The sequence below is a fragment of the Triticum aestivum genome, chromosome 5A, assembly GCF_018294505.1.
Source record: "Triticum aestivum cultivar Chinese Spring chromosome 5A, IWGSC CS RefSeq v2.1, whole genome shotgun sequence".
In the NCBI taxonomy this organism is placed as follows: domain Eukaryota; kingdom Viridiplantae; phylum Streptophyta; class Magnoliopsida; order Poales; family Poaceae; genus Triticum; species Triticum aestivum.
Window position 1 is genome coordinate 707,987,942 of NC_057806.1, and position 71,856 is coordinate 708,059,797.

At 46.1% G+C, this 71,856-nt stretch overlaps 4 protein-coding genes and 2 pseudogenes across 4 annotated transcripts; 3 read left to right on the forward strand and 3 right to left on the reverse strand.

The window, feature by feature from the left end:
• Positions 1 to 13,966: 13,966 nt before the first annotated feature.
• On the reverse strand, positions 13,967 to 15,872 carry LOC123108568 (uncharacterized). The gene is made up of 2 exons (XM_044530335.1): positions 14,848 to 15,872; positions 13,967 to 14,743 (listed from the first exon to the last, which is right to left on the reverse strand). The coding sequence occupies exons 1-2, from the start codon at positions 15,801 to 15,803 to the stop codon at positions 14,227 to 14,229; spliced, it is 1,473 nt and encodes a 490-aa protein (XP_044386270.1). The 5' UTR covers positions 15,804 to 15,872; the 3' UTR covers positions 13,967 to 14,226.
• Positions 15,873 to 21,286: 5,414 nt separating this feature from the next.
• Positions 21,287 to 22,157, forward strand: LOC123108569 (uncharacterized). The gene is made up of 2 exons (XM_044530336.1): positions 21,287 to 21,703; positions 21,795 to 22,157. The coding sequence occupies exons 1-2, from the start codon at positions 21,322 to 21,324 to the stop codon at positions 21,884 to 21,886; spliced, it is 474 nt and encodes a 157-aa protein (XP_044386271.1). The 5' UTR covers positions 21,287 to 21,321; the 3' UTR covers positions 21,887 to 22,157.
• Positions 22,158 to 42,075: 19,918 nt separating this feature from the next.
• On the forward strand, positions 42,076 to 43,052 carry LOC123108570 (probable nicotianamine synthase 2; annotated as a pseudogene).
• A 751-nt stretch (positions 43,053 to 43,803) lies between these two features.
• On the forward strand, positions 43,804 to 44,702 carry LOC123101862 (probable nicotianamine synthase 2; annotated as a pseudogene).
• Positions 44,703 to 45,415: 713 nt separating this feature from the next.
• On the reverse strand, positions 45,416 to 50,744 carry LOC123101863 (60 kDa jasmonate-induced protein). The gene is made up of 5 exons (XM_044523124.1): positions 50,278 to 50,744; positions 47,601 to 47,611; positions 47,528 to 47,534; positions 45,752 to 45,901; positions 45,416 to 45,500 (listed from the first exon to the last, which is right to left on the reverse strand). Exons 1-5 carry the CDS (start codon positions 50,739 to 50,741, stop codon positions 45,416 to 45,418), a joined length of 717 nt encoding a protein of 238 aa, XP_044379059.1. The 5' UTR covers positions 50,742 to 50,744.
• Positions 50,745 to 64,051: 13,307 nt separating this feature from the next.
• On the reverse strand, positions 64,052 to 65,251 carry LOC123106176 (probable nicotianamine synthase 2). The gene has a single exon (XM_044528400.1). The coding sequence runs from the start codon at positions 65,223 to 65,225 to the stop codon at positions 64,224 to 64,226; it is 1,002 nt and encodes a 333-aa protein (XP_044384335.1). The 5' UTR covers positions 65,226 to 65,251; the 3' UTR covers positions 64,052 to 64,223.
• Positions 65,252 to 71,856: the final 6,605 nt, after the last annotated feature.

Consider the following 71,856-nt stretch of genomic DNA (forward strand, 5'->3'; position numbering starts at 1 on the left):
CGAGTATATACATATACTATAGCCCAGCAAAAAGCAAGTAAAATTACAAAAGAATTAAAGAAAAGAAATAGGACGGGCTAGGCATCCCAGATATAGCTAGCTAGTGATCGCTGATGGATACGCTCGTTAAGCGGCGCCGTGACTCACGCTCGTTTCGACGTTTCCTTCGTAGGTTCGTCGCCCTCACCCGCCCGTCGGCCTTCTCACTCGCTCGGCGCCTGGCGCCTTGGCCCTTGCCGCGTTGCCCTCACCTCGCCGGCTCGCCGTCTAATTTCGTTCTTATTTAAGGTAATCATGTCATCTTAGTTTCATTTTACGATCTTTTTAATACCATTGTTTTTTATGAAGTCGGTTCGAATTTGGTTATTATTGTTCTCGATGGAGTAATTTGAATTATTATACTCATATTCTAAACTAAAGATGTGTGAATGAAAGTTACTTTTAATAAGTTATATATATATATATAACACATGCATACATATATATGTCTTAGGACTTAGGACATAGAGGCCCATGTCGTCGAGTTCGCCTAGGGCCTCCCAAAACACAGGGCCAGCCCTGGCCAAGGGCATGTCCTTCACCCCTCTCTCCGTGGTGCTGAGGAAGACATGGCGTGCTGGGCGAGGAGTTATAATTGGAACCCAGATGACAGAGCGTGTCAATTTTTTTTAAAGGGTAGAATACGGCAAAACTCTTGCTAAATGTGGTAATTCCTGTCAAAATTGTCAAACTATGGGGTAAAAACTAGAATTTACTCTTCATTAAATTACCAGTCTGACTCATGTAAGCTGTCATCGCCAAAATAATACTCTCCCGTGATCATCACCAAAATTAATGTGGTACTTCCTGTGCAAATTGTCAAACTATGGAAATATGAAATCGCGCTAACTGCCACACGTGTGCCCATCCGTCCTCCCGCATACATGGCTTGATTTGATTGGAATAAAATAAGGCCCGGCCCCACCCTCTTAAAATCAGGGGGGAGATGATTAGATTAGAAAGAAAAAAGGAAAAAAAAATAGCCGTTGGATGAGGTGGGAGCACGAATGGGAGCATGGAAAGGGAGCAAGCAAGCCGGATCCGGAAGGGAGACGCATCACACGTCTCTAATGTAAACAGATTGCCACGTCATCGCATGAATGCATGTAGGAATCTTTTTGGATTTTCAGTTTTTAAATTTTTTTATCTCTTAAACGAAAAATCCGATTGAAAATCCGTTTTCACCATTAAATCCCTCGCGATGAGATCTTCAAAACTAGATCCCATGTTGATATGTTTTGATGAAAAAAATTGGATTAAAAGTTGCCATGTCTATTGCATATGAATTGCCATGATGTTTACACTGAAGTTGCCATGATATGTTTCAGCTATTTTTTTCTACATTTAAAAGTAAATTTTGACATTTATAAAACAGAGAATTAAGAAACTAGACTTGCCATGAACCATAAACTAAAATTGCCATCATACATGCACGTAAAATTGCCATGGTTCATACAAAAATAATTTTCATGGTCAAAGTACTGGAGTTGCCATCATCAAAATACTAAAATTGCCATGATTACAAACTAAAATTGCCACATGGCAACTTTTGTTTAAGCCCTATGGCAACTGCAGTGTAAACATCGTGGCAATTTCTGGCAAAAAAAAATTCGTCAAAACATATCAACATGGGGTCTAGTTTTGAAGATCTCGTCGAGACGGATTTAATGGTGAAAACGGATTTTTAGTTCGCTTTTTTATTTAGGAGATACAACATTTTTAAGCCGAAAACCAAAAGTCAGGAGTGGCTCTATTCTGGATGTCATAATCGGCTAAAGTACGACAGCCCTGTAAGATTTTGTGTGGAAGAGTTGTGGATGTCATGGTGGTCTTTTTTTTGCGGGAAAAACTTTCAATCTATTCATCTTCAATCATGGTAGTACAACGAACACTAGAAATAATAAAAATTGCATCCAGATCCGTAGACCACCTAGCGACGACTACAAGCACTGAAGCGAGCCGAAGGCGCGCCGCTGTCATCGCCCCTCCATAGCCGGAGCCGGGCAAACCTTGTTGTAGTAGACAGTCGGGAAGTCGTCGTCCTAAGGCCCCGTAGAACCAACGCACCAGAATAGCAACCGCCGCGGATGAAGAGTGTAGATCAAAAGGATCCAATCTGAAAACACACGAACGAAGACGAACGACGAACAGATCCGAGCAAATCCACCAAAGGCAGATCCGCCGGAGACACAACTCCAAACGCCCACCAATGATGCAAGACGCATCACCGGAACGGGGGCTAGGCGGGGAGACCTTTATTTCATCTCAGGGAGCCGCCACCGTCTCATCTTTCTGAGCAGGACACAAACCCTAACAAAACTCGAGAAAAGATCTAAAAACGGAGCCCTCCCACCGGCAAGGGCCGAGATCCACTCCGCCTCCATGGCCATAGGGCCACCGTAGACGGGATGGACCGGCGCTGGCGCCGGCGCCGGTGGGAGGCAGAAAGCTAGGGTTTTTGGAGGCGGCGGCCTTAGCCACGGGTTGAGGCCGTCTAATGTCATGGTGGTCTTGTCAAATAGGAGGCGCTGTTGGCCTGGATGAATACCATACTCATCTTTAATCTTGGCCTTGACGGTGTCGATAGTGTCTGAGCTCTTAACAAAGAGAGGGTCATCTAGCGTCCTGATGCATATTTTCATCCTTTCCTGGAGGTGGTAACGAAAGTCGGGAGTGGGCCTATATAGCATTGCCATAATTAGCCAAAGTAAGGCTCTCGTTCAGTTGCTTCCCGTTGAAGATAAGGTGATGCCGAGCCTGAATCTCTGCCTTGACTGCACCGATGGTATCTAATGGGTCGACCTCGAGGGTGATCACCCTGCTGTCAAGGGTCTCCACAGAAATCTCTGTTAAACATCATTGTACATGATTATATGCCTTGCCACGGTGTGTTATAAACTGTGCCGGCTAGATATGTGGCGTGCGTGTTGTAGTTAGGATAGGATAGATTGTTGTGATTAGATCTTGGTAGTTAGTTTAGCTTGGAGATCAATCCACACCTAACCTATCCCTAACCTCCTCTTGTAATCTTAGCCACATGTCTAGCCTATATAAACACGCAGCGCGCCCCTGCTCCGGCATGCGCTTCTAGCCTCTCGTTTGACATGGTATACAGAGCCTAGTTCTTCCACACATCTAGATCATGTCATCTTCTTCCTCCTCCCACGCTATGGCCATGCCCTCGCTCGCCTCCCTCGGCCACACCATCACGGAGAAGCTCACCCGTGACAACTTCCTGGTGTGGACTTCCGCACGTCAGGGCTGCGGCGATGATGGGCTACCTTGACGGCTCGATCAAGGAACCCGCTGCTGTCATCGTCACCGAGAAGGAGACCAATGGGAAGAAGGAGATCACCGAGCTGCCCAATCCAGAGCATGCAATCTGGGTTACTCAAGATCAACAGGTCCTAACTTTTTTGCTCGCATCTTTATCCCGTGAAGTTCTGATGGAGGTGTCCAATCACACCACGGCCGCGGGCGTCTGGCAAGCCCTGGTCGAGAGCTTCTCCGCGCAGTCCCGAGCACGCCAAATTCAGCTTCGCTCGGCGATTGGCAACGCCCGCAAGGGCGATCTCTCCGCCTCTGCTTACTTCACGAAGATGAAGGGGTTAGCAGATGAGCTCGCTGCTGCAGGAAAGCCTCTCGAGGAAGATGATATCGTTTCGCACATCCTCGAGGGCCTCATGCATGAGCCTGACTACAACGGGTTCGTCACCTCCATCTCCACGCGCGCTGCCACCGATCGGCCGATCGGTCTCAGCGAACTCTTCTCGCTGCTGCTCTCTGCGGAGGCCCGGATCACCGCCCAGCACGCCGCCTTCTCCGGTCATCACTCCGCCAACCTCGCTGCGAAGGGTGGTCGTGGCGGCTACGGCGGCGGACGCGGTGGTCAGGGTGGTGGACGCGGCGGCTATGGCGGGGACAACTACTCCGACAACTCAGGCCACGGTGGCTACGATGGTGGTGGCGGTGGTGCGCCACGCCAGCAGAACCGTTACCGTGGTGACCGCGCTGACCGCGAACGCTGTCAAATCTGCAAGGAGGAAGGCCACGGTGCGTGGGGCTGCAAGAAGAGGTTCGATAAAGGCTTCAACAACAATGTACGTAATCCTGCAGGCAGCGGTGGTGGCGGACGCGGCGGTGGTGGGCGCGGTGGCGGCGGCGGTAGTGGTGGCAACCCACACTCCGCCGACTCTGCCCACTCCTACGGCGTGGATACCAATTGGTATCTCGACACCGGAGCCACAGATCACGTCACCGGCGAGTTGGAGAAGCTAGCCGTCCATGATCGCTACACCGGCACCGACCAAATTCACACGGCAAGTGGGCAAGGTATAGACATAGCGCATATTGGTCATTCACTATTATCTACTCCCTCTGGTTCCTTACATCTCAACAATATTCTTCATGCACCTAGTGCCGACCAAAGCCTCCTTTCTGCCTATAATCTTATGCGAGATAATGATGTGTTCATTGAACTTCATCCTGAATTCTTTCTTGTTAAGGATCAGGCTACCCGGAGAACAATTCTGCAAAACAAGAGTAGATGGGGCTTGTTCCCCGTGACCGGACGGCAAAGTGCACCTCCACGCCAAGTCCTTGCTGCCATCAAGCCTTCCACCTCTCGGTGGCACAAGCGTCTAGGGCACCCTGCCCTTCCGGTAGTTCAAAAGATTCTACGTGATTTCAATCTTCCTGTTTCGAATAAACAAGACCATCTTCTGGTGTGTGATGCATGTCAAATGGCCAAGAGCCATCAGTTACCTTACTCTCGTTCAACTAGTGAATCCACAGCTCCTTTAGAGCTGATATTTTCAGATGTTTGGGGTCCTGGACCCGTCTCTGTAGGAAGGCAGAAATATTATGTCAGTTTTATTGATGATTTTAGCAAGTTTAGTTGGATATATTTGCTCAAAAATAAATCTGATGTCTTTGAGAAATTTCGCCTTTTCCAAGCTCGTGTTGAACGTCTCTTTGATCGTAAAATCATTGCCATGCAAACCGATTGGGGTGGGGAGTACCAACGGTTGAGCTCATTTTTTGAACGCATTGGCATCACACACCACGTATCTTGTCCGCATGCTCATCAGCAGAACGGCTCCGCGGAAATAAAACATAGGCACATCGTAGAAGTTGGTCTCTCTTTACTTGCTCATGCATTTATGCCTCTTAAATTTTGGGATGAAGCGTTTCTCACTGCGGTCTATCTTATTAACCGTATTCCCAGCAGAGTTATCAAGAACCAGACACCTCTAGAACAACTCTTTGGCACCAAGCCCAACTACTCTTTTCTACGCATTTTTGGGTGTGCCGTCTGGCCAAACTTGCGCCCTTTTAACAAGCACAAGCTTGAATTTAGGTCCAAGCAATGCGCCTTCCTAGGGTACAGTACCCTCATAAAGGTTACAAATGCCTTGATATCTCTTTTGATCGTGTGTATGTGTCCCGTGATGTCATTTTTGATGAGCAAGTTTTTCCCTTCGCAAGCCTCCACTCAAATGCCGGTGCTCAACTTCGCAAAGAGTTGCTTCTCCTGCCCTCTCATCTCTTGCCGTCTCCTTTTTTCGCTCAAGAGGGAGCTGATTTTACTACTGATAATATGTCCTTGTCCAATGCTACTGACCCAGCTGAAAGCGTGCAGGAAACAGGGCAGCCAAACATTGAAGACTTTGGCGAAAATTCTTATGATTTTATGCAGCACCCTGACGAGTCTGATACAACCACAGAAGATCCGATGGCCTCGGGAGCGGCTGCAGCTGCGCCAGGCGAATCGGCAGCGGGATCCGTGTCCGCAGCAGCGCCAGGCGCATCCTCGCCGGGATCCGCGCCAACAGACAGGCGGCCAGGCGGGCGCCCTGTCCCGCTCTCCTCTGGTGGGCCAGCCAGGCGCACTACCGCGCTGTCCACGGCCTGGGAGGGCGTGCGGTCTCCTGGTGGGTCGGCCAACCCGGCTGGGCACGGCCCACCTGCCCCCCACGAGGTGCGGCGCATGGACTCTGGCGCGGCGCGATCTTCCTCGAGGGATGTGGCCGCTCCAGAACTGCCAAGTGGCAGTTCGCCATCGGCTGCCGCACCGGATCAGCCTGGGTCGCTGCAAGAAGGAGATTCGGGATTTTCTACGTCTGACTCCGCGCTCTCCTCCATGCAAAATCGTCTACAACTTCAACAAGCTCAACCAGCTCAGCCGCCTCCTGCCCGATCACATACCCGGTCACAAAGTGGTATTGCCAAGCCTAAGGTATATAAAGATGGTTGTGTTTGTTGGGGCTCTTTTTGTGCCACAGGTGAACCCAAGAATCTGCATGATGCTCTTGCTGACTCCAAATGGAAGCAGGCTATGGACGAAGAATTTTCAGCCCTCATAGCAAACAAGACATGGCACTTGGTTCCACTGGTCAGAGGGAGAAATGTGATCGATTGCAAGTGGGTGTACAAGGTAAAACGCAAGTCTGATGGCACGATTGACAGGTACAAGGCACGTCTCGTGGCAAAGGGCTTTAAGCAAAGGTACGGGATTGATTACGAGGATACCTTTAGTGCTGTGGTAAAAGCTGCTACTATTAGGTTGATTCTTTCAGTTGCAATATCTAGAAACTGGTGCATGCGACAACTAGATGTAAAGAACGCGTTTTTGCACGGTGTTCTGGAAGAAGAGGTGTTTATGAGGCAGCCTCCTGGGTATGAAAATTCAGCTTTACCACAATATGTCTGCAAGCTTGACAACGCAATCTATGGTTTGAAACAAGGACACAGAGCCTGGTATTATCGCATGTACTCCAAGTTACAGTCTCTTGGTGTTGCTGCTTCCAAGGGAGATACCTCACTGTTTTTTTATCATCAGCATGGAGTGACTATTTTTATGCTTATTTATATTGATGATATTATTGTCATCAGCTCCTCCGTTAGGCCAGTTGATGCTCTTCTTCAGGATGTGCGCATGGATTTTGCTCTCAAGGATTTGGGTAATCTTCATTTTTTTCTTGGCATCGAGGTGAAGCATGTGGCTCGTGGAATCATTCTGTCCCAAGAAAAATATGTACAAGATATCCTTGAGCGAGTAGGCATGAAAGTTTGCAAACCTTCCCCAACTCCGTTGTCCACTTCAGAGAAGTTGTCTCTTTATGATGGAGAGGCACTTGGAGCGGAGGACTCCGCCAGGTACAGAAGTGTGGTAGGAGCTTTGCAATATTTGACTTTAACCAGGCCAGATATATGTTTTTCAGTCAACAAAGTCTGCCAGTTTCTCCATGCACCCACTAGTACTCATTGGACAGCAGTCAAAAGAATTCTTCGTTACCTTCAAGCAACCAAGAGTCATGGTCTCAAGTTTGCCAAGTCAGACTCTACACTTGTTAGTGCTTTTTCAGATGCAGACTGGGCAGGTTGTCCTGATGATCGGCGGTCCACTGGAGGTTTTGCAGTGTTCTTTGGTGGCAATCTGATTTCTTGGAGTGCACGTAAGCAAGCCACTGTGTCCAGGTCAAGCACAGAAGCTGAGTACAACGTCTTAGCAAATGCCACTGCTGAGATTATTTGGGTTCAAAATATGCTGACAGAATTGGATATTCGCCATTTGCCTGCCGCCTCACTATGGTGTGACAATCTTGGAGCAACTTATCTCTCTGCCAATCCTGTCTTTCATGTTAGAACAAAGCACATGGAGATTGATTATCACTTTGTTCGTGAAAGAGTTGCTAACAAGCTTTTGAATATTCAGTTTGTTCCTACTGGTGATCAAGTAGCAGATGGCTTCACTAAACCATTATCGTTGCGGCAGCTGGAGGTCTTTCGACGCAATCTCAACTTAGATAGTTGTGATTGAGGGGGAGTGTTAAACATCATTGTACATGATTGTATGCCTTGCCACGGTGTGTTATAAACTGTGCCGGCTAGATATGTGGCGTGCGTGTTGTAGTTAGGATAGGATAGGTTGTTGTGATTAGATCTTGGTAGTTAGCTTAGCTTGGAGATCAATCCACACCTAACTTATCCCTAACCTCCTCTTGTAATCTTAGCCGCATGTCTGGCCTATATAAACACGCAGCGCGCCCCTCTCCGGCATGCGCTTCTAGCCTCTCGTTTGACAATCTCCATACGAGAGACAAGACGAAGGAAGCATTCCTTTCGGATGCAGTAGTCTGCCAAGGTCCGTCCATCCTCCAGCTCCTTGCTGCTACCAAATATGAGACGCTGCTGCTGTGGAGGGATACCCTCCTTGTCATGAATCTTGGTCTTGACGTTATGAATCGTATCTGAACTCTTGACATCAAGAACAAAGCCCCTGCCAGTGTGGGTTTTAACAAAGATCTGCAGCTCAAACGAGCACAACTGATTTTAGACAAAAAAGGCGACTGCAAGAATATTAGAAACTCCAACAGATACTAGAAGTGCAGAACTAATAACATAGATAAACGTCAGGCGAGTCCACAGTTCGACACGAGCGTTCGATAGGTTAAACAAGTTATTAAACCTACGTCTCTGAGGCTTCCTTGGAAAATGCAATGAACATATATTCAGGTAGGGATCCTTTTCTGCGGCGACAGTTTCAAAACGAAAAACAATTCGACAGGTTATATGGGCGTAACTGTTGCTCTGGTGTGGACTGTGTTTATGCTATGATGCCTTAACAAGCATAGGAAGAAACTACATTATATTATTCACATGATAGTTTTTACCCCAGGCTGTATTTTATCTACGTATGATGCATATTAACAGTATCATACGTAGATAAAATATGGGGAGAGGGAGGAGCACGTAAAAGAATATGGGGTGACTCACAGGGAACGAAATTGTGTTAGAATCAGCGTTGGGGAGAGAAGCGCGCCAGCCTTGCGCGTCATGCCCCCGGAGACGGCGTCTGCAGGATGGACGGAGGGGCGGCGGACCACGTCGTCGCCCATCGGCTCTGTCTCGTCTGGGAACGGTAACAGCACCTGCAGTCGCCGCCACAATTGGAGCTAGTTGTTAGAGAACCGTATCGCGGGGCACACTAGCTAGGTACGGCGCCCAATAAGGAGAGACAGAGGGAGGCAGAGGCCAGAGGGTGCTTGCCTTGGGGGTTGTAGGAGCAGGAGACGCGCACGTGCAAGCTAGGGTCTGGAGCTTGCCTGGCGGGGGCGTCCTGATTTCTTCTTCTCTCTTCTTATAATATAGGGTGATCGAGGGCGTGCTGGTAACATACGTTCTTGTCCAAGGAGAGACCTTCTCGGTTTGTAAGATTTCTGTAAAAACCAACCAATGTCGGTCGATGGGCACTTGTAGTTTCTTCTTCTTTTATTTCCGAAAAGGACTTGTAGTTTCTCAAACACACATCCCTACAACGGCTGCGTCTGGACACGTCTACAGATTTTTTTTTTTTTGAAAGATCCAGCACTGCTGGCGTTTCATTGATTTAGAAGGAAGAAGGCGGGAAAACATGATGATCAAGCGATCAGGTGGGTGGCTAGAGTAGAGCCCATGAAAAAGAAAAATAAAACGGCCTTGCTATGCTAAGGGAGCCAGCAGAGGGCCTAAGAAAAAATCCTTAGGCTATAATTTCCCGACTGTCCCCAAAGGGGCTCATGAGATGCTTCGCTCCCGCCACTCTCCATTAATCCAGAGCACGCCGGACTGCAGCGAGGATGAAATGAGCCGAAAGGCACTTGCCTCTGAATGTTGCCTCATTTCGCTCCTGCCAGATCTCCCAAGTGATCAGCACAATCATGGACTTAATCCCCCTCCGCACCTCACTCGGAGTTTTTGCGATGATCTCTCTCACCAAGGTAGTGGTGTTGATGTTTGATCTCCAGGTGCCCGGATGGAGCGCGTCGCAGCCGTGCCATGCAGCCGCAGCCAGCCAAACCGCTCTGGAGACGGGACATCCCAGAACAAATGCTGGAAGGACTCCAGATGCCTTGCACACAGGCCGCAGAAGTAGTTGTTGGGCCATCCTCGTCGTTGCAACCTATCGTTGCACCATAGCCGATCCTGGTGGAGCAGCCAGGAAAACATCTTCGTTTTCGCCGGCGCCCACGTCTTCCAGAAGAGTTTGGTGAAGCCCGGCCTTCTTGAGGTGTCGCATTGAGCCAGGTAAGCTGAGGATGTGGTGTACGCGCCGGAGTTGGATGCCTTCCATCTGATGACGTCCGAGACCCCTTGCACCAGCGCGATGTCGGCCGATCCAAGGACGCGCCACAGGCCAACGAAATCTACCACCAGGTCAGCGCGGTTGCCGTGCTGAAGATCAGCAATCCACCGGTCACCAGTCAGGGCCTCGGCCACCATCCGATTCTTTCTCCTTGCATGTTGATATAGCGCGGGAAAACGCCTGTAGAGCGGCCCCCCAGGCAGCCAGTTTGAGCGCCAGAAGATTGCCCGCTTCCCGTCGTGCACCGAGACCTTGGTGCAATCCTCGAAGAGCCGTCAGTCAGCATCGTCGCAAGGGGGGTCCGTGCCCACCCATGGTCGCTCCGGGCTTGTCCAGGCAAGCCAGAGCCAGCGTAGGCGGAGCGCTCTGCTGAACTTTTTGAGGTTGTGGAGACCTAGGCCCCCGGAATCAGTCGGAGAGCACACGCGTTGCCAATTCACCTTGCAAGTGCCGCCGGTGATCTCCTTCTCATGCGCCCACAGAAATTTATGATGGATCTTGTCTAATTCAGTGAAGAACTTCTTTGGAGCTCGTAGAACGGTGATTGCGAAGGTGGGCATGGCCGACAGGACGGACTTGACCAGAACGCGCCGGCCGGCCAGCGTCAGGAGCTTGCCCTTCCATCCCGCGAGGCGGGTTCTGATTCTATCCAGGACAAATTGAAGTTGCACCATCCTTAACCGCCCCAAGGTTATTGGCAGCCCTAGATATGTGAGGGGGAAGCCCACCTGCTTGCCACCGAAACTCTGGAGGATTTCTGCCAGGTTCAGATCAGTGCATCAGATCGCGGAAACCGTAGATTTCTCCTGGTTGATCGTTAGCCCCATGGCCTCCCCAAAGAGTTTTAGGATCCTCATGAGCGCCTTGACCTACTCTTTGTCAGGGTTGGCAAAAATCATAGCGTCATCTGCATACAGATTATATGGGAGCCGGCCACCTCTTCCATCGACTTGTCGTCATTGTTGACCTCCGGCGAGCTAGAAGCAAGCCAACTGCTATCCATCATGTGCGATGAGCCTGCCAGTTAGCCGCACTATCAACCAACTCCTACTTCAGTTCCGTCGAGAGGCTCTCCCACATCACTCTATAGCTCGGGGTTATGGTGGACGTGGTGCGGTGCAGATGCAGTGTGGTTGGTGCTTGGCGAGGAGGCAACATCTAAATGGCGTGTGTCAGCTAGGCTAGGTGGCGAGTTGTGGCATTGGAGGCGCCAGAATGGGTTCTTCGGCCGCCATGTCTGTTTAGTGTCGGCAGGCAGACGAACGGGGGCCGGTTTGAATGTGGTAGATAGCTGCCCGTCCCGTCCGGTCACGTCTCTTCAACATTGGACAGTCGTGGAGACCAGGACATGGACTAGGCGGCACTCTCTGCCGGTGCGCCACTTCAATGTCGGCTCCAGTGAGAGGTCGCGTTCACTCTAGGCTAGCATAAATGTGGCGGTGGCATTCGAAAGCGGTGCTGAACGACATGAATGTGTGGCAACGACTTCACGTGAGAGAGTATGCAGGAAAGGGAAAATGTTTTGGTGGGTCTGGGGTGTCAGACGTGTACGTGGTAGTAGTCTGGACGCCCACAAAAGTGTGTATGCTTAATCTTTCTAACATTTGATCAATAAAAGGCAAAAGAAAATGATCTTTTCTAGTAGTCTTATTTAATTTCCTAAAATCAATATCATCCTATAACCTGTAACAACTCCTTATGGGATAAGTTCATTTTTATCATTAGAAACAACAATAATACTGCCTTTCTTTCGGGCACAATGAATAGGACTTACTCATCTACTATTAGCTATATGATAAATTATACCTCCCTCCAGTAGCTTTAATATTTTTATTCTTACCACAGACTTCATGTTAGCATTTAAGTAACGTTGATGATCGACAATAGGTTTAGCATCGGGCCCCATATAAAAAAAATTGGCATAAAGAGGGACTAATGCCTTTAAGACCATCCAAAATATAACCAATTTTTCTTGGGCGGACAGTTTTTCTTTATGTTTTTTCTCGCTTAATTTTTTAATTATACCAATTTTTCTTTTTCTGTTTTTTCCTTTTTCACTTTCCATCACTTTTTAATTTATTTTCTATCTTATGTTTCTGGATTTCTTATTTCTTATTCATTTCAATTTTCTGCTCTCCTTTTGCTTTTTCGTTTCACTTTCCTTTTTCTTTCATGTTTTAATGTTTTTTGCTTTTCATATTCTTATTCTATTTACCTAAAATAAATTTAAAAACATTAATGGTAATTATGTGAAGTTTGTTTATAAACGTAATGTTTTATACATGATTATTTTCCTAATAATCAATGCACAATTTTTAATAAACTTAGAAAATTTCTCAGATACACGTCTGATTTTCTTCATTAATGTTATACATTTTTAATGCACGTTGAACATTGAACATTTTGAAATACATGATAAGTACTATTCAAAATATTTTTACATGTTTTAACACGTGATAAATGTTCATAAATACAAGATAATATTTCGATTACGAACAATTTTGTTTTTATATATACATGAGAATTGTTTTAATGACATGAACAATTTTTAAATACATGTTGAACTTTTCAAATATACGTAAGAATACATGAATTTTTATAAATATTTCAACATATTTTTAGTAACATGCACATTTTTTAATATGTGTTGAAAAAAATTTAAATACCTTTTGAACTTTTGAAATTGGATTTTTTTCATAAATATGACTGAACACATTTTCAATAAAATGCTTGTGTTGCAGAAGCGCAGGCTCCCATCACTGGCAATATTTGTAGGTAGTTTATTCCGGGAGAGACTAGTGTAAAAGCAGCACCTAGTGTGCAAAAATAGACAAATTCAATGACATTCGTTGGACCTTGATTGGATGTCTCAGATTCAAAGCACGTGAGTTGGTAGAGCTTCCTGTTTATTTTCTGAAAACCCCCCTGACTAACAGTTTTGTATAAATTGATCCCTCCACCATGTCCCTCAAGCTGAATCCCATTTAAGATCCGACGGATGCCATTGGTTTTTCTATTTTTGCACATTAAGTGTTGCTTTTACACTAGTGTCTCCCGTTTATTCCCTACATATAGAAAACGACGGAATAGAACGGTTCATTCTTTTTTCTTTATAAAATTGGCCGAAATTGGCTCCCATCACAAGCACTTCATAATCACTTCTAAATGGCTTTTTGCGCCATCGACGTGACGGGTCATCTATTATGTTACTAAGAGTGAAGTAAACCATTTTCAAAACAAATATTATGCTTTGCTTTTCTCCCATGATTACCCCTAAATCAGCTCTTCCTCAATCCTCAGTTGTGCCAGACACCTCAGTAGTCTCACCATAAGCTAGGGGCAAATATAAAAGAACTACCACATTAAAAAGGAAAGGATTGCCATATGGTTCTACGCGCCTAAAGGCGGATGAGCGGAAGGTCAAGCTGTTCCAGCATCTTCTCGCGAAGCTTCCTCACCGTCAAGTCTCGACAACGTTGGCACTCGGTATACAAGATGTACACTCCGCTACCAGCAGCCTCCAGCAACCACCCACTATCACCCCTTGCTACCTTTAGAACATAATTGTTCTATCCGCCAAATCTCTAAATTAATGTGCTCGGTATTGAACTTTGTGGCTAGATTCGATGCGACTGTGTCGAGTTTGCAATTAAAATCTTCGCGGGCTTGTCCGGAGCAACAAATATGACACAGCGAACCAAGGGGAGTGCATTAGTTGGAGCAACAACGCCGACACAGACCAACCAACTTTTACGTATCCATGGTAGTTGAATTGCATTTACATCACATCTTCACAATAGATGAACCAATTAAGCACTGTGTTGATGCATTGTGTTCAACAACTCTATACAACACTATTTTTGCATTCAAACCTACCTACCTACCTAAGCTTATTGTAACTAGTAACTCAAATCAGTGGATGTACCGTTCTGCTCAGGAAGAAGGTCGATACTACATGGTGTGTACACATAAGACTCTCGTACTTTGGGCCAAAAAGCAATCCATTCACCTCGTACTGGATAAAGATCTCCCAAATACTCACACTTCATCGTGTCCAGATATTAAGCGAACGCACAACCATTGCCAACTTCTCGACTGCCCAAGAGGATAATCTCCTTGTGAGGATGGTATCCTAGCAAGTCCAATGAACTCATGGTCATATAGTCGCCATCGGCATAGTCATCATTTTCATCATCATCGTCATGTTGTTCATCATTAGAAACAAATCTATCATCATTGTCCGAGTCCCACTCTCGGTATCCTTGTTCTGTTTGTACAGCCTTTTCATGATCCAAGATCCACGACTTGTCCTTCTCTTCACAATTTTCATGCGAGAGTTGGCTCAACGGAGGCTCGAGGTCAGCATTGTGAATCATCGCCCACACCGGCAGTGCCCCACGAGATGCCTCTGTTTCTTCTGTCAATAGCCATACTCGGAGTTTGAGGTAGTCGGTTGCGGTGTAGTACACCCCTTTCTTTGACTTGCCTAGATACGTTATCGGTTTTTCCCACCAGTTGTACGGGCTAACAATTCTTGGGGATTGGATCACTTGATACTCCTCCGTCATAACTGAGAATCTGAAATGTATAGTAACATAATTTATTTGAGAGAGAAAAAAAATATCCTTCTAAAGCCATATTAATCACCAGATTGTAACAAACATGATTGGACCAAGTAGTACCTCATGATGAAACCAGCACGGCATTGGATGTAAAGAAATTGCTGCCAATAAATGGTGTATCTTCGGCGAGGTCTCCAATTACTTTGCGCACGAGGTGACCAATCCGTGGCAGGTGACCAATCCAAAATGATTGACGAGGAATCCGGCCACATGTCTGCCACCGTCCCTGCTGGGTCACTTTTCCGTACAAAAGTCCTCTCCGACCACTGTCCGGTGACAGATGAGAAGACCTGCACCACGTATACCAGCGGTGGCCATTCCATCAGGCCCATTGCGTCCCTCACCTCAGAATGCTCGCTCGAATGATAATGCGGACGTGTTTCATCCTCTTGTGAATCCATAAACCAATCCTCTCCGTCGTCGTCGTCGGTGTCGACCTCGGGCCACAAATCGCCATCTGCAGCTCCGGCCATGAAGAGCCTTCCCACATTGAACGGCGGTGGTGACGACTTGACAGGTACAGGGGGCTCGGGCATCTCGGGCAGCTGGTCAGGGAGTAGGAACACCTGGAAGTGGAGAGACACGGCAGGATCAAACACGAGGTAGGCAGCGGAGCCGATTCCCCAGTTGGCCCCTTGGGCGCCGGGGGGAGCTCGCAGCTGCGCCGATCGCCAAGTCACCGGGTTGTAGACGAAGCATGTTTCTTCAGACGTGCACAGCAGCAGGCCGTTGCAATGGTCGATGACCGCGTTCCACAGCGGCGCAAAGCCGAGACGTGTGTCGATGGTACCGTCGAGGATCCCCCGGGAGAAGTAGCCGACGTCGCTCCACCCGTCTCTGGCTGTGTAGTTGATGAATATGCCGCGCGGAGCCGCCGGCAGGAGGTGCGGGAGAAGCAGCTTGTGGCCGTCGATGACACGGCGCCAGTTGGCGCATACGCGTCTGCACGCGGCGAGGTGCTGCGGTTGGAGCACGCGTAGGAGAACGTCGGCGAGCACCACGTCCGGTATCTCCATGGATCGATCGATCGCATGTACGCGTTGTTCGATAGATTGGTCAGGGACTCAGGGTTCGCTTGAACTATAAAGGCGGCGCCGGTGCCGCAGAGTTTGGTCCAAACTGTTTTCGTACTACTTGCAGGAAACCTACATGCAATTGCAAACTTCGTCGGACCACAGTCATTATAATTGCGAGAGGCCCAACATCAAAACTACGTTCGTGTTAAGCCCAAAAACCAGGCCCAGCTTCATCTCTTTTCTGAAATATTTAGCTTAGCAATTAAGAAGTTCAATTCAACTAGTAGAATGCCCGTGCGTTGCCATGGGCTTTTCAAATATTTTAGGGAGTTATGTAAACAATTATTATGTACAATTTCACATGTAGAGAAAAGATAGTACGACCACAATTGTATAAGAATTTAAACCACTTCCCTTGCAACGTAGCAATTTGACAATGAGTACAATATAGAATGATGATCCAATTAAAAAACGGTTACAAATTAAGATCTATTTGATGCTCTTAAGAAATTCTTGCACAATATCAGAAATGTTGACTTTATTCATTGGCACGATATTTGAGCAAGTATAATAAAAACGTCTTCCTCAACTCATACATGTCATGCACAAGCAATATATGCAGTTGGCATGAATAATTCCCGTCGAAGGTCTTAAAATGTATAACAGAGAATACTCGTCGTACAAATTGGGTTTACTAATTCGTTACCATTCCACGTGAGCATAAAAAAGGAGCCAGACAAATCTCTCCAATTTTGTAAAATAATGTTATCTCGAATATACTGATAATACAAATAAAATGTATTAGTATGGTCCCAATGCATGGTAATTCGAAAGGAGTGCCTAAGCGAACTAAAAAGAAATTTATGTTTTAGTCAAACTCGCTTGCCGCTGTTCTTCCTCCAAATGTTTTCCCTCTTTCTTCATCCATTGATCCAACCACCTCCACTACACCCCACCTTTCATTGTCCGGGACACGCCCACGGACGTATAGCATTGCTTCTCGTCCACTCGGCATTTCCAGACTCTTCTTGATAAATGTTGATCTCGCTAATCATTGATGGTTTTAATTGAAGAGCTAAAGATGCAAAGTTCACGAACTAATCTTTCCTCAAGAAGTCTTGAACCAAGTGTCGAGAGCACTCATAATTGTAAATGTATGTTATACTATATCAATGCCAACATCGTCCTTCAGAACATTGGGAAGAACAAAATACATATTTGATCCTCTTAGAAGAAATGAAAAAGATTACAAAATATATGTCCCATGTAGTCAATAACTGCAAATTTTGAATAAGCTTATGCTTGAACTGCAAATTTTGAATAAGCTTATGCTTGTACTTGGCTCCAAGATCCATGTTGATAGCCCTTGATCTGGCTACTGAGCTTCTCCTAGCCGCCTCAACATCATGCCATTACCAAACATGCAGTGGATGCCTAGTGGGACAAGGATTAAGAAATAATATGAAATGAAAAATACGATGGCTGTCCATTCCCTAAGACGATCCAAGTAATTTGACAAAACAAATCGCGACCATCTTGTATAATCTAGAAAAAGCAACTAATCAAGATGAAAATCAGCCCCTGCTCACATTCATGCTCGCTGTTGTAATGGGAGGCAAGGAATGGGGAGACCAGGAGAGGAAAGGATACGCTCGATTTGCGTGGTATGTCACCTTAGTGAGGCTGCTGCTGCAGACGAGAAAAATACGCACCCATGATGTTCCTCCTCCAGCACGGGTCGTCGCCCTCCACCGCGGTGGAGACCATCGTTCCCCTTGTCTCTCATTCGCCGCATCTCCAGCGGAGGAGGCGCCGGTGGTGGCAGTGTGGGATCTGGGATCTCAAGGGGATGGAGAGACGATGGCGGTGCAGCGATCTCGAGGGCATCGAGAGACGACGGCGGCGACATTTAATTGAGGAGATCGGGAGCCAACGGCGGCGCCACTTACTCGAGGGGATCGAGAGGACGGCGGCGGCGACGGGAGGGGATCGAGAGGAACTCCTCCTGCGGGATGGTTTTCTTGGGGTGCGTGCGTGGGGTGGGGTGAGGTGGGGTGGGGATGTGATGAAAAAAATGACGAAAAAAACGGACGAAAAAACCCTTCTCTGATGGGACGAAAATTGACCGGCGGAGACTACCAACTGCTCCATTAGGAGTAGAGATGAGTATGCTAAGGCCACAATGATGAGTTACTCTTTATATAATCCAAAACCAGCACACTCCGTTATAATATTTATTTAAAAAGCTGGGTTGTACATAAATCATGTAATATCTTCCAGTGAAGTTGGATAAAATCTTGAGAACTAGCTAGCCGATGAAGGCACACATGTAGTTGATGATGCAGGTTTCATCGCCAACCCTGCGGAGCACCTCGCAGCAGTCCTTGGTGATGTGCACCTCGCCGTAGAGAAGAGCCTGGAGGACCTGCCCCGCGCACATTTTCGGCGTCTCTGTCACAGACCTGTAGCAGTTGGCTTTTGGAGGTAGGGGGAAATCTACAGGGGGCTCCACATCGATGGACGAGGCCACTATGAGGAGGAGGCAGAGCGAGTGGCCATTGTAGCAGACTGGTAAAGATGAGAATGGATGGATGTTGTTGTACCATAATGTCATTGCTACTATTTATAGTGAGATCTAGTGTGTGCTTTTTTGGGTTCTTGTACAACGGGTACTCAATTTATTCTCATTGATTACACGGTCTGGAGGATTTAATCACATGCATCTTATTACATAGGGCATTATTGATAATACGCCTTCTTTTCTCTGTCTACTTGATTACATGCCATTTTTAATTACAGAAATTATAATTTAATTTCCAGGGAAATTTATGCCAATCATGCAAAAATACCTTGTTTCTCTTGTGCCAATTTTTACTTACTGTGATCCTTCCCGCATACCTGGCCCGATGGAACTAGCACATTGATAGATTAGTGATACTCCTCTTATCCCTCGTGTACAACATGTGACTCGAACGACACTAAGAAATTAGCGCTGTCTTTGCCGTAGCTTCTCCACGTCGTATCCTGTGAATCTGCCTATGTTCGTGCACCCAGCACTCCTGCATCTCGTCGCTATCATCCATCTGATTCAAATCCTGCATCTATGAGCGACTTTAATTATACTGTGTTAATTTTGCTCCAGAATTCGATCGGCGTTTGTCTTCACTGGATCCACTTGAATCCAGTCTTCGTTCGTATGTGTTCATGTATCTTTAGATTGGATTCTTCTGTTGTACATTTCTCTTCATCAACGGCGCAGCGGTTATCTTCAGTGGATCCACTTGGATCCAGTCTTCATTCGTCTGTGTTTATGTGTTTTCAGATTGGATCCTTTTGATCAAGATTTCTCTTCATCGACAGCGGTTGTTGTTCTGATGCGCTATACAAAGAGTAGAAAATAGTCAAAAAATATTAACAAGTCATTATTCAACTAGATCATATTGAATTCATGCATCAGCCAACTCATCCAAAAGTCCGAACTGATGGAGGGAGGTGGGCAATATATTTTAACACTCCCCCTCACGTCTAGGCTATTTTAGTCCTTAGACGTGGGATTGATGTAGGCCACAGAATCGTTTTATTTAATACTGCGTTGGCAGGGCCTTGAACTGAAGACCTCTTGGTTCGGATACCATATTGAATTCATGCACCAGCCAACTTATCCAAAAATCCGAACTGATAGAGAAAGGTGGGCAATATATTTCAACAAACCAAACTTGGAGAAGGTCTACTATTTGGTACTCACAGCTCTCAATAGTTCTATCTAGCAAATACGAAACCAAACAACTCAACTCCAAGCATAAAAAAATTGATTATTTTTTACAGGAAAGCTAGCTACTACAGATGTAGTATATATGAAAAGCATTAGTTGCATCATACGAAGCATTGCATCGATGCATATAGCTAGCTAGCAGTAGTACGGAAACAAAATGATAGTTCGGCTGGTTGGGCGGTAAGCCGCGTGCATTTTGTCAGAGACTCAGCTTATAGTCGACAAAACTTTTTTGGGTTTTTTTTTAATCTATTGTATGTGTCGGGAGTTCCATTACGGCATCTTCAAAAATTTGTTTGTTAGCTTCTTGATAAAATATGCCATGTCATCAATCAACACTTTAATATAGAAATACTCCAATAGATTGTATCTAATTTGCTGAATAGAATGTGAGATAATAAATAGCATGCTCTTTCATTCTACATTGCAGCTTCTGCAAGGGGTGTTGGTTCATGTACATACATCCTTAGTCTCTTTCCTCATTTATTATATGACACATCATCAAATATCTTATGTGTTAAAGTCTACCAATAACTATCTTACAACCATTGAAGATGCCCTTAGGCAGTACTTGGCTGTAAGAACCACCATCACGGTTCTGTAACCTAGGGCTTGGCTAGGCTTTTCACCGTGCGGGCCACGACGACACTCGGCATTTACCCTACACGTGGAGTTCTTAAATACGTGGAGTGTTTTTCGAATCATGTCACGGCGTACATGGTGGTACACCGAGCACTGCTATTAAATTTGCGCCATTGCGTCGCCACATGCATGGCTTAGAGGGATATAAGCCGAGTGGTGGATGTAAAACTCTAGGCGCACTGAGAAGCAAAGGGCAATATATGTTTTCATGTAACCCTATGGCCTCTGTCATGGCAATGTATGCAGATCTTCACTAAGAAAACATCTAACCGGACGTGATTAATTAGTATCAGTGACAGACCAGAATTATTGATCATGGACGCGGTCAGCACTTATATCTCGCTTATGAACAGGCTTATCAGAAAACAAATGTGCTGACCATCATTCTAGCGCGTTATTCGGTGTGATCATGTGGACGAGACTTGCCTGCTCCCCCAGCGTGCTTCCATCCGTGCTCCCGCATACGTGACATGATTTGATTGAAACAAAATAAGGCCCGACCCCACCCCTTAAAATCAGGGGGGAGATAATTAGATTAGAAAGAAAAAAAAGAAAAAGACAGTCGTAGAATGAAGTGCGAACTAGGATGAGAGCGTGAGGAGGGAGCAGGCAAGCCGGATCCGTGACCATGTGGCACGCACGTCCGTTAGTCCCGTTGAGATCATGCATATGCTGCGTCTTACGCGGCCACGTCGTGGGCGGCACAAACATGCACCATCATATCATTCTGAGTTGTATGCTAAATAAAAACTCCAGACCCACCCTGAATCATATCATTCTAACTGCCAGCTATGCAAAAACTCTTACTGCATGCCTGTCTTCTCCTAATCTCCGTGTTTCATGGAGAGAAAGGATCTGTTATGATCAGCATGACTGCATGACATGAGAGTCAACATCTCGTGGATTGAAAAATAAAATAAACAACGTAATCGAATGAGAATAAACACAGTGACAGACTAGTACGCCCATGGAACATGGGCAGCACGTACGCTCCAGCTCATTACGTTGGTGAACACATGCCTATAAGACATCCAAGCCGGAGACCCCTTTCCTCATCACACCTCTGTACCTCACCATAGTCGACGCAGCTAATCAAGATCGATCATGGGGCACCACGTCCGCCGATTAGTCCTGGTGCTCCTCTTCGCCGCCGCGGCCATGGCAACTAGTGAAGTGGAGACGACGCCGCCGATCCCGGACCAGATAGTCCTCCCGCCACTCCCGTCGCCGGCCGACATCCCGGCCACGCCGCCGTGCCTGAACAGTATAACCGTGTGCGGGGTAGTCTACGGGGACCCCTCCAAGCTGGCGCCGTGCTGCGTCGCGGTCAAGAAGCTCTTCAAGAGCGACCCGGAGTGCATCTGCAACGCCGTCGGTGAGGCCCAGAAGTTCGCAAAGAAGTGGGGGGTCAACAACACCGTCGACGGCCTGGAGATGTTCCGCCAGTGCCAGATGCCTACCACCAGCTGCGACCCCCGAAAACCAGGTTAGAAAGATGCATTATTTTCTTCGCCAATATATTCTCATAATAGCTATTTAGATTTATATCGAAGCTCTGTTGTTTGGTGAATTTGCAGGATCAGAAAATATTGGAAATGCGGCCCATACTACGCGATCCTTTGGTGGCTTTCAGATCCTACTTGTCTTCCCATTATTCTTCATGATGTAGGCCTGGAGTGCTGGAGGGCGAACTTTGCTTATTTTTTGGCACTCCGTTTCTTTCATTTTTAATATTAGGGATCTTGTTTATTTTATATGTTTGATCACACATCAAATAACACGATAAACACGCGCACACAAAACTAATAGCCAAGGGCCCGTATTGTGCCTTTTGTTTTCCTCTTTATTTTTATATTCTGGTTTTCTCTGTGCTCACAGTTATAATAAACTCACGCACCTGGCTGTGTATATATACACAACCATGACCATCGTGAACCCAACTCCTATACGGACAAGCTACCTAGTCCAAATAGAACTCACGCTAACATAAGGAAACTCTAAACCGATTTGTCTATACTTTTCTATATTACTAGTACTACTAATTATCCGGCAACCTTGATCACACTTATACTAATCCTAACTAAACACGCTAGCACCCACGGCTACACTAGCCTAGTTAACTAGCATACTCCTAACATAACTCAAATTTCTTTGGATTAAGCTAACATCCGAGACATGCTGATATTAGTCGATGTTTGATCTTGTAGCATGAGCACACATAGCACATAATCTGGTAAATTTGGCCGTTAAAATTCAGCCCCATCAAGATCGGGAGGAGCATACATTTCGAGTTTTAGCATATGTGGTGGAGTAATAGATATCTCTAGAGACTCGTTATGTCATTGTGCTAGTATGTAATTAAAGATACCGTCAGAAGAGGATGGGCCAGCGAGTCCCGCGTCGCCCCCGAGCACCGGCCCTACATCGAGCACTGGGATACCATGTCCTATGAGATCCTCCATTCCAACCGCACAGGCAAGTGGTACGGGCCCTTCACCAAGATGCTAGAGATCCAGTCCATCATTCGCAACAAGCAGGAGGCGGTAGTGGTGATGAACTTGCTGATGGATCTGGACTTCGAGCAAGTGCCCAAGGCTCACGTGAACTTTAAGTAAGCTTGCATACATGCTGCCTGGATAATGCTTTAGATAGGTTGTGCTCCATATCAATTCACGATCGAGTCCATGTTTCTTTTCATGTTCGTCAAGTTGGTTAATCATCGGATCTAGTTGGATAATATATGTTCTTCCAGCACGAAATCTCAACCTCTCAAGTAATTTAATTAGTCAATTTTATTCACCAAATGTTAAACTTCTGTGTCAATTAAGTTTAACATCCTTCAATGCAAAAATAAATAAAAATAGCCTCACCTACTTTATGAACTACTGATAGTACTTCCTCCGTCCGAATTAGGCTCCCTCATATTTTGGTTTAAATTTTAACCATCCATTACTAATAGCATATGATTTATATGAAAGAGGATTCATACCATATAATTTTTGTAGCATTTTTTAAATATTTTATCAGTTAACTTTATAGTCAAAATTTAACGTTAAATACAAGGGGGTCTAATAAACCCAGAGGGAGGCAGTCTGCTTAAACCAATGCTATTTTTGGCCGGAATGCTTACTCTGAAAAAGATAGATGGTGAATCACATTATCCACGTAAGTTGTGCTCTCAAGAGGCAAAGAAAGTAAAGGTGGTGCTGCATCATTACGATGTTGTTTCGCGAAAAAGAAACGTCCCCCGGAAAAGGGTATTTCCTAATGCGTAACGCGATAAAATAAAGTGCGGGCGTGCCAGCATACAATAGTATACAAATAAAAGAGACACACAAGATCAGGGAACTCTGTATTTGATTAATTCTTTTGAGAATTACATCAAATGGTTCCCACACAAGTATATCATGTTTCTCTATGCAATCTGACTAAGTTTAGCGACTGTGTAGCTTCAGGTTCCCAGAGCCTAGACTAATGAGTTGTTCCGGCCTCGTCAGTCGCGGAAAAGAAATCATGTCATGAGACTTCGTTATGGACACCTAGCCGTGAGGGCCGTCAATGAAATATCAAGATTTACATGCTAGGCATGTCATCATATTGAGTAACCATGTTGTTCAGAAAATCACGAAAGATATTTGGATCTGGATATTTAATGTCCAGCACGGGCTAAGCTAATTAGCCCGTGACAAATAATATTGCAATATGTCGTACTGCCTTCTCATCATACAATAAAATGGTGCGCCTTTGCGAGTCCACTTGAGCTGAGTCTTTTATATAAATATAAAGGCCTGGATCTGTCACGACACTAAATACTTTCAAGCCCAAACTCTCCACGATCAGGCTAAATGACTGTTCCAATTGTAGCGCAATCAACTCTAAAATTATGCATAGGAACGATCTGCTCCTAGAGTGATCCGAATCCAAGTTGAACATTCTAGTTCACTCCTCACATATTATGCATGGAAGAGATCAACTATATGAGTGATCTGCCTCTCAAATATTTCTGCTTGGCAACCATGGCAATGATCTGAATCCAAGTTAGGCACCAACTAAACTCCTCCATAAATATTTCTCTACGGATACGATATGCTAGATGAGAGCGATCCGAATCCAAGCCAAGCACTATTTGATTTTCTTCTCAAATATTTCTGTACGAAAACGATCGACTATGAGAGTGATTCGAATCCAAAATCCGGCACCAGCAACTTGCCACCAAATATATTTTTTTATACGGAAACGATCTGCTATGGGAGCGATCCGAATCCAAGTCATGCACTAGTTGATCTGCCTATCAAACATTTACCACATGCCGCAACTGGATTGGTAAACCAATCTAAAATAATCCGGGGCAACAAAAGGATTCGGTGTAAACCGATCTTCTAATATGAGGCGACCAGCTGTGAGAAAAAGGGACATCAGATCTCACCATTTCTTACCATAAGAGAACGTTGCCGTGTCGATGCGGCCGCCAGCCAGGCGAGGTATACTATGGGATTTTGGTGGAGTAGCAGGGCGGAAGTAGTGGGGCTTTATCATCAGGGACTATGCGAGATGTACATGTTCAGGGCTCCATGCATGCGAGCAGCCAGGCCGCGAGCAGCCCGTGTGTGCGTCCTCTCCCCCCTGTACATGGGAGGAGATGAGCCTTTTATAGGGAGCACTAGGGCAGCAGGATTAGCGAGAGAAATCAGTAGTGTGCCGCCGTAAGCTGTTGGCCAGAGTTCGATTCTTGCTCAGCGGCTCGCTTATCCTGCGTGCATGCTGAGCAGCCCGTAGCAATCTATCTACTAGATAACTATGCATTGTTATAAAAACTCATAGGCTAACACCGACCAGGCGGTTCGGCCACACGTACGTTACATGCGCGCTGCTTCCATGTACGTGGCTGGCTACGTGTTGACTCTTTCCATTGATAAACGTGCTATTTAGCAATACTATCTACTTCAGTCATGGCATGGCATGCATAGACTAGGACATGGGCTGTAGCCTCTCAAGCCCACTTAATTAAACCATAAAGATTATGCATGTACCAGCACATTCCTTTGTACTCTTAAATGCACACACTAGTGCTTCACATTATTATTTATATTTTCCATATGAAATGTGGGCTAGATAAATAAGTGACAAAAACTCATCAAACAGATGTCCATATGGTTCGTGCGTCCATGACAGTGAAGAGCACAAGTGGTCGAGCCTGCAAGCAGTCCAACCAATTAATGTACTTGGATGCAATGACCAGACGCAAATGCTGGATGACATTGACAACAGATCGAATTGCTATGTGCGCAAAATGCGAATGTTATAATCGATGCTATGTCTTTGTCAATCAATTCTAATTAATTTGTATTCAATCAAATGAAACACTGTTTTTTCTAACCAATGCTAATTAATTTGTTGTTCAATCAAATCAAACAATATATAGTTGGCACAAGCTCAAACTCAAAGCTATATACATACATGCACAAATTTAGCTTTGTAAACGCATGACTCATGTTCTCCATGGCTGGTGGAGTGTTTTTTAGATCTAGAGTAGCAGAGCTACTCAGAAGGCCTATTATACTCGGACAGCATCAAAGTTCATAGGCAAGTTGGTACATCGCTAATGAGCACTTGATCTCCATCTCTTCTGTTCAGAGCAGCTAGCTCGTGAGCCAGGGCATTATTGCATCGCTTCACGTACCAAACTTCACGCATTGCCGACCTGAGTCCTCTGCTCTTCGTGCACTTGGCGACAGCATGGTACTCATTCTCTTAGTCTTGACCACAAATACTGCAGGTTGCATCCGTTTTGAGGGTTCGTTTAAACTTATTTTCCTTAGTGGCTAGTGTTTTAGTTGCCACTCTCCAGCCGAATATCCGAATCTTTCTGGCAACATTAGCTTTTCATATTAGGTCCCAAATGCTGCGGTCATTGGCTTCTCTTGCTGAATTGGGCGGGTTATAGCTTGGTTGGGCAAGACTTGCTCCAAGCTTCTAGGCACTCTTTATTGAAAAGACTCCATTATTTTTGTAGTGCCACGCTAGTCGATCCTCAGCATCGGAGCTCGGGATAGGGATCTTGTAGATCACATCGGCATCGAACGGGTAGAATATCTGTCTGATTAGACTTCCATTCCACTCCTTCCTCTCAGGAATCATGAGTTGGTTCACCCATCGGAGCCCTGATCACCGGATGAACGCCACTGTCATGAGCCCTTCCCTTCTTGGTAGCCATTGGTCTCGCTGAATTTGAATGTTTTTCCATCGCCCACCCTCCATATTATCCCTCTTTTCAGTAGCTGAAGTCCGAACTCAACGCCTCTCCACACCGGTGACGCATCTGTCGCAAAAAACGGTGTCCATGAGGTTTCCATTAGGGTAATACTTTGACTTTAACACCCTCGCACACAGGCTCTCTGTGTTTTGAATCAACTTCCACCCTTGTTTTGCAAGTAGAGCCTGATTGAAGAGGTGCATATCTCTAAATCCAATACCACCTGCTCTCTTCGGTTTTGTCATGCGCTCCCATATATATATTCTTCTTATTTCACAAGGCGAGTCATGTTTAAAAAATTATGAAGTAGATGTAGCTTTTATTCGGTGGATAAAGAAAACACATCCATAGTACACATATATAATTTGGAGTACTATAATTTGGTTTGCATACAAATCCCCTATGAAGTTCATCGATAGTGAAATTTTGGCATAAAATTGACATATATGAAATTGAATATAAAATTGACTTATAAAAAAGAATATTAAATTAGCAATTAGATTTTGGTTTGGCAATAAGTAATATCTAGTCATAATGTCCAGTGCCATTGAAACAGGCCTAAATATATCAACATGATAGAATCGCTAGAACGCATGGCAATGAGACGATTCAAACAAGTGAATCAGAGAGTATAATGATGTACAATGGCCCCCTACAAGGTATACATGTGGTCATGTACGAAGAATCACGAGGTCGATGCCAGATATATATGTGACAGCTAGTGTGTCATAAGAGTTAATGAAGAAAACAATGTTGCCACTACAACAAACCGTGTGAAGTATGCAAGAATATGCCAGTTCTGGTGAACAAACTACAAGTTGTTGGAAAACAACATTAACACGACAAGAAATTACAAGCTATGATGAAGATTCAGTGGGAGATAATGTTTTCACACTAATTCCTATGTATAGTAACTGATAAGTACATTCTCTTAGATGTCACAAAAATGTGTGAAATATGCAAGAGTACAACTCATTTATGGTGAATTAAATACAATTTCACTTAAAACAACATGATCATGATAAGATAGTACTCCCTTGGTCCCATAAATATAGTGCGCATTGGTTTTCAAAAAGTCATGTTTAAGAAACTTTGACCGAGTTCATAGAAAAACCATCTATATTCGAAATACCAAGTATATATCTTATGCAAATATATTTCAAGATGAATCTAATGGTGCTTATTTGATATTTTATTATGTTGATTTTTGAAATTAAACTCGGTCAAAATTCAAAGATTGAGTTTTTTTAATACGCACTATATTCCGGGGCGGAGGGAATACAAAGCTATAACGAAATTAAGTGGGTAGTATACCAAATTCCGAGAAATGGGAACACAAATAAATATTGTCTCAAATGGGCAACCGGCTGAGGCAGCTAGACTAAGATGACCATGGGTTGAAGGTTCTAGATACATGACATTACGCAAATGATGAGTTGACAAGAACACAAAGTTTAGATAGGTAACACAATGTAAGATTTAATTTTAAGGAAAATATTAAAAAGGAAACTAAGAACTTGGTTAAAAATATTGTTCTACATAAGGCAGTAGGTCTCAATTCCATTCTCTCATTTTCACATAACAACGGCAACAACATATAATAAACCGCTTAGAATTTCTTGTAATAAAATACAATCATATTTATCAAGGCAGGTTCAAAACAATATATTTATCAAGACTTACAGTTTATCTACAATTTTTTTTATAATTTAAATTGTGTAATCAAATAACTTGCCAACATGATGAAAACGATATATTCATAAATCTTTGCATGCAACTGTGTGGTTTTCTCAGCTACTTTTAATACGATAATATAAAAGCCATCATCCAAAAAAAACGGCAACACATAGTGTTCATTTCCTCGTGAAGCAAAAAGCTAGAGTTGGAATGAAAAGCTGGAAGCTGCAATGGCATCACATGCATAGTACTCACATCCTTGTGCTGAAGGCAGGCACAACATGGGTGCCAAGCACGGCCTGTCAAATCACGCTCTTCTTCTGACATTCACGCTGGTTCCATGCATTGCACTAGCAGCAAGCACAGTTGTGTCATGCGATCAGCGACGCTGGTGTCAGTTGCCCGCCATATATACTACTACTTCATTGTCAGTGCTGACTAATTGTTCACTACTCAAGAGAATAGATGGACGGATCCACCATCAATCGACTCGCCGACATGGCCGTGTTCCTCCTCTTCCTCCTCATACTTGTTCTGTCCGTCAGCCACATCATACACGGAGACGGGTCAGGAGCAGTTGCTGCCCCCAGCCTCGTCATCGTGACGCTGCGGGGTCACGGCCCCGACGACAAGACCTCCGTGGCCGTGCAGAGACACGACCTTTCCTTCGCCGGCTTCACCAACGGGAGAGGCCATTGGCAGGCCTTCCCAGGCTGCGAGCACCTCTTCCCTGCGTCCACGACCCTCCCGTTCGGCAACAGCTACAGCGAGCTCATCGGCGGGATTTTTTGTCCAAAAGGACCCCCTGGCCAACAGAATTGTCAAAAAAGACCACATGTCAAAAACATTGTCAAAAAGGACCCCCTCGCTAGTGGCGGCAGGCGCGGCAGGCGACACGTGGCGCCTGCCGCCACGCCAGGAGGCGGCAGGCCCTGCCGCCACCGTAGGAGGCGGCCGCGCGGGATATAACCGTTTGTGCACAGTGCGCCGAGCCGGGACGGAACGGCCAGGCCTGGTGGGCCATGCCGCCACCCAGCGAGGCGGCCTCTGTTGCCGCTGTCGGGCGCGGGCCGACAACCTGTGATGCTCGCGGGCCCCGCCTGTGGGCCAGGCCGCCACTGCAGCAGGCGGCGACCCTGTTGCTGCACGCGCGACAACGACGCAAACGGCGCTGATTCCGGTGGGCGCAGATTTTCACAGGCGCTGCTTTTCCCCAGTTCCTTGTTTTGTTTTCTGCCACAAGTTTCGATGATCCAGAATCGGATTCCCGCCTAAACTTTGTAGTACTGATTGCTACGTAGACGATACTGATTAAAGCAATGCGTGATTCTCGCTTTCGTCTATTTCTCCAGCCGAAGCGACAGCACTCAGGCGTGCTGTTTTCAATGCGTGTTTTCCTGCCGCACACTCGAGAGCATTGTTATTGCTGCGTGTGATGAGACACCGCGATGCTGGAATCCGATGCCGCGGTAGGTGAGTTCTGGCTAGTTCTGCCGACAATACAGTGGTCCTCTTCTTTTTAAACGCACATCCGCGGCTCCGTGTGCATACACTCTCTCTCTCTCGCATATCTCTGGTTGCCTTCTCTACCTCTTTGCTCTCTCTAAGCGCATACACAGACAGAAAGGAAAACTTGGTAGCCACTTTTACTCGTGATTTTGGTCGATTTGGAGTTGGATTTCGAAGATGATGAAGTTGAAGAAAAGATAGATTAAGGTAAGATCTATCCATTTTTGTTGGTTTCGTTCACATGCATGATGTTTTTGTTCTGTTTGATTAGTTCCTAAGTGTGTGTTCTCTGTTGTTTTAGGCATAATTTTAGCACTTGAAGGAGTCATTTGGAGTCATTTAGAGCTTGAGGAGTAGGATTTGCATTGCGAAAGTGAACTATGAAGTTGAAGATCAAGGTATGAGCTTTGCAATACGTGTAATTTTTTGTGCATGCACGATGGTAATTAGTTAGTCTTTTAGCCCGTCATTAGCTATGCGATGTTAGTGCTTAGAGGTTAGAAATAATTTCAGACGACAAATACAACATTTATAATATATTATTTAGAAGAGTAGATTGAACATGTTATATCTATGTTAGGTGCATCCATTAGTATTGACATGCGAGAAATCTTAATACGGTAATTAGGAAAAAAACTTGTACAGTAATTGTTCATTGCATGTGGTATGTTATTTCATGTGGTATGTTTATTAATAAGTCTATAGTTAGGAAGCGTAGGTCTACTTTGTTATGTCGCAATAATCTAAATTTTATATGTTAAGATTATGTGCTAATGTACTTGATGATGTATGTAATTAGATAAAATAATTTATCTTAGTAGCAAACAAGGAGGAGATGACGTGATTGAAGAAATTGTGTTTCTATCTTCGCTGTCCCTTTTGAGGTGATGACCACATACATGCAAGTGCTATTTTCATACTTTTGATAGCAAAAAGAAAAATCCGTGTGTAATATTGATGTTCATGTGATAATAGGTTGACTCAGTTCATATAGTACTGGCGACGGAAATTTATTCGAACTATTTGGACTCTTAATTGCATTCGCAAGCACATACATATTGAAGCTAAGGTATAAAATGACACCGTAATTTTGTTAATATTTTTTATATTGATGTACTATTGTGAATAATGTGCATGCCGTTGCAAATATTATTATTTGTAAATAAATGATTGCTATCGTATGCTATGAAAAAATTATATAAAGCCGGAAGAAATTAAATGTTTTACTCATATGACATTAAAATGTTATTATTGTACTGTTATGTTTAGTGGCTGTTGTAAGAAAATTAATTTGTACTAATAGTCATTTTTACTCTTGTAGACGAGTTTGAGAAAAAATAGATCTTTAAATACACTTTAACCAAACCCTTAAAGTCTACGCAAATGATTCTAGAAACAAACCGAATATTTGTAACAAAAATACGGTTATTATTTTAGTCGTATGATATGTAAATGTTGTCATCATTACTAAATGTTCAGTTACTAACTATTTGAAATGTAAAAATGTATGGTGGTTAGGTACTATGGAAAATTTAGTAGTGTACTATGGGAACGTCTTACGTGACGGTCCTTTCGGGGTGGATGTGTCCTTGTGCGAGTCGACTACAATTGTAGTGAGAGACATGGTCAACGTGGGTTACGCAGCAGTTAGAAGGTGCATCCGAGCGGTGTTTGGCTCAGGGATGCAGGGGAAAAAATGACAATGGAGGCCTTCGTCGTTGACAGAGGAAATGGTGGGACAGTTGCCCATTGGGGTTTGCGGCCTGTCACAGGTGATTGGTCGTGGGGGTCGTACATGAGGTTTGCAAGCAATCCCAATAACTCAATGTATGGTCAGCCGATGGTGTATGTGGAGTTCATTTCAGTCACTGATGTTGCCGGATGCAGTAGCAGGGGTGGTGAGGTCGAGTTGGCCATCACATCAGCCCCTAGCATCGGCCCATCGGAACCGACGGGCGGCCAGCCTGTGTATGACACAGGATATTGGTCGACGACCGTTGACATGAGCGAACACGTGGAGGGATTGCCGGAGGCGCTAGATGATGATGATCATTCTTCTGCGTCTTCGGAGTCAAGCGGAGAAGAAGATGTTCCTCCTCAGAGGGCGGTCGCGGCGGCACTGCAACCTGGGTTTTTACAGGATATGAGCATCACCAACGAATTTCACTCTGCTTCTGGCCTAGGAGCGGGAAGCCTGGAGGTTGGGCAAGTTTTCCCAGATAAGAAGTCTGCTTACCAGGCAATGGGTAGCTATGCAATCGGCATCCACCGCCAGCATAGAGTGAAGCAGTCTGATAAAAAAGAGTTGAAGGTCATATGCATCCACACCGCAAAAGGTTGCCGCGGAAGAGTTCTCGCTAGACTGAAGCCTGGGGTATGTCAGTCATGGCATATCACAAAAATAGTGGAGCATACCTGTGAGCAAACTGGGACTCTTTCAGATCAGTGCAACGTGACAGCAAAATTTGTGGCACAGACGATGGAAACAATTGTGCAGGGAAGTCTCAACATTAGTGTTAGGGCTCTGCAAAAAGATGCAGAGGATCTAATTGGATTCCCAGTTAGCTACAGCAAGGCTAGGCGTGCGAAGGAAAATATATTCAAGAACTTGTATGGTACCTATGAGGAGGCATATTCTTATGCCCCTAGAATGCTTCATCAAATAGCAAGTGCTAATAGGGGGATTCAAGTTTGGCGGAGAGAACGTCCAAACCCAATGAACCCGGGTGAGCTAATCCTGGACCGCTTATTCTGGGCATTCGCCCAGACTATACAAGCCTTCAGGCACTGTCGCCCGGTATTATCTGTTGATGGTACCTTTCTCACTGGAAAGTACAAGGGCACACTATTGGTGGCGATTGCAGCGGATGCAAATAATCAGCTTCTTCCTATTGCATATGCATTGGTCGAGAGCGAGAACAAAGATAGCTGGTTGTGGTTCCTGAGCTGCGTGAAGATTGGTGTCGTGAAAGAGCGTAAAGGTGTTTGCATCATTTCTGATCGCAACACTGGATTATTAAGCGCTCTTGAAATAATTAAGGCGTCAGAAGAAGAGTGGGGCTGGCCCGATCTAGAGGGAAGGTGGTGCATGAGGCATTTGGCAGCAAACTTTTACTCCAAATTCAAAAACAAGGATTGGTTCAAGTTATTCAAGAGGATGTGCATGCAAAAAACTGAAGCCAAAATGAATGTGATATGGGCAGGTATCAATGGTGAGATCGACCGCGCGGCCTTGCCGCAGAGACAAGACCGGAGGGGTCGTAGGACGGCCATAAATTTGAGCCAGTGGATCACCGAGAATTGCCCTCATTTGGAGAAGTGGGCGCAGGCTCATAACACCGGGGCTCGGTATGGAATAATGACCAGCAACATGTCAGAGGTGTACAATGGTGTTCTTAAAGGGGTGCGAGCACTGCTTATCACAGCCCTAATTGAAGAAACTTGGAACCGGACCCTGTCATACTTTGCAGACATGGTCACCGTTGCCAAAGCACAAGTTGAATTGAACAAGCCATGGTCCGAGAAGATGCAAAGACATCTGGATGAGAAAGCAAAGAAGTCCCAAAGTCATGGCTGCAGGAAAGTGGACGCACTTAGGAATAAGTGGGAGGTCAATGTGCGAGCCAAGTACGTTAAGGGTCACCACAGAGGATCAAAAAAGCAAGCTGTCACCCTTGGCTCAACCTCCTGTGAGTGCACTTGTAACAAGCCCAAGCTTGAGGGCTACCCTTGCAGTCATGTGCTCCGGGCGACTGCTGTTCAAAAAATCAGCGTCGAGCCATACATATCGCCGTACTTCAACATGTACAATCTGTACAACACTTGGAACGGTGAGTTCTGAGCTTGGGGCATTGATATGAACTACAAAATATTGTGGCCAGATGGGCCGAAATGGGTTCCGAACACCGACTTGATGAGAACCGCAAAGGGACGACGTCAGTCTAGGCGTCATCGCAATGACATGGACCATAGCCAGATGGGAGAACCAAGGCGATGCCGCGTTTGCAGGTGTCCTGGACATTCACGCAAAGACTGCCCGTATCGAGCCAACAATAACGCATGATGTTGATATATATGTACTCGCCATGTCTATTTATATTTCTACTCGTTATGTGTACTTATATTAAATTTAAATTGATTCTCTTTGTATTATTGTACTTCTGATGTTAACTTCAGATAATTAATGTAAATCGTATCTCTTTGTATTTTTAAGTTAATTTTGATTTGCATTTGTATTTCTGTCTTTCTCGTAATTTATATTTATATCTTTGTGTGCAGGTTATGGGTGAAGTGCCAGTGCTTTTGCAGGGGCCCCATAACGCCGGCCACCGTTGCCACCTATTTTTGAAACCAAATACTAAGCATGATTATCGGCCTTTCAGACTTCGAACCATAAAGAAAACATGGCCAATACACAATCATTTCCTTGCTCACCTTGACGCTTATGGACTACAAGGTTTTGCTAGGCTCACATCATGCGATGACCAAGTACGTTCGGACCCATCCCTTTTGACATCCCTCGTTGACCGGTGGAGACCTGAAACCCACATCTTTCACTTTCGTTTTGGGGAGCTTGCACCTACACTGAAAGATGTTTCTATGATCACTGCTCTATCAATTAGAGGTGAGCCGGTAGTCTCTCCACGAGTGTCTCCATCTTGGGCATTAGATATAGCAGCCCGTCTTGGGATGGAAATGCCAGAATCACAACGTTCTGGTAACCCTCGGGGCATCCCACTCGTCTGGCTTCGTGATAACTTTTTTAATTTATCTAGCTTCGCCAATGAGGAGACGAGAAAAAGACATTTGTTTGCGTATTTGTTGTGGCTCCTCGGGAATCTATTTCCAAATTCACATGGGGATGTTGTTGTCCCTGGTCTCATCTACATTGCAGAGAATATGGTAGATGAACCTTTACCCGAGCAGCCAAAATACAGCTTCGGTTCTGCCATGCTATCTCATACATACAGAGGCTTGTGTGATGCCACGCAAAAAACCTCTTTCGCACAAAAAGCTCCATTACTTTGTGTCGCCTATGAGTTTCTACAGTTGTGGTCCTGGAAATACCTCCCTGTAGGATGACCTCGTATAGTACAACCCATATACCCATACGACTTTGGCGAGGGTGCTAGCGCAACTATGGCCACCAGGTGGACAAAGGCACGGAGACGTTAGTCTCCAGATATTGCGAAAAATTGTTACCCTATGTACCACCAGCAGTTTGAGATACTTGATGAGGCAGAAGTCACATGGAACCCGTGGACTCAAGACCAGCTAAAAATGGTCTTTGATGCTCGACACTTCAGACCAGGCATGTTGACCGATAGTGCATTCTGGCTGACTCGCTGCAACTTATTGTTCCTGTGGTGTGTTGAACCTTACAACCCAGAGCGTGTAATGAGACAATTCGGTCTCTATCAAGAAATTCCACCACCTTTTCCCAGACGTATCGACGAGGAAACACATAAGTAAGATGTGACATCCCTAAATAGTTAGTGTCATTTTTAATTTACTAAACTCACACTTTGTTACATAATTTGCAGGCTAAAAAATATGGTCAGGGGTTGGAGTTTATACGATTGGAGGGAAGAGAACAGTGAATGGGTACACAAGTGGGAAAATGAAGCGCTAGCAGATATAGTGCGTCAACTTAGGTATATTTTATGTACATTATTTTTTTACGATGATCATACGATGTGTGAAGATGCTTTGCTTTTATCACAACAGTTTATGTAATTATTTAATTTCGCAGACCGTACGATGGAAGTACAGATCAAGCGTACAAGCAGTGGTATTGCATGAACACACGTGCTAGCCTGGCCAGTCAGCCAGCTACTATACCAACACATCTCACACAAGAGGAGCAGGCGCGGAGACATGTTGAGCTGCATGCAGCTTACTATCGTGACTACCTGGTAATCACTTGTAACTTTTTTAGGTCCATCATTTCATAAGCATTTGAACTAAATAACATCCCAATATTGTTCAACTTGAAAATGTCAACGAAGTAGGGCAGATGGCTACGGATAGCATGCCGGCCCAGGGCCCATATCGCAAGACATTCCAGAAACTTTTGCAACAATTCGTGGCAAAGAAGTTCAGATGCGGTAGAGGCGATGACGTTGCCACTGGAGCATACATGCCGGTAGCTAGGTCAGCCAGACCGAGTGCGGCACCATCGTCCAGACCGAGCGAGGCGCGTACGAGCCATGAGCAATGGGGGGAGGGTCCGAGTACTAGAACGACATTGCCACGACATGACTCATCTCTGCCGCTGCATCGCTCTTCTTCGATGCAGCTTCGTCAGGGGCAGACATCTCAGGACCATGGCACTGGCTTGGATTCGATGCCCGAGCAATTTCTTTCCCCTAACCCATATGCGTACACAGGATATGATGCATACACCCAAGTTGAGGGATCTCAGCCGTATCTCTCCACGCGAGGGATCCCCATGCCCGAGGAGACTCGTGTACCAGATTTAAACCAGCACCACGTACAATGGCTAGACAGTATAGGAGAGGGATATGCTCAGGCAGTCATGTTTACATTTCAATGCATTTACAATGATATCATATATTATTCTCTAATAGTTTGTTTAAAATGTTTCTATGTGCAGGACACACCTGATGTTAATTGGGGCGATGAGAACACCCAACGCGGCGTCAACACAGGCCTCCGGGGAGCATCACATGATCATGGCGTCAACACAGGCCTCCGGGGAGCATCACATGATCATGGCGTCAACACAGGCCTCCGGGGAGCATCACATGATCATGGCGTCAACACAGGCCTCCGGGGAGCATCACATGATCTTGGCGACACGGTTACGTCATTAGTTACAGAGTTCTTCGGAGGGGACGTTATTGGCCCATCTTTTATCCCCCCGGAGTCACAACCATACGCCTACAATTACGCTTCAGGTTCACAACAAGGATTCGCGACTCCACCACCTACACAGGACTCGCAGACACATGAAGCCGAATTGGAGTACGGCCGCGGTCTTCGTGTGCCCCGGCCACCTAATCGCTTGTCGCCTTCCGGTCGTAAGGAAAGGCCAGGTGGTCGTCGTTAAGTAGGATGATTCATCTATGCACGTGCGCGACCCATTGTATCTACATATGTGTGTATCAGACTTTTCAATTTGAACATCTATGTATGCTGAAATAAAAATGCACCAGTCAGGAACAATTTTTCCCGCCTATATCTTCCGCCATATTATCCCGCTCCACTCTTTTGCTTATGTTAGGCCGAAATAATTTTTTTTTAAAATTTTGGCTGATGAATACTGTGCAACCATTGCCCGTCTTAGACATTGAAAAAAATATATTTTCAAGCAACGCTTTCCCCTCAATATTTTTCCGGAAACGCTTTCCCTCCATATGTTCCGCCACCCGTTTCCCGCCAACCCCTTCCCGCCATATCTTCCTGCCACCCGTTTCCTGCCATATGTTCCCGCCAACCCTTTCCCTCCATACCACTGTCGTTCTTTCCCGCCATTTTCTCCTCTTTACCTATAAAACCCCCTTCAGACGGAGGTGGATAAGCATTCAAGTGTAGTGTAGTCGAGATGTCCCATTATCCTTTTGACCGTAGTTTTCACCCTGGGATGAGTAGCACTCTTCTGAGGCTAGCTACCAATTTCAAGATGGACAATAGGATAGTTCCATGGGACGATCTCACCGGTAGTGACACCATAATGAATGAGTTGGCTCACCAATTACGTAGGTCTGGGTGGCCTGAAAGGACCTATGAGGAGGAACGTAAAGAACTTCTTAGGTTGGATGCAAGGTGGAAGAAGGTTGTGGAGCCGAAGAGTGAAACTTTTAGAAGGACTGCAGAAAACCACCCATTTTTATGGACTGAGGAGAGCGAGGACGAAGATGATATCTTCATGCCGCCGCTTCCGGGTTCTGCATCGTCAAAGGGCAAGAGTTCTGCATCGTCCAAGAGCAAGAGTACTGCATCCTCGAAGGGCAAGAGTTCTTCATCGTCCAAGGGTAAGAGTTCTTCATCCTCGAAGGGCAAGAGTTCTGCATCAACGGAGGATGACGATGATGCCTTCATGTAGTTTTTAAGCTGTATTCCAGTTGTACCGTTTAATTCAGATGTACTTGCATTATTAGTTTGTACTCTCTTATTGTAAGGCATTATGTTCTATCTTAATTTCATTTTATAGTTGTTGCACGATGCTCGATAATTAGCGGAGGGAAAGAAAATGCCACTACTTTATTCTAAAACTATATATTTTTTCCATCACGACAAGGTACAACTGAAAATAAGATACAACACGATAAGGTACAACTGAAAATAAGATACATCGTAGAATTTAAATAAAGCTACATTTAACTACTAAAATGAAGCTACATTAAACTGCAGAAATAAAGATACAAATGATTGCGAAATTTAAAATACTACCACAGGAATCTACTGAGTCCAACGTGGATATTTTCCTTTTCCATCGCCAGCTTCTTCTGCTGCCTTGGCCTGACGAGCCCTTTCTTTCTTTCTCTGCCTCTCTGCCTCACGAGCCTCCTTTCGCTGTCGTTCCTGCTCCTCCATGCGACGAGCCTCTTCCCTGTTTTTCTTTCCCATTTCCTCAAAAAAACGGTGTTGCTCCACATAGTATTCTTTTAACTCTCTCTCTTGCTCTGCTTTCTCCTCAGCTTCCGCCTTCTCGCGTCGCTCTTCCGCAAATAAACTATTCCACGCACGGTGACTTCTTTCACGAATCTCAGTCACTGCCCAAGCCGGCTTCTCCGTGTCAATCCAATGATAGTACATGCACAGAGGCGGAGGAGACTACAACAAGAAACAAGAATGTTACTAAAGAATCAATGAAAATACCAACAATATCTATTCGTGATGGTTAAAGCATACCGTAGGCTTGTCGTACTCTGAAATAGCTACGGCAGGATCTTCCTCATAATTGGCGCACATGAAAAACTTCATGCCCAACCAATCTGAAAAATCCGTCACCTCCTTCACCTTGCAAAGATCGCCACACCAACACCGCAGGACTGCCACCCCCGGAGGCAAACTTGCATTCTTCATTTTCCTCGGCCTAATGCTTTGATCCGAGCAAGGCAAACTCATACCGACTGAAAAAATGTGTTACACACTTTGCGCACTGCCGATTTAGAGGATGGGTGGACGAGAGCCTCGGTGTCTCCTTTTATAAGCTCAGACGATAAATGATGGCGAGAAAATTAAGCGGCGATATTTACGATCCCTGTAGTGTCGGCACAACAGCTTTCCGTAGCCTCGGATTCCCAGTGCCATCGCATCCGCTGAGGCAAAAGAAGCAAAGGCAGGATTGATTCCCAGGCGAAAGAACCAAAAGCGTCCATATTCCCGCGCGTCGGAGTCACAGCCATCAAGCTCGCACCTCGAAATCAGCGCCGTCTGCGCACTATCGCGCGTGCAGCAGCACAGGATATGCCGCCTCAGCTAGTGGCGGCGTGGCCCACCTGCTGGGCCCGCGCGCAGCAGGCCTTGTCGGCCGAGTAGCGACAGCGGCAGCGGCGGCCGCCTCACCCGGTGGCGGCAGGGCCCGCCTGGCGCGGCCCGTTCCATCGCGGCACGATGGCCTATGCTGCCCTGTGGACGCACCGTTATTCACCAGGCTGCCGCCTCCTGTTGTGGCAGCCGGGCCCGCCGCCTCACGGCGTGGCGGCAGGTGACACGTGTCGCCTGCCGCGCCTGCCGCCACTAGTGAGGGGGTCTCTTTTGTCAATTTCGTCCGCAAGGGGTCTCTTTTGTCAATCCCAGTGGGCAGAGGGTCTCTTTCGACAAAAAATCCATCGGCGGCCTCGACAACCTGCCCGGCGTGCTGCTTGGACGGGAGGCGATGATGGAGGCCTCTCGGTTGCTCTCTGCCTACCACCCGGGCACCGACGTCGAGCCTGTCAAGCGGGCGCTGGCGGCGATGCAGGTCATGATAAGCGAGGTCCAGCGGTTGGAGCCCATCCGTAAGACAGTCCTTGAAGGATGGGTGACCGGTGCCCGCGTTGCCCCCGAGCACCTGCCCTACATCGAGCACTGGGACACCATGTCCTACGAGATCATCCGCTCCAACCGCACAGGCAAGTGGGACGGTCCATTCACCAAGATGCTGGAGACCCAGGCCAACATCCGCATCTTGGAGGAAGCGCTCGCCGTGGTCGGACTGTTGCGGAATGCCGACTTCTAGCAAGTGCTCAAGGCTCACGCCGCCCCTGTCAACGTGGAGTAAACATACTTACACCAATGCTTTTTTTTAGGGGAATACTTACACCAATGCTGAAACTCTAATAGAGATACATGAGGAATCACGTTACATAACTCAAATAAACTAACAAATGCATCTTTATATGGGAAAGTGGGAAAGACACTCGGCTTCTGTGTCAAGTGATGCACACAACCAATTATTCATTATTCGAAAGTTCAACATAGGAATATAATAAATTTATGTAAATAAATCTCACAATGGCTGCCCCGAGGGCAATTTAGAAGACATAAAAAATGAACCTCATGCATAAAAATCATACTAGTAAGCTACCAACCAAATCGGTTGAACAACCTCGAATGGTCGTCTTCCATCGGTTAAACATAGCCTGGGTATTTGATTACTGAATTCGAACCTTACCAAACCGAAATGGAATGAACATTTAGTATTCTTAGTGGTTAACTGTAAGGTCAACAAATTGCTTACCTTTGAAGCTCTAGGTTGGTTGGTTAGAAACCAAATTAGTTCACTTAGTACCAAACAAACCAATTATTCAAATATGACCAAACCGACTAGATCATTTATGTAATTTTCTCAGAATGCTAGCTCATCCACATGTGGCATCTCCCCTAGGCCTACACACGTCAGACCAGCAGACTACTAAGAAATGGTGGATGACAAACATGAAAGCTTGGTGCCACGTGTTAGTGTGCAACTACATAATTAGTGCATGCAAGCGTTGTGATTGCTTCTAGAGTGTGGCACTACGTGAAAGATGGGTGTCACGTACTAGTGTGTTGACTACTACAGAATTAGTGCATATAAGTGTCGTGCTTGCTTCTAGAGTGCTAACTACCTCATGAGTGTTGCTGGTGCTACTTTTTGGTTAGAAAATTTCTCATGCTGGTGATCCTGTATGTGCGCCTTTTGGCGATGGAACCATGAGCGGGTGCAAGTTACGGGGCCATGAATGCACTTTAACTTGCAAAATAGTTCACATGTGTTATTAAAATCAACCTTTCTTAAAGTTACATGTTTGTTTGCCCATAAAAATCTTGACTGCATGGTCATCACTTCAAAAAATAGCACACTCAATAAATTAACAAGATGAATGTTTAACACTCATCAGCCATACAATTCTTGAACATATATATTCTTCACTATGCTCACCCGCATAACGAGTAACTAAAAAAACAGTGTTTGATGAAGAAGTAAATGAAGTTCTAAGATAGAATAACCTTTTAAAAAAATCTCAGCACAATAATTTAGATTCTTGAACATGTCATCCTTTTTCATGTAATCACTGATGTTATTAGGTCGAAAGATAAATCTCACCAAATGCAAGTTTCTGAAATCACGCGTGTTTTTTGCTCAGATGTTAGGGAACACCAATATAAACACATAAGATTTATATGAAGTAGTATTTTTGTGCAAATTATTTGTGCTAACCATAACATGAAATTCACATTTTTCTAAAAAAGATCATTATTAGAAGAAGATGATAAGCTGGAAAAATGTTTGTTGAGATATTATACAAAAATAACTTAAATATGTTTTTTTTAGATCTTTAGCAGCGCCATGGTCACAGTTTGGTACAGTTTCTGGAAAGACATCATGTGCATTAGGTACTTGTGAGAGAGTGTTACATAGCAGTGCGGAAGATTCACCTTATCTCGATTACCTTGAGGTCCAGTCCATATCTTGGCTTGCAAGTTGCGATGGATGACTTTTCAGGCATATCACCCATCATTTTGATTGCAAACTTGCTACTTGAGCCTAACAAAGCTCGCAATTTCTTAAAGTAAAGAACTCGTCTTAGGACATTAATTTATATGTTGGAAACTATAACTGCACATAATTTGTTCTAGAGAAGACTAGTATATCATGTTACCGAGATGAGTTTTTTACGTGCATGTTGCACTTCTTCATTGGTTCTTCTTTCTTTCATAGCTGAAACTGATTAAGATCACGCATGCCTTCGATAACACTCAATCAAGATCACATTGCCTATAAAATTCTTGAGTACATGGTCATCACAAAAAAAAGATCATGCTCAATAAAAATCACACCAGGACCTTTTGTGGTCCTCTAGATGGAAGCAACACATACCCCATGTTGGCACTCCGTTGCTTATCAAGCAAACAGCGTGATCACCTACTCCACCCCACTCCACGCCACCATGAAAGGGGCAAAATGAATGCCTAGAGAATTGGAGATGGATGTCCTGGTCCAGAAGATCACCGGGTTCCATGATGCCATCGCCAAGCTGTCATGGCTCAACCCATCCCCGGACGTCGACGCGCTGTTTATAGAGTTGGTCACCGCATGCATTCCCCCAAGCCCCACGGATGTCACCAAGCTTAGACCGAAGACGTAGGGGAAGCGAGAGGGCCTCACCCGCCTCTGCGATGAGGTCAAGGAAAAGCTGGAGGAGTATTTCCCTGACATGCTCGCCGCCTTCGAGAACCTGCTGGGCCACCATGGCTTGTTACCCTGGTACCAACAACTACATCAACCTCAAGAAGCTCGAGTATGAGCTTTTGGTGCTCCACGTTCCTTGTGGCATCGCCCCTCCCCGCTTAGCCTTCATCGGCTATGGTCCGTTTAGGTTTAGCTCCTTTCTCCTCGTGACACGCTACCTGCCTTACACCATGTTTGAAATAGACGACCTTTTTGACGTGCCCGACGACCGTGCCGATAATCTGTTCTGCATGGACTCGGATGTGGGCGTGCGCATGTCCTTCCACATGGCCGACATAGCAACCTTGCCGGCGAGCTCGCCGCTTAAGATGTTGTACTCCTGGACACACTCGTCGACATGGACGTCGAGGACATGGTGAAGGTGGTCGTGCTCCTCGGGGCGCACATGGCAGACAGGGTAACCCTTGTCTGCACGATGCTCATGGAGCGCGCGTGGTTCCTATACCCGATTTTGGACACCGTGGACATCAGCCGAGGCGAGTTTGAGGTACTGGCCGTGTGCCATGCCAACGACGATGTCGTGAACTCTATCGTTATCACATAGAAATCCAAGGACGTGCAAGCCAACGGACTTTGCAGCAAGTGTGGTAGGATGGACAGTACAAGCGTGGCACGATGTCAGTGGTCAGCCCTCCGTGCAGGTTCGGTGAGATGGTAGGTGACATGACCCAGCAGACTGAGGAGTTTGCCAACGTTGAAGTGGCCTATTGATTGTTCATAACTGGGAGAACTAATACAACTGGCTGCTTGACCGGTTGCAATTGTATGTGGTCATTATCCTACAAGTACTGGATTTCAAGTCATGTGTCGTTTGTACACAATAATGTGATTGTGGGACTTAAAGGCACGTATTTATGTGTAAGCAGTGTTGAGGATTTTTTTTTTCCTTTCAGAAATAGTATGTGCAAGTGATGAGAATCAATAGTTTTCCCTGTGTGGCATAAACATATAGATTGATGTTTTACGATTAAGCTATACAATCTTTTTCAATGGATCAGTTGCACATTTCTCACAGAAGGGTTGCGCAAGTAATACATCAGACCTTTAGTGTCAACAATATGCAAAGGAGTAAATATTTATTCTTGTTATTTATTTTGTTGTTTCCCTTAACTAGAAATGTAGTTGTCTTGTAGTTGTTTTGCCATTCCTTGGATATTGACTTGCGGCATTCGATCCAAGAGCATCTTCACTTATGGATAGTTCGGGCCCCCGCCCGCATAGACTGTGTGCCTTTGCGTCAATGGTGCATGGATGTTTGTAGCTGACGCACCCCCCTCCCTCCCTCCCTCCCCCTCCCTCCCATTAGCATTCCGCGGGGTGTTTATGTGATGCATGGAATGCTTCGTTGCTATTATTAATACAAAAATGTTCAGGTGGGCGATCGCCCCCGGTTGATTGTTCAAAAAAAAAAACATCGTTGTGCTAGTGCACCGGTCGCACCAATTCCCTTGGTGCACCAGATATGTTCCCGCCGTCCCTCAGCCCATCCCCAGACGTCGATGCGCTCTTCACCGAGCTGGTCACCGCGTGCGTTCCCCCGAGTCCTGTGGACATGACCAGGCTAGGCCCGGAGGCGCAGGAGATGCGGGAGGGCCTCATCCGCCTCTGCTCCGAGGCCGATGGGAAGTTGGAGGCGCACTACTCCGACATGCTCGCCGCCTCCACCTTGATATGTTCCCCTAGTACAGCAACTACATCAACCTCAGCAAGCTAGAATACGAGCTCCTGGTGCGCTACGTGCCCGGCGGCATCGCCCCCGCCCGCATTGCCTTCATCGGCCCCGGCCCACTTCCATTCAGCTCCTTTGTCCTCGCCGCGCGCCACCTGCCCGACACCATGTTCGACAATTACGACCTGTGCGGCGCGGCCAACGATCGTGCCAGCAAGCTGTTCCGCGCCGACACAGACGTGGGCGCCCGCATGTCCTTCCACACGGCCGATGTCGCAGACCCCGCCGATGAGCTCGCCACATACGACGTCGTGTTCCTGACCGCTGAGGACAAGGCCAAGGTCATCGCACACCTCGGTGAACACATGGCGGACGTGGCGGCTTTTGTTGTGCGCAGCGCCCATGGAGCCCGTGGGTTCCTGTACCCGATTGTCGACCCCGAGGACATCGGCCGAGGCGGGTTCTAGGTGCTGGTCGTGTGCCACCCCGACGACGACGTGGTGAACTCGGTCATCATCGCACAAAAATTCAAGGACGTGCATGCCAGTGGACTTCGGAGCGGCCGGGCTGGTGGTGGACAGTCTGCACGCAGCACGGTGCCGGTAGTCAGCCCGCCATGCAGGTTTGGCGAGATGGTGGCGGACGTGAACCAGAAGAGAGAGGAGTTTGCCAAAGCGGAAGTGGCCTTTTGATCGATCGTCGCATGGGGAGAATAATGAACGTGTATGTGGTAATTTTCCTATCTCGATGCTTGATCGCTTGCAATCGCATGCACGTGGTAATTGTCCTACTACTACTTACTCCCTCCGTCCGCGAATAAGTGTACTTCTAGCCTTTGTTCTAAGTCAAAATTTTAAAATTTTGATCAAATATATACAAAAAAGTAGTAACATATATGACATAAAATTGATATATTATGAAATTACAATTCAAAACGAATCTAGTGATACTAATTTAGTGTCATAAATGCTGCTACTTCTCTCTATAAAGTTGGTCAAAGTTTTAAAACTTTGACTTAAGATAAAATCTAGAAGTACACTTATTCATGGACGGAGGGAGTATATATTTCAAGCCATGTGTTCTTTGTACCCAATAATGTATGTGTGGTGTTTAAACGCGAATTCCTTTACACCTTGTACGTGTAAGTGTTGACAATGATGAATTTCAGTTCACCCGCAAAAAAAAGAAGTACGATGGATTGGGCGTCATACTAGTACGGGAGCGGGAGTACCTTTGTACGTTGGACGGAGCACGTAGGCGAGGCTGATTGACTATGGGAGCGGGAGTACCTTTACTTGAAGCAAGCAAGCTGAAACCATAGATATATTATCACACCAGCTAACACGAACATGAACGAAACATTGACTCCGGAAGCCGCGATGGACCAATTGCATGAACGTTCACTTTACATCCGGGTGGCGTGAGCCTCGAGCACTTCCTCGAAGTCGGCATTCCGGATCATCCCGACAATGGCGAGCGCCTCCTCCTTTTTTGAACGAAGACGCTAGAAGCGTCCGGCTTTAAATTAATAAAGCCCGAAAGGCAGCAAGGTTTAACGGTTACACACTAACAGGTTCAGCAACACACCCCACACGGCAGCAAAAGCAAGGTTCATCGCTACAGACTAAACATCAAGGACCATCAAAAGCAATGACCTAGACAACTAAACACCACGGAAGGCTCCAAAAGCATCATCACGGACCATCAAGAGCAATGGCGAGCGCCTCCTCCTTGCTGTGGAGTGCGGATGTTGGCCTGGGTCTCTAGCATCTTGGTGAAGGGCCCGTCCCACTTGCATGTGCGGTTGGAGCGGATGATCTCGTAGGACATGGTGTCCCAGTGCTCGATGTAGGGCAGGTGCTCAGGGGCCACGCGGGCACCGGTGTCCCATCTGTCAATCCGAGGCGCTTCATCGATCTATTGAGGATCAAGCAATCATATAAGCATGACATCAAGATTTGTAAACGATGTTCATCGATATGGCTATATCTTCGGGGCCTGACTACAGACATTCCTTCTCATGACACCGTTACAATACCACATCCCGGCCGTCCGAGCGCCGGCACACGCCGGAGGCTCTCCCGCGTGCACGTGCTATTATGTTGGCATATGTTATATCGTGTGTCTACCCCGATATATATGAGAGGTCTAGGATACAAGTGTCCTACTTGGACACAACTCCTACCCTGTCTACACATAGTCTAAAACCAAGTCCAACTGTAACCTACCTTATACAATAATATTTGACACAACTTTAATAAACTCCACCTTGGCGAATATTATTTACCACCTTGGATTCATCCATGCGTCGAACCTTCATGTACATTGAACTTGAGATACGCCATGAGCACCGCTGCTACTTCCAGATTCCATGTGACTCCACTGCAACTGTACTCCTTTCTCGTCTTTTTCATAGTCAACACTCCAACAAAAATGAAGCTCCTCGTTACTCTAGTTTGTGCTCCCAACTTTCGAAGAATCCGTTCAACGCCATCACACACTGACCACTGTCTGCGTGAAATTGAACAACTCACATATTGGGCGCCACGTATAAGAGTTATCTGAAATCAATATCACCGCTCTTTCTTGACCGTCTGTCTGAAACTTGAAGAAATTTCACCGTCACCATGTGTCAACCTGAGTCAAATTCGCAGTTGTCTCACCCTTCTCCCAGATAGTCTCAGACATGCCTCACAGCTATAGCACTTCGCCTCTTTCTGTACTAGTCGTCCGCACTTTGCCATGTGCACTTAACACCACAGAATATACGGCCATGTACTCTCTCAGCTTTTGACAATTTCAGACTTTCCTCCACTCTCTTAGATTCTTCATGGTTAACTTCTGTCTATCAACCGACACCGATAGACCCAGTCACCAACTTGAATTTGGTACTCGTCAACACTGCTTCAGCACCCCTTGCACACTTTGTCTGACCACATGTCTGACCACCAGTGCCTTGGTCTGTCGCTGTGTCCGTGCTTACCGCACGCCTCGCCGCTATCACCGTGTCGAGCCTCTGCTGTCCTGGTCGAGTCTCCCGGGTAGCTAGCCCACACTGCCTCAACCCCCACTGCAGAGAACCATCGATCATCATCGACCGATGCCGGGTATCATGTCTCCATCCGACCATTGGGCCCCAGCCTGATCCACGTGTCTCTCGCTATCCCGCTGAAATAGGCTTCGACTCTCCGAATTCTTACGCCGTCACTAGTAGAAAAAGGACCATTTGTCCCGGTTCATAAGGGTCTTTAGTCCCGGTTTTGGAACCGGGACTAAAGGGTCGTTACTAAAGGCCCTCCACGTGGCCGCTGCGTGGAGGTCCACTTTTAGTCCCAGTTGGTAACACCAACCGGTACTAAAGGAAATTTTATGATTTTTTTGATTTTTTTCCTCTGTTTCAAATTTCTGAATTATTTTAACCTCTAATCTCTAATCACCCCTCATCACTTCTCAATTTAACCTCTAATCTCTAATCACCCCTCATCATTCCAAATCATCTAACTTTGCGGACGGTCACCCATCCTCTCACTACCCCAGCCTGAGCACGCTTAACTTCCGGGTTCTATTCTCCCTCGTTTCCAAGTCTGCACTTGTTGTTTTCCTGACAATAGTAAGATGTCAATCCTATTAACTCTCAGGAGTTTAGCTCGAGCATGAAGTCACACATTTTACTGTTTGAGTTTGAAACTATCATTCTAAAAAACAATAATTATTTAGTAACACTAATATTTCTTGAATAAGTAGTTTGACCATTGTTTGACCACAGTTTGACCAGATTTGACCAAAATTCAAAAAACTAAAATAATTATTTAGTAACACTAATATTCTTGAATAATTATTTAGTAACACTAATACTTCTTGAATAAGTAGTTTGACCATAGTTTGACTAGATTTAACAAAAATTTAAAAAAACTGAAATTTGAGCATAACTTCATGTAGTTGTGCCTTGCTACCCCGCGCCTTGTCGACTTCAAGCTCTCTTATATGTGCACCATCTTGAATCAACCCCGCGCCATAGTCCGTCGAAGCCGCACGAGCCCTCAGGCCTGCACCACATGTTTCCACGCCCCAGAAGTCGGCCACCATTAGCATCACACTCCTATGTCGCCGTCGCTGAAATCACCGCCATCTTCTGCTTTGACCAACACCCCTGTCGATCCATCAGACTATTCAGTCCGACCCAGCTGAAATTATCTGACTGCAATCATGCTCCACCATGCGTCATGACCAGCCCCGCACATCTCAATGTATTACTCGATGCCCTGTATTTGCATGATCATGTCACGACGCGCTCCAGATTCCTCCCGAACCTTATATGCACGTCTTTCATCCTTTGTCGTACACACTCCGAGCACTTCCCGCAAACATGACCCACCAGAAAAAATCTCCATGCAAACTTGACCCCACGGATACTTTCTGCATAATTTTTCTTGTTGCCATTTGCTAGTAACTCATGTGTACGCGTAGACCTTCAATCCAAAACTTGTACCTTTTCATGCAGCCTTCTGTATCCCCTTAACATAATAGGACCCAAAAAAACCTTTCTTGATTCCACGCCAATGCTCCTTAGACATCATGCATGCACGTCAGGACTTTGTTCCTTTCCTTTTTTTAATAACAAATCTCCGGCTCAGCAGTCAACGTAGCACCGATCCAATCCTGCCGCAGCATTGCCTACACATAGAAATGAAAATGGAGTGGAAACTTTCCGTTTTTCCGGAGAACAAATGGAAACGGAGAGGAAATATGAAAATGGAAATGGAAATTTGCAAAATGAAAGTGGAAATGGAATTTTTTATGCGGAAACGGAAACAAAAACGGAATGCTGTTTTCCAATGGAACATGGATGGAAACGGAACTTTCCGTTTCCATGAATATGGAATTTCTGCTTTTACTAGACCTATAGCTGCTTTGTAGCCCAACCACTAAAGAGAACACAATGACACAATTAGTAGAATGGATATGAGGCCCAACTTCTACTACCACACATGTACTCAGCTTGACCCTATACACAATTGTCCGATACTACTACAATACTACGCTAAGTTGCTAACATAATGATATTATTTTGTAGCCATGTTAACAACTCATTAAATTTGTTTGTTTTTGTGTGTATTTCTCTATGATCAAGGGGTTTTTAAGTTCTGATCAATGCCTCTTTTTGTTTCCGTATCCGCTTTGTATTCGCTCCATGTCCGTTTCTGGTAGTATCTGTTTTCGTATTCATTTCCAAGGTTTCTGTATTTGTTTCTGCTTCTATGAAAAAATGTGAAAACAAATATGATAGCACTCGGTTCCGTCCGTTTCCGCTCTCTTTTCATCCCTACCTGCACACACGCCCGTGCCTGAGTCGCACCAGGCCTTTGCCTTGCACCCGAGCACCCGTGGCACCAGCTCTGCCTTGTACTCAGCCTGATCAGCATCCAGCAGCACACCAGCCCGGCTGGGCCTTGTCACCCTCCTGGCCCACCCTCCTGGGCCGCAACAGGCCTCCACGCTTTGGAGCACACACGCTTGGTCCTCCGCAACCAGCGTCCTTCCATCGATCCGACCGACCTGCTGTCAGCCTGCCCAGTGCGACGCGCCGCCGCCGCTTCGGATCGATCGAATCGATCTATGTATATGTCACTTCGGCTGCCGCCACTTCATGCGATCTGCTTGATTCCAATTGATCCTCGATCGTACCGCTCTTCGACTTCGACTTCGACTCTGCTGTTTCCCGTCGCCTTGACAACTCCGATAATCATTGTGACAACATCCACGACCCGATCTCCAGCGCCTTGGTGACTACAGTCAATACGTCCACGAACTCTGCGGCATCCTCTAGATCAACAATGCGCAGCATCCTCGTAACCTTGCTCATGATACCACTTGTTAGAATAATCCGAGGCGCTTCGTCGATTTACCGAGGACCAAACTATCACACAAACACGACACAGAGATTTGTTAACGAGGTTCATCGATATGGCTACATTCCTGGGGCCTGACTACGGGCGCTCCTCCCCATGACACCGTCACAATACCGCACCCTGGCCGCCCGAGCGCCGGCACACGCCGCAAACTCCCCCGCGTGCCCGTGCTATTATGTTGACATATGTTACATCATGTGTCTACCCCTGATATATATGAGAGGCCTAGAATATAAGTGTCCTACTAGGACACAACTCCTAGCCAGTCTACACATAGTCCAAAACCAAATCCAACTGTAACCTATCTTATACAATAATATTCGACACAACTTTAACACCATCCATTGTTGAGGGTCACTTTGATGGCCCCAATCGCTGGGCCTCGCTACTCACAACCTTCATCACCGTCAGCGCCCGCTTGACCGGCTCCACGCCGCCCCCGAGGCGGTAGGCGGCGAGCACGCGAATGGCTTCCCGCCCCAGCGGCACGCCCGGCAAGTTCGCGAGGCCGCCGATGAGGTTGCTGTAACTTCTGCCGAAGGGGAGGGTCGTGGACGTGGGCAAGAGGTGCTCAAGGCCAGGAAAGGCGTGCCAATGGCCGCTGCCATCGGTGAAGCTGGCGAAGGAGAGGTCATGTCTGTGCACGGCAACGGAGGTCTTGTCGTCCGCGCCGCGGCCGATTAGCCGCACGACGACGGGGCTGCGCGCAGCAACTGCTCCTACGTGTCTGTGCTCGCTGTTGCCAGCGGCAAGGACAAGTATAAGGAGGAAGAGTACGAAGGCCGCCATGCTGGCGAGTCGGTTGACGGTGGATCCGTCCATCTCCTCTCTTCAAAACTAGAAGAGTGAACGATGAACAATCAAGTTGTAGTATATATGGGGGCAACGGACACCCCAGCGCACTGATCGCGTTGCCCAACGGTGCTGGCTAGCTAGTGCAATGCATGTCACCAGCGTGATTGTCAAGAGAAGAGTGGACATGATTCATGGGCCTCCTTTTGTTTTCGACCGGCCGTGCCTGGCGCCCATGTAGCAGCGCAAGGATGTGATGCCCATGCAGCTTCCAACTTCCAACTTTCATCTTTTCCTTCACAAAGATGTGATGTGTGAGTGAGTACCATGTGATTGCCTTTTTTTCGTTCAGGAGAGATTTTATATTATAAATAGCTTGGTTAGCTCGCCGATTTGAGCGCCTTGATTTACAATATAATGTTATGAACTACTACTATATGAGTTAATTTGTCACTCTTAGCATTGGCACACAATGTAAACTACAAAAAGAAATGGTGTACTAAATGTAAGACTTGAAAATATTGGTTGTATAGAATTTTTCTTACAAGGTGTATTAGGTTTGTTGTAAAACCTTGTTATTTAAGATGAGAGACCGGTGGAATTGGTGTCTGCGGCCTCATGCACAACATATAAAAGCATAAAAGATTGCTTTTATCAAATTTTGTATCCCCCCCCCCCCCCCTCCCCTATCTCGCTGTACTGATAGTAATTTTTTTTAAATAGACAAATAACTCTTTGGTTTGTACACAAACAAAGGCATCTGGTTATGTTGAGAGCTATAGACATAATGATTCTCATGTCATTCGGAATTTAGGATACACACAAGAAGGTGAAAATGGCAGAAATCACACTTCACTTTCTGGCATAGTAAAGCACGTGGTTGTTAACCAAGAGCCCATTTGTTGCTCCAGTAAGAGTTTACTGTTATGTCATAAAATGATGATTTCAACTTACTGTTGTGTCCAAATCTGATGTATTGTATTGTTGTCATCGAGGATAAAAAGGTGGGGTTTATATCATATTGCATGAGTTTATCCCTCTACATCATGTCATCTTGTTTAAAGCGTTACTTCGTTCTTATGAACTTAATACTCTAGATGCATGCTGGATAGCGGTTGATGTGTGGAGTAATAGTAGTAGATGCAGGCAAGAGTCGGTCTACTTGTCACGGACGTGATGCCTATATACATGATCATACCTAGATATTCTCATAATTATTCGCTTTTCTATCAATTGCTCGACTGTAATTTGTTCACCTACCGTAATAATTATGCTATCTTGAGAGAAGCCACTAGTGAAACCATTCTCCATCATACAAGTTTCCAATCTATTTTATTTTGCAATCTTTACTTTCAATCTATATCATGAAAATATCAAAAAATATTTATCGTATTATTATTATCTTTATCAGATCTCACTCTTGCAAATGGCCATGAAGGGATTGACAACCCCTTTATCGTGTTGGTTGCGAGGTTCTTATTTGTTTGTGTAGGTACGAGGTGACTCGCGCGTGGTCTCCTACTAGATTGATACATTGGTTTTCAAAAACTGAGGGAAATACTTACGCTGCTTTGCTGCATCACCCTTTCCTTTTCAAGGGAAAATCAACGCATGCTCAAGAGGTAGTAAGAAGGATTTCTGGCGCCATTGCCGGGGAGATCTACGCCAAGTGAAGACATAGCAAGTACCCATCACAACTTTTACCCTTCGCATTACATTATTTACCATTTGCCTCTCATTTTCCTCCCCCCCACTTCACCCTTACCGTTTTATTCGCCCTCTTTTCCTTTCGCCCTTTTTTTCCATTCGCTTTTTCTTCACTTGTTTGCTTGTGTGTTGGATTGCTTGCTTGTCACGATGGATCAAGATATACTAAATTGTGTGACTTTGCCAATACCAACAATAATGATTTTATTAGCACTCCGATTACTGTTGGAAATATGCCCTAGAGGCAATAATAAATTGATTATTATTATATTTCCTTGTTCATGATAATCGTTTATTATCCATGCTAGAATTTATTGATAGGAAACTCAGATACATGTGTGGATACATAGACAACACCATGTCCCTAGTAAGCCTCTAGTTGACTAGCTCGTTGATCAATAGATGGTTACGGTTTCCTGACCATGGACATTGGATGTCGTTGATAACGGGATCACATCATTAGGAGAATGATGTGATGGACAAGACCCAATCCTAAGCCTAGCACAAGATCATGTAGTTCGTATGCTAAAGCTTTTCTAATGTCAAGTATCATTTCCTTAGACCATGAGATTGTGCAACTCCCGGATACCGTAGGAGTGCTTTGGGTGTGCCAAACGTCACAACGTAACTGGGTGGCTATAAACGTACACTACGGGTATCTCTGAAAGTGTCTGTTGGGTTGGCACGAATCGAGATTGGGATTTTGTCACTCCGTGTAAACGGAGAGGTATCTCTGGGCCCACTCGGTAGGACATCATCATAATGTGCACAATGTGACCAAGGGGTTGATCACGGGATGATGTGTTACGGAACGAGTAAAGAGACTTGCCAGTAACGAGATTGAACAAGGTATCGGTATACCGACGATCGAATCTCGGGCAAGTACCATACCGCTAGACAAAGGGAATTGTATACGGGATTGATTGAGTCCTTGACATCGTGGTTCATCCGATGAGATCATCGTGAAACATGTGGGAGCCAACATGGGTATCCAGATCCCGCTGTTGGTTATTGACCGGAGAACGTCTCGGTCATGTCTGCATGTCTCCCGAACCCGTAGGGTCTACACACTTAAGGTTCGATGACGCTAGGGTTATAAAGGAAGCTTGTATGTGGTTACCGAATGTTGTTCGGAGTCCCGGATGAGATCCCGGACGTCACGAGGAGTTCCGGAATGGTCCGGAGGTAAAGATTTATATATAGGAAGTCCTGTTTCGGCCATCGGGACAAGTTTCGGGGTCATCGGTATTGTACCGGGACCACCGGAAGGGTCCCGGGGGCCCACCGGGTGGGGCCACCTGCCCCGGGGGGCCACATGGGCTGTAGGGGGTGCGCCTTGGCCTACATGGGCCAAGGGCACCAGCCCCAAGAGGCCCATGCGCAAGGAAACTTGGGGAGGGAAGAGTCCTCAAGGGGGAAGGCACCTCCGAGGTGCCTTGGGGAGGATGGACTCCTCCCCATCCTTAGCCGCACCCCTTCCTTGGAGGAGGGGGCAAGGCTGCGCCCTCCCCCTCTCCCTTGGCCCTATATATAGTGGGGAAAAGGAGGAGCAATCATACCTAAGGCCTTTGGTTGCCTCCCTCTCCCTCCCGTGACACATCTCCTCTCCCGTAGGTGCTCGGCGAAGCCCTGCAGGATTGCCACGCTCCTCCATCACCACCACGCCGTTGTGCTGCTGATGGATGGAGTCTTCCTCAACCTCTCCCTCTCTCCTTGCTGGATCAAGGCATGGGAGACATCGTCGAGCTGTACGTGTGTTGAACGCGGAGGTGCCGTCCGTTCGGCACTAGCATCATCGGTGATCTGAATCACGACGAGTACGACTCCATCAACCCCGTTCACTTGAACGCTTCCGCTTAGCGATCTACAAGGGTATGTAGATGCACTCTCCTTTCTACTCGTTGCTGGTCTCTCCATAGATAGATCTTGGTGATTCGTAGGAAAAATTTTGAATTTCTGCTACGTTCCCCAACAGTGGCATCATGAGCTAGGTCTATTGCGTAGATTCTTTGCACGAGTAGAACACAAAGTAGTTGTGGGCGTCGATATTGTTCAATATGCTTGCCGTTACTAGTCTTATCTTGATTCGGCGGCATCGTGGGATGAAGCGGCCCGGACCAACCTTACACGTACGCTTACGTGAGACCGGTTCCACCGACAAACATGCACTAGTTGCATAAGGTGGCTGGCGGGTGTCTGTCTCTCCCACTTTAGTCGGATCGGATTCGATGAAAAGGGTCCTTATGAAGGGTAAATAGCAATTGTCATATCACGTTGTGGTTCATGCGTAGGTAAGAAACGTTCTTGCTAGAAACCCATAGCAGCCACGTAAAACATGCAAACAACAATTAGAGGACGTCTAACTTGTTTTTGCAGGGTATGCTATGTGATGTGATATGGCCAAAAGGATGTGATGAATGATATATGTGATGTATGAGATTGATCATGTTCTTGTAATAGGAATCACGACTTGCATGTCGATGAGTATGACAACCGGCAGGAGCCATAGGAGTTGTCTTTATTTATTTGTGACCTGCGTGTCAACTTAAACGTCATGTAATTACTTTACTTTATTGCTAACCGTTAGCCATAGTAGTAGAAGTAATAGTTGGCGAGGCAACTTCATGGAGATCATGACGATGGAGATCATGGTGTCATGCCGGTGACGATGATGATCATGGAGCCCCGAAGATGGAGATCAAAATGAGCAAAGTGATGATGGCCATATCATGTCACTATTTGATTGCATGTGATGTTTATCATGTTTATACATCTTATTTGCTTAGAACGACGGTAGTAAATAAGATGATCCCTTACAACAATTTCAAGAAGTGTTCTCCCCTAACTGTGCACCGTTGCGACAGTTCGCTGTTTCAAAACATCACGTGATGATCGGGTGTTTTATTCAGACGTTCAAATACAACGGGTGTTGACGAGCCTAGCATGTACAGACATGGCCTCGGAACACATGCAAAACACTTAGGGTTAACTTGACGAGCCTAGCATGTACAGACATGGCCTCGGAACACGGAGACCGAAAGGTCGAGCATGAGTCGTATAGAAGATACGATCAACATGAAGATGTTCACCGATGATGACTAGTCCGTCTCACGTGATGATCGGACACGGCCTAGTTTGACTCGGATCATGTAATCACTTAGATGACTAGAGGGATGTCTATCTGAGTGGGAGTTCATAAGATGAACTTAATTATCCTGAACATAGTCAAAAGGTTTTTGCAAATTATGTCGTAGCTCACGCTATAGTTCTACTGTTTAGATATGTTCCTAGAGAAAAATTAGTTGAAAGTTGATAGTAGCAATTATGCGGACTAGGTCCGTAAACTGAGGATTGTCCTCATTGCTTCATAGAAAGCTTATGTCCTTAATGCACTGCTCAGTGTGCTGAACCCCAAACGTCGTTTGTGGATGTTTCGAACATCGAACATACACGTTTTGATAACTACGTGATAGTTCAGTTAAATGGTTTAAGTAGAGGCACCAAAGACGTTTTCGAAACGTCGCGAAACATATGAGATGTTTTGAGGGCTGAAATTGGATTTCAGGCTCGTGCCCATGTCAAGAGGTATAAGACCTCCGATGACTTTCTTAACCTGCAAACTAAGGAGAAAAGCTCAATTGTTGAGCTAGTGCTCAGATTGTCTGAGTACAACAATCATTTGAATCGAGTGGGAGTTGATCTTCCAGATAAGACAGTGATGGTTCTCCAAAGTCATTGCCACCAAGCTGTTAGAGCTTCGTGATGAACTATAACATATCAGGGATAGATATGATGATCCTTGAGGTATTCGCGATGTTTGACACCGCGAAAGTAGAAATCAAGAAGGAGCATCAATTGTTGATGGTTGGTGAAACCACTAGTTTCAAGAAGGGCAAGGGCAAGAAGGGATACTTCATGAAACGGCAAATCAGCTGCTGCTCTAGTGAAGAAACCCAAGGTAAAAGCCAAACCCGAGACTAAGTGCTTCTGTAATAAGGGGAACAACCACTAGAGCAGAATTACCCTAGATACTTGGTAGATAAGAAGGCTGGCAAGGTCGATAGAAGTATATTGGATATACATTGTGTTAATGTGTACTTTGCTAGTACTCCTAGTAGCACCAGGGTATTAGATACCGGTTCGGTTGCTAAGTGTTAGTAACTCGAAACAAAAGGCTACGGAATAAACGGAGACTAGCTAAAGGTGAGCTGACGATATGTGTTGGAAGTTTTTCCAAGCTTGATATGATCAAGCATCGCACGCTCCCTCTACCAAAGAGATTGGTGTTAAACCTAAATAATTGTTATTTGGTGTTTGCGTTGAGCATAGACATGATTGGATTACGTCTATCGCAATACGGTTATTCATTTAAGGAGAATAATGGTTACTCTGTTTATTCGAATAATACCTTCAATGGTCTTACACCTAAAATGAATGGTTTATTAAATCTCGATCGTAGTGATACACATGTTCATGCCAAAAGATAGTAATGATAGTACCACCTACTTGTGGCACTGCCACGTAAGTCATATCGGTATAAAACGCATGAAGAAGCTCCATATTGATGGATCTTTGGGCTCACTCGTTTTTGAAAAGTTTGAGACATGCGAACCATGTCTATTGGTGTATATGCATGAAGAAACTCCATGCAAATGGACCGTTTTGACTCACTTGTTTTTGAATCACTTGAGATATGCAAATCATACCACATGGGCAAGATGACTGAAAAGCCTCGGTTTCAGTAAGATGGAACAAGATAGCAACTTGTTGGAAGTAACACATTTTGATGTGTGCAGTCCAATGAGTGCTGAGGCATGTAGTGGATATCGTTATGTTCTTACTTCACAGATGATTCGAGTAGATGTTGAGAATATTTACTTGATGAAACACAAGTCTGAATTATTGAATGGTTCAAGTAATTTCAGAGTGAAGTAGAAGATCATTGTGACAAGAGGATAAAATGTCTATGATATGATCATAGAGATGAATATCTGAATCACGAGTTTGGCACAGAATTAAGACATTGTGGAAATTGTTTCGCAATTAATACCGCCTGGAACACCATAGTGTGATGGTGTGTCCGAACATCATAGTTGCACCCTATTGGATATGGTGCGTACCATGATGTCTCTTATCGAATTACCACTATCGTTCATGGGTTAGGCATTAGAGACAACCACATTCACTTTAAATAGGGCACCACGAAATTCCGTTGAGATGACGCCATATGAATTATGGTTTAGAGAAACCTAAGTTGTCGTTTCTTAAAGGTTTGGGGCTGCGACGCTTATATGAAAAAGTTTCAGGTTGATAAGCTCGAACCCAAAGCGGATAAAATGCATCTTCATAGGAAACCCAAAACAGTTGGGTATACCTCCTAATTCAGATCCGAAAGCAATATGGATTGTTTCTAGAATCGGGTCCTTTCTCGAGGAAAAGTTTCTCTCGAAAGAATTGAGTGGGAGGATGGTGGAGACTTGATGAGGTTATTGAACCGTCTCTTCAACTAGTGTGTGACAGAGCACAGGGAGTTGTTCCTGTGGCACCTACACCAATTGAAGTGGAAGCTTATGATATTGATCATGAAACTTCGGATCAAGTTACTCCCAAACCTCGTAGGATGACAAGGATGCATACTACTTCAGAGTGGTACGTAATCCTGTCTTGAAGGTCATGTTGCTAGACAATAATGAACCTACGAGCTATGGAGAAGCGATGGTGGGCCCAAATTCCAACAAATGGTTAGAAACCATAAAATCCGAGAGAGGATCCATGTATGAAAACAAAGTGTAGACTTTGGAAGAACTACTTGATGGTCGTAAGGCTGTTAGGTACATATGGATTTTGAAAGGAAGACAGACAATGATGGTAAGTGTCACCATTGAGAAATCTCGACTTGTCATTAAGATGTTTTTCGACAAGTTCAAGGAGTTGAGTGTGGCGAGACTTTCTCACTCGTAGCGATGCTAAGAGTCTGTTGGAATTATATTAGCAATTACTGCATTATTTATGAAATCTTGCAGATAGGATGTCAAAACATTGTTTCCTCGACGATTCTTGAGGAAAGGTTGTATGTGATACAACCGGAAGGTTTTGTCTATCCTGAAATATGCTAATAAGTATGCAAAGCTCCAGCAATCCTTCTGAGGACTGGAGTGAGCATCTCAGAGTTGGAATGTATGCTTGATGATGATCAAAGATTTTGGGTGTATACAAAGTTTATGAGAAACTTGTATTTCCAAAGAAGTGAGTGGGAGCACTATGGAATTTCTGATGAGTATATGTTGTTGACATATTAATGATCAGAAATGACGTAGAATTTCTGGAAAGCATATAGGGTTATTTTGAAAGTGTTTTTCAATGGAAAACCTGGATTAAGCTACTTGAACATTGAGCATCAAGATCTATAAGGATAGATCAAAACGCTTAATAGTACTTTCAAATGAGCACATGCCTTGACGTGATCTTGAAGGTGTTCAAGATGGATCAGTCAAAGAAGGAGTTCTTGCCTGAGTTGTAAGGTACGAAGTTAAGACTTAAAGCTCGACCATGGCAGAATAGAGAGAAAGGAACGAAGGTCGTCCCCTATGCTTAAGACATAGGCTCTACAGTATGCTATGCTGTGTACCGCACCTGAAGTGTGCTTTACCATGAGTCAGTCAAGGGGTACAAGAGTGATCCAAGAATGGATCACAGGACAGCGGTCAAAGTTATCCTTAGTAACTAGTGGACTAAGGAATTTTCTCAATTATGGAGGTGGTAAAAGAGTTCGTCGTAAAGGGTTACGTCGATGCAAGCTTAACACCTATCCGGATAGCTCTGAGTAGAGATACCGGATACGTATAATGGAGCAACAATTTAGAGTAGCTCCAAGTAGAACAGCTATTTGGAATAGCTCCAAATAGAACGTGGTAGCTGCATCTAGGAGCTGACATAGAGATTTGTAAAGCACACACGGATCTGAAAGGTTCAGACCCGTTGACTATAACCTCTCTCACAAGCATGACATGATCAAACCCAGAACTCATCAAGTGTTAATCACATGGTAAATGTGAACTAGATTATTGACTCTAGTAAACTCTTTGGGTGTTAGTCACATGGGGATGTGACCTTGAGTGTTAATCACATATCGATGTGAACTAGATTATTGACTCTAGTGCAAGTGGGAGACTGTTGGAAATATGCCCTAGAGGCAATAATAAATTGATTATTATTATATTTCCTTGTTCATGATAATCGTTTATTATCCATGCTAGAATTGTATTGATAGGAAACTCAGATACATGTGGGATACATAGACAACACCATGTCCCTAGTAAGCCTCTAGTTGACTAGCTCGTTGATCAATAGATGGTTACGGTTTCCTGACCATGGACATTGGATGTCGTTGATAACGGGATCACATCATTAGGAGAATGATGTGATGGACAAGACCCAATCCTAAGCCTATCACAAGATCATGTAGTTCGTATGCTAAAGCTTTTCTAATGTCAAGTATCATTTCCTTAGACCATGAGATTGTGCAACTCCCGGATACCGTAGGAGTGCTTTGGGTGTGCCAAACGTCACAACGTAACTGGGTGGCTATAAAGGTACACTACGGGTATCTCTGAAAGTGTCTGTTGGGTTGGCACGAATCGAGATTGGGATTTTGTCACTCCGTGTAAACGGAGAGGTATCTCTGGGCCCACTCGGTAGGACATCATCATAATGTGCACAATGTGACCAAGGGGTTGATCACGGGATGATGTGTTACGGAATGAGTAAAGAGACTTGCCAGTAACGAGATTGAACAAGGTATCGGTATACCGATGATCGAATCTCGGGCAAGTACCATACCGCTAGACAAAGGGAATTGTATACGGGATTGATTGAGTCCTTGACATCGTGGTTCATCCGATGAGATCATCGTGAACATGTGGGAGCCAACATGGGTATCCAGATCCCGCTGTTGGTTATTGACCGGAGAACGTCTCGGTCATGTCTGCATGTCTCCCGAACCCGTAGGGTCTACACACTTAAGGTTCGATGACGCTAGGGTTATAAAGGAAGCTTGTATGTGGTTACCGAATGTTGTTCGGAGTCCCGGATGAGATCCCGGACGTCACGAGGAGTTCCGGAATGGTCCGGAGGTAAAGATTTATATATAGGAAGTCCTGTTTCGGCCATCGGGACAAGTTTCGGGGTCATCGGTATTGTACCGGGACCACCGGAAGGGTCCCGGGGGCCCACCGGGTGGGGCCACCTGCCCCGGGGGGCCACATGGGCTGTAGGGGGTGCGCCTTGGCCTACATGGGCCAAGGGCACCAGCCCCAAGAGGCCCATGCGCAAGGAAACTTGGGGAGGGAAGAGTCCTCAAGGGGGAAGGCACCTCCGAGGTGCCTTGGGGAGGATGGACTCCTCCCCATCCTTAGCCGCACCCCTTCCTTGGAGGAGGGGGCAAGGCTGCGCCCTCCCCCTCTCCCTTGGCCCTATATATAGTGGGGAAAAGGAGGAGCAATCATACCTAAGGCCTTTGGTTGCCTCCCTCTCCCTCCCGTGACACATCTCCTCTCCCGTAGGTGCTCGGCGAAGCCCTGCAGGATTGCCACGCTCCTCCATCACCACCACGCCGTTGTGCTGCTGATGGATGGAGTCTTCCTCAACCTCTCCCTCTCTCCTTGCTGGATCAAGGCGTGGGAGACATCGTCGAGCTGTACGTGTGTTGAACGCGGAGGTGCCGTCCGTTCGGCACTAGCATCATCGGTGATCTGAATCACGACGAGTACGACTCCATCAACCCCGTTCACTTGAACGCTTCCGCTTAGCGATCTACAAGGGTATGTAGATGCACTCTCCTTTCTACTCGTTGCTGGTCTCTCCATAGATAGATCTTGGTGATTCGTAGGAAAAATTTTGAATTTCTGCTACGTTCCCCAACAATTACTCCTCTTACCGATGCTGAATCTTGTGAAATTGATGCGAGCTTGTCCATCGCCGGCTGCTGAACAGAAATAGGTGCGCCGCCTTGGACCATGGGAAGAGAACCACCAGCAAGGCGAGGAGCATATCCAACCATCCCGCTTCGTCCTTGAGCTCGACGTCCTCCCGTCATGCGGTGCGGAGGTCAACCTACCAGACAATGCACGTGCTCTCGGCCTTCCTCGTTATCGTGGGGAAGCACGTTGTTGGAATTTTGCTAGTGGGCCTTTGGCCCAAAGCCCAATTAAAATTCTGAAATTCTCTTGGCCCATTCATGCACACATGTGAGTAGAGTGAGTGAGGCTAAAGTTTAGTCCCACCCCGGAAGTTGAGAGAGAGTTGCACCTCTTTATAAGGTGAGCTCTTCTACCACTTGTATGAGCATGAGAAGAGGAGACCTACATGCGCGCTCCTCCTCCTCGCTCGAGGCACGACGCGCCGCGGGTTGCGGGATTGAGCCGAGCCGAGGACAGAGCTATGCACGTTGTCTATATTTTTGCTGCATGGGAAAATTAATGAGTCATTAATTAATAATTAACGGACGCGTTAATTACTGAACCGTTTCCGATTCTTTTGGATCGTGACGACTCGGACGTGGGGTTTACTCCCACGACCTACCCGGCCCACACTATATAGTCAGGCAGACGTCTACCCTAGCCGCCGTCGCTTCGTATGGTTTCTCACCACTGTTCCAGATCATTGCGCCGCCAAGCAAGTCTTCTCCATCCCTCCTTCCGGCGTGCACCGCGAGAAAGGACAGCAGGCCTCCGGAACCCCGCCTCTCGTGATCCTGTACGGGAGAGGGGCGATCAGGTTTTTGGGGAGCGCACTCGCGGGACTGCTGGCAGTGACGACTTCACGAACGACGACTTCTTCCCCGACCTCGGCAACCTCGTCCTCGATGACATGGGCGACAACGTCAACGCCGGCGGTGCTGCACCCGCTGCACCGTATGTGATTCTATCCTTCCTGTTTGCGATCGTGGTAGAATTCATGCTTCTAGTATGTGCCCTAGATGTGATATGTTCATCTGCTATGCTAGTTTGCATGATTAGTTTAATCTCTGCTGTTGTGGTCATGATTTATCTTCTGTTTATTCGGATTAAATCTCGTAGTAATTTGCTCATATTTCCAACACACGTCAGGTGGAGCGTCGATGACCTCAATGGTGCGGGCTGGTGGACGGGGGTCACTTGCGAGGGAACATGCATCACTATGTTCGGTTTGCTTGACTGCGCATGGCCTACCTCTACGGTCGACACCACGCTGGAGATCAAGATAGCTAGTGTAGGGGAAGGAGGTGCTTTCGAGGGCCGCACCGGAGACAAAGGTGGCCTACCCCGTCGGAGCCAAGGACGGAAGGTAGAATAGGAGAGGTGGTACGGTGGGGATGAAGTGGATAGAAGAGGTGCGACAGGGCTGGGAATTATTTTGATGAAAATCGAAACGGGGTAGGGGAGAGGAAGGTGTGGCAAGAAGTGAAAAAAAAGGAGGTGAGATAAGCGGTCCCCATTGAAGCCATGGACGGAAGGTAAAGGCGGAGAGGCGACACGGTGGGGATGAAGTGGACAGGAAAGGTGCGACGGGGCTGGGAATTATTTTGATGAAAATCAGAATGGGATAGGGGGGAGGAAGGGGTAGCAAGAAGTGAAAGAAAAAAAGGAGGTGTGATAAGCGGTGAGCGTGGGACCCGTGGTGAGATATTTCTGAAAAGTGAAACTGACTATCGTAGTTGTAAGACATCTCCACGTAATTTCTCAACGGAGGCAGTAAAAAGGTTGAAAGGGAGAAAATCCAAAACTTATGTGCTTACACATGTCAATTAGAGATGAAGCATGTGCTACAATGTGAAAACGCACATGGTGTGGGCTAGCTTAGTCACTTTGATTCTTGTATATATAAGCCATACATGGATTGTGTGGTCTTCTCCGGTCCAGTATTAACCAAACTAGCCTCTTTACACGTGGTGGGCTGCTTTAATTATTTCTTTTTGAGAAAATTTTCAATCTATTAATTTTTAATCATAGCAGTACAACAAATATATAAAAATAATAAAAATTACAATCAAATTCGTAGACGACCTAACGACGACTACAAGCACTGTAACAAGTTGAAGGCGCGCCACCATCATCATTCCTTCTTTGCTGGAGCTGGGCAAAATTTATTATAGTAAACAGTCGAAAAGTCGTCGTGCTAAGGTCTCATAGGACTAGCAGAATAGAACAGCAACCACTGCCGATAAAGAGTAGCGTAGACCGAAAGGATACAATCTGAGGACTAACGAATGTAAAAGAACGATGACCAGATCCACCAGAGACACATCTCCACACACACACACCAACAATGTTAGGCGCACCGCCAGGACTGGAGCTAGGCGGCGAGAACCTTATTTCACCGCTGAGCAGAACACGACCCCTAACAAAACTCGAAGAAACATCTAAAAAATGAAGCCCTCCCACCGGTAAGTGCCAGGATCCATCACGCCCCATGGCCCTTAGGCCACCGGAGATGAGGCAGACCGGCGGCGGTTCCAGCGGGAGGCAGAGAAACCCTAATCTCTTTGTTCAGGAGGAGGGTGGGCTTCTTTAATTGAAGCCTTTGTAACTGGGTTGTTCCATGACATAGAAAAAAATTCAACTGAACCTAAATAAAAATTTAGGCAACTGAACATATAGCAAAAGTATCATATACTTTATTGGGTACAAACATCACATGGCTTAATTCAAATGCATCAGTAGTAGTAGGATAATTACCGCCAGGCGTGCGATTGCAAGCGATCAAGCATCGAGGTAGGAAAATTAATTACCACATGCACGTTCATTATTGTCCCCTGGCGACGATCGGTCAAAAGGCCACCTCGGCGTTGGCAAACTCCTCTCTCTTCTGTGTCATATCCGCCACCATCTCACCGAACCTGCGCGGCGGGCTGACCACCGGCACCGTGCCGCGAGCAGACTGTCCACCCACAGCACGCCCGCTGTGAAGTCCACTCACATGCACGTCCTTGGACTTCTGTGCGATGATGACGGAGTTCACCACGTCGTCGTCTGGGTGGCACACGGCCAGCACCTCGAACCCGCCCAGGGTGATGTCCTGGGGGTCGACGATCGGGTACAGGAACCCGCGTGCCCCGTGTGCGCTGCGCACGACGAGGGCCGCCCCGTCTGCCATGTGTGTACCGAGGTGTGCTATCACCTTGGCCTTGTCCTCGGCGGCCATGCCGACGAGCGCGGCCAGGAAGACCACGTCGTATGTAGCGAGCTCGCCAGCGAGGTCCGCTACGTCGGCCGTGTGGAACGACATGCGGGCGCCCATGTCCTTGTCCGCGCGGAACAGCTTGCTGGCTCGGTCGTTGGCCGCGCCGCACAGGTCGTAGTTGCCGAACATGGTGTTGGGCAGGTGGCGCGCGGCCAGGACGAAGGAGCTGAACGGCAGCGGGCCGGAGCCAATGAACGCGACACGGGCCGGGGCAATGCCTCCGGGCACGTAGCGCGCCAGGAGCTCGTACTCCAGCTTGCTGAGGTTGATGTAGTTGCTGTAGTAGGGGAACATGCCGAGGTGATCCAGCGGGTTGTCAAAGGCGGCGAGCATGTCGGAGTAGTGCGCCTCAAGCTTCCCCTCGGCCTCGGAGCAAAGGCGGATGAGGCCCTCCCGCATCTTCTGCGCCTCCGGGCCGAGCTTGGTCACGTCCACGGGGCTCGGGGGAACGCAAGCCGTGACCAGCTCGGTGAAGAGCGCGTCGACGTCCGGGCATGGGCTGAGCGACGGCAGCTTGGCGATGGCGGAGTGGAGCCCGGTGATCTTCTCCACCAGGGCATCCACCTCCTTGTTGTTCTGGGCAGCCATTTTCCTCTTCTTGCTTGGTGGAGTGGAGTGGAGAGTGGCTGATGGAGCTGCTTGCTTGATGAGCAATGGAGCGGGCAAGACGGGGTATATATATGTACCTGCCGTCTATAGAGTATGGCTGCCGGAAAAGGTGCGCATGCATGCACGCTTCACGCGTCCCTGCCCAATGCAATGAGGCTGGTTTCATGCCTCGGTTGTGACCTCTTCACGTCCTGATGTTGAAGTGGACAGCGTATTCTATGTCTTCCTTCCTGTACATCGTTTCAAAAAACGATGCAATAAATTCGTCTAGAAAAACTATATGGTAGTTATCTAAACTCTTCAAATTGCTTTGACTATAGTGAGTTAATATTAGGAGAAGGGCTAGGTGCAAGAATGTTTAACTCCACAAATTTTAAAAAGGTTTGATTTTGCTATATCTCAGGTGCCTGAAAATTTTCTTCGCGTCGGTCACTTTCTCTAGTTCATTCTGAGCTCGCCGGAGAAAGCCATAGCCCCACTATCTATTTTAGGGGGAGTCACGGCCTCATTATCTATCTTAGGGATGGGGTGAAGGGAATCGTCGGAGTTTTCACCGGTGGTGTGGGGCTTAGAAGGACGGCCGAGGCGGTGGGGCAACAACGGTGGTAGAGGGGGGTTGAGGGGGAGAGCGGGGCGGCGAGGCAGTGTACGGTAGCGCCCGCCGGCCACGGGGGATGGAGGCAGGCGGATGGGGCGAGATAGGCTGCCGGGGGAGGAAAAACTGTCGTCGGGAGGAAGAAGCTAAACAGTCCGCAGCATGATTGAAGCCGTTGGATATTGATCCGATGGTCGGGAAAGAAAGTGACTCTTGAAAACATTTTGTAGGCACCTGTTAAATAGATGGTCCCAAAAATATTAATTATAGAAGGTGATTTGAGGAGTTAAGTTTATGGAAAGGCTAGAAATGCTTTTAGTGCTGAAATGTTGGCTTTAAGACTACTCGTTCCCTGTGAATAAGTGTACATCTGCCTTTTGTACTAAGTCAAAGTTTTATAATTTTGACAAACTTTATAGAAAAGAGTAGTAGCATACATGACATCAAATTGATATATTATGAAAGTACATTTCAAAACGAATCTAGCGATGCGAATTTAGAGCCATAAATGCTACTGGTTTTCCTATAAAGTTGGTCAATGTTTTTAAAAATTTAATTTAAGACAAGAGCTAGATGTACATTTATTCATTCGCGAGCGGAGGGAGCACCTTTTGAGACCAATGGTTTGTGACGCCAAGAGATGTTAACCTGCTTTTATGCAAGGTGTGCATCTCTATGAAATGGAGCTTGATCGGGCAACTCCGTGCGTTCAATTTTTCATGCTATTCCATAATTCGTATGGCTTAGTTTTACCTAGCAATTTAGTGCTGTGGATAGCAGGAATTCGAACAGTTTGTAAGCGTCGCTACTCAAAACCGATTGAAAAGCTGGAGGTAAACAGACACCAACTCATGTGGTAGAGTAACAACTTTGCGTCTCATTGGACATTACTGCTTAATACTACTCCTTACTACGTACTACTTTGCCAATCTCCATCTCCACCGACAGAAGCATCGCAGCTCCATTAGTGCCAGTTGACAGTGGTGGAGTAAACCAGTCCAGGAACAGCTACTTAATTATCATCTTACACCCTGCATTGCCTCATAATAACCCCAGCCCAAACCATCTCTTCGTCGATCATCCCCCGAGTAAATACCACCATAATCCAAGGGGGCAAACCAAAAAGAAGCACCAAAAAGCAGAGACCCTCGCCATCGCCGCCGGTTTCACGACGCCGCCGCTGCCTGCCTACAGGCAGAAGCAGCCGCCGTTGTACTTGCCGCCCTTCATCTGCTCACCGACCTTCCTCACCGTCACCGACGACGGCGCGCACGGCGTCCACTCCGCCGCCAGCCGCACACTGGCCAGCCACCACCACCCACTCCCGCCGCCCTTGCCGCCCCCACGCTTCCTCCTCGACGATGCCGCAGCCTGGGCGGCCTCCGCGGCGAGGCGCCGGTTCTCGGCGCGGAGCCGCTCGATCTCGGCGACGCCGGCCTTGCGCTCGGCCTCCCAGGCGGCCATGGCCTCGAAGCACTGCGGTTGCGGAGCTCCAGCCCGTACACCTGCGCCTGCAGCGCCTCGACCTTCCGCCCGAGCATGCACGCACGATGGTCGTCCCGCAGCTTCACGGCCAGCCGGGCCAGGTCGGCCGCGCGGCGCCGCGTGTAGCCGAGCTCGGTAATTTTGCAAAACCATCTATGGTAGTTCATGTGATGAGAATGATCATATGCTCGCGAGGTGTTGGACACAATGCCAGATAGGTAAGTGTTTTGTATTATTATTTTTTCTCAAAATCTTGGATCATGTGATATTGAAATTTGGTAATGGTTTTTGACATCGTACTATGCAAAACGAGTTGGGTGGCCTGGAAAAATTCATGGCGCTGGATGAAAGGAACGCCATTGACCTCAACGACGTTGTCATTTCTGTGGCAGATGAAAGCCAAGGAGAGAGACATAGTGCCAAAGTAGAGGGTAACCACACACATACAATGAAGAGGGAGCTAACAAGGTCGGTGAACTACAAGGTTGAGGAGGACATAACTTTGTGCAATGCTTGAATGAACATATCTCTCTTGACGCCAGGGCTAGAGGAGCCAATCAAACCAAGGAAATGTTTTGGAGGTGGATTAAGCAATACTATTAACACAATGTTTTGATTCCATCCAATCACACGCAAGGGTATCTCTGCTCATCGCTGAAGTAGCATCCAAGATCAGTGCAATCGATGGTCCGATTGTGTTGAGCAGGTGAACAACTCACCGACAAGTGTAGTGCCAATAACCGAGTATGAATGAAAGGATGAGACAAGATTGGTAAATTGTTCCTGGAGAGATCTTGGCAAGATTGAGCTTCTTTGGTGGTTACACTAGTGGTAGTGGTGCCAATGAGAATATTGTTGAGAACTTGAAATGGTGTGGAAATGCCTATGCAGAAAGATGGATGAGATAGGTAGAACATATAGTGAGTTAAGATTAGGAGAAGGGCTAGGTGCAAGAATGTTTAACTCCACAAATTTTAAAAAGGTTTGATTTTGCTATATCTCAGGTGCCTAAAAAATTTCTTCGCGTCGGTCACTTTCTCTAGTTCATTCTGAGCTCGCCGGAGAAAGCCATAGCCCCACTATCTATTTTAGGGGGAGTCATGACCCCATTATCGATCTTACGAATGGGGTTAAGGGAATCGTCGGAGTTTTCACCAGTGGTGTGGGGCTTAGAAGGACGGCCGAGGCGGTGGGGCAGCAACGGTGGTAGAGGGGGGTTGAGCGGGAGAGCGGGGCGGCGAGGCAGTGTACGGTAGCGCCCGCCGGCCACGGGGGATGGAGGCAGGCGGATGGGGCGAGATAGGCTGCCGGGGGAGGAGAAACTGTCGTCGCACTACAACAGGACTGCCCCTGTAGCAACGCATCTTTCCGTATCTAAATGTTCATATATGCGTTGCTAGTGACTTTACCAACGGTTTGGCATGCATAGCCTTATCCGGTGTTGCTAGCACATAATGCAACGCCTATGCTGCCGTTGGTAAAAAGAACCGATGCAAGACTACAACGGATGAGGCAGACTTTTACAACACTTCTATATGTTGGAACTTACTGTATAGGAATCAATATCCCATTGCTCAACAACAAAGAATTTCCAACGCTTCCAAGTGTTGGTACATATATAGTGTGAATAATATTATATTATATATATATATATATTGTTGAGCTTTTATATATTTATAGCTCTAGTGCATCTGTTACATGGCAATCTCTACTCCCTGCATTAACATCAATCGATGGGCATCTCCATAGCTCATTGATTAGCCTCGTCGATGTGAGACTTTCTCCTTTTTTTTGTCTTCTCCACATAACCCCCATCATCATATTCTATTCCACCCATAGTGCTATATACATGGCTCACGCTCATGTATTGCGTGAAGGTTGAAAAAGTTTGAGATTACTAAAGTATGAAACAATTGCTTGGCTTGTCATCGGGGTTGTGCATAATGAGAGCATTCTTGTGTGACAAAAATAGAGCATGACTAAACTATATGATTTTGTAGGGATGAACTTTCTTTGGCCATGTTATTTTGAGAGGACATAATTGCTTAGTCAGTATACCTGAAGTATTATTATTTTTATGTCAATATTGAACTTTTATCTTGAATCTTTCGGATCTGAATATTCATACCACAATTAAGAAGAATTACATTGAAATTATGCCAAGTAGCATTCCACATCAAAATTCTGTTTTTATCATTTACCTGCTCGAGGACGAGCAGGAATTAAGCTTGGAGATGCTTGATACTTCTCCAACGTATCTATAATTTTTGATTGCTCTATGCTATACTATCTTCTGTTTTGGACATTATTGGGCTTTATTATTCACTTTTATATTATTTTTTGGACTAACCTATTAACCGGAGGCCCAGCCAGAATTGCTATTTTTTGCCTATTTCAGAGTTTCGCAGAAAAAGAAAAACAAACGGAGTCCAAACGGAATGAAACCTTCGGGAACGTGATTTTCGGAACGAACATGATCCAGAGGACTTGGACCCTACGTCAAGAAAGGTACCAGGAAGCCACGAGGTAGGGGGCGCGCCTACCCCCCTGGGTGCGCCCTCCACCCTTGTGGGCCCCACGTTGCTTCACCGACGTACTCCTTCCTCCTATATATACCTACGTATCCCCAAACGATCAGATACGGAGCCAAAAACCTAATTCCACCACCGCAACCTTCTGTACCCACGAGATCCCATCTTGGGGCCTGTTTCGGAGCTCCACCGGAGGGGGCATCGATCACGGAGGGCTTCTACATCAACACCATAGCCTCTCCGATGAAGTGTGAGTAGTTTACCTCAGACCTTCGGGTCCATAGTTATTAGCTAGATGGCTTCCTCTCTCTTTTTGGATCTCAATACAATGTCCTCTCCCTCTCTTGTGGAGATCTATTTGATGTAATCTTATTTTGTGGTGTGTTTGTTGAGACCGATGAATTGTAGGTTTATGATCAAGTTTATCTATGAACAATATTTGAATCTTCTGAATTCTTTTATGTATGATTGGTTATCTTTGCAAGTCTCTTCGAATTATCAGTTTGGTTTGGCCTACTAGATTGATCTTTCTTGCAATGGGAGAAGTGCTTAGCTTTGGGTTCAATCTTGCGGTGTACTTTCCCAGTGACAGTAGGGGCAGCAAGGCACGTATTGTATTGTTGCCATCGAGGATAACAAGATGGGGTTTTTATCATATTGCATGAATTTATCCCTCTACATCATGGCATCTTGCTTAAAGCGTTACTCTGTTTTTATGAACTTAATACTCTAGATGCATGCTGGATAGCGGTCGATGTGTGGAGTAATAGTAGTAGATGCAGGCAGGAGTTGGTCTACTTGTCTCACGTGATGCCTATGTACATGATCATACCTAGATATTCTCATAACTATGCTCAATTATGGCAATTGCTCAACAGTAATTTGTTGACCCACCGTAAAATACTTATGCTCTTGAGAGAAGCCACTAGTGAAACATATGGCCCCCGGGTCTATTTTCCATCATATTAATCTTCCAACACTTAGTTATTTCCGTTGCTCCTATTTTACTTTGCATCTTTATCATAAAAATACCAAAAATATTATCCTATGAGTTAAATGCACTGGAGGTCCTAAAAGTTTCGCCGTTGTGTCACTTTAGTCCTATTTCTTTGAAAATGCACCTTTAGGTAACAATTCTTTCATAAGTGATTCACTTGAGGTCTTTTTATTCACTAGCGCTCGCTGACATTCCCTCGTGGTGCGTTGACCCATGCCACGTCGACACAGGGGCTGCGGAGGCTGCTCTTTTTTTTACAAAAAACCCCTTAGAAACACTCTTCTTCACATTCCCCGGTCCCTTGCTCTATTTCTTCCCCAAATCCCTCTCTGTCTCTCCCGTTCCCTAACCCTAGCCATGGCCAGCACTTCAAGCTCCTCGGTGGGGAAGTAGTTGAAGAGGAGGAGCATGGTAGCGCCGTCGTGAGCACCGCCGCCGCAGCCAGTGCAAGCTCCAACTTTGTCTGGTATGTTGCTGCTCGTGGCTTGTCCTTGCTGCCATGTCCGTGACACCATTGTGCTCCGTTCGAAATCTACTGCCAACCCTGGACGGGTGTTCTACAAGTGCCACATCCATAAGAATACTCAATTTTTCCATCAATATAAGACTTGTTTGACCCAAATCCACAAAACAGCCCACCATAATTGATTTCAATAGAAAACACTTCTTCATTTGGTCCTATCATTACAATGGAAACAATTTGTCAAATTTCAATTGATGTCTTGCAGCGAAAAAATTACAAAAGAAGTGGTCTTTTGGAATTTAGAACTGAAACTCTAACCCTAACCTCAAATCAGAGCATGCGGTTTCGGAATCCTAAATGTGACAGTGCAAATCGAAGTAAATCTATGACTATGGCACAGTCCTTGCAGATTAGAGGCACTACAGGAGCAGAGGAACGACAAGATTAGGGTTCTTAACGTAAGATGGAGGAGGATCGCCCACTGGCCATCGCAGAGGGGGCATCTTGACGGGCACTCGCTCACATTGCCCTCAAGATCA

What these genes read in the sequence shown, in the direction of transcription:
- LOC123101863 (XM_044523124.1), bottom strand. Translation starts at nt 50,741, where the DNA reads ATGGACGGATCCACCGTCAACCGACTCGCCAGCATGGCGGCCTTCGTA. An exon ending in ACCCAGGCCAACATCCGCAC is followed by an intron (nt 45,501 to 45,751) that starts TCCACAGCAAGG and finishes TCTTCGTTCAAA; the next exon opens with AAAGGAGGAGGCGCTCGCCA.
- LOC123108569 (XM_044530336.1), top strand. Translation starts at nt 21,322, where the DNA reads ATGGGGCACCACGTCCGCCGATTAGTCCTGGTGCTCCTCTTCGCCGCC. An exon ending in CTGCGACCCCCGAAAACCAG is followed by an intron (nt 21,704 to 21,794) that starts GTTAGAAAGATG and finishes GTGAATTTGCAG; the next exon opens with GATCAGAAAATATTGGAAAT.
- LOC123106176 (XM_044528400.1), bottom strand. Translation starts at nt 65,225, where the DNA reads ATGGCTGCCCAGAACAACAAGGAGGTGGATGCCCTGGTGGAGAAGATC.
- LOC123108568 (XM_044530335.1), bottom strand. Translation starts at nt 15,803, where the DNA reads ATGGAGATACCGGACGTGGTGCTCGCCGACGTTCTCCTACGCGTGCTC. An exon ending in CGTGCTGGTTTCATCATGAG is followed by an intron (nt 14,744 to 14,847) that starts GTACTACTTGGT and finishes TATACATTTCAG; the next exon opens with ATTCTCAGTTATGACGGAGG.